The 72089-nt window shown below is 46.3% G+C and overlaps 2 long non-coding RNA genes across 2 annotated transcripts; both read right to left on the minus strand.

Annotated features, from left to right (window-relative positions):
- Positions 1-10189: 10189 nt before the first annotated feature.
- Positions 10190-32815, minus strand: LOC121008660. The gene is made up of 3 exons (XR_005780616.1): positions 32657-32815; positions 11040-11043; positions 10190-10201 (listed from the first exon to the last, which is right to left on the minus strand). It is a non-coding gene; the product is annotated as an uncharacterized LOC121008660 (long non-coding RNA).
- A 12744-nt stretch (positions 32816-45559) lies between these two features.
- LOC121007491 lies at positions 45560-57864 on the minus strand. Its single transcript, XR_005780428.1, has 3 exons — positions 57854-57864; positions 57099-57105; positions 45560-45689 (listed from the first exon to the last, which is right to left on the minus strand). It is a non-coding gene; the product is annotated as an uncharacterized LOC121007491 (long non-coding RNA).
- Between the last annotated feature and the right edge of the window lie 14225 nt (positions 57865-72089).

Below are 72089 nucleotides of genomic sequence, written 5' to 3' on the forward strand. Positions count from 1 at the left end.
TCAGTTGTGCGCTAATCAAGAGAAATGTGTCTTTGGTGTACAGGAGATACTGTTTCTAGGGCATGTCCTGACCCCTCATGCCTTCAAGATGGATCCTGGTAAGGTACTAGCTATTAAGGAATGGGTAAGGCCTTCATCCTTAAAGGCCTTACAACGGTTCTTAGGTTTTGCCAATTACTACCGTAAATTTATGAAGAATTTTTCAGTAATTGCTAAACCGTTGACCGACCTTACTAAGAAAGGGGAGGATTTGGAGAACTGGTCTACTGAGGCCATTACTTCGTTTGAAACACTAAAAAAGGCATTCAGTAGCGCTCCCATTCTGATCCAGCCAGATCAGGAGAGACCTTTTATTGTGGAGGTCGATGCGTCTGAGGACGGCGCAGGAGCAGTCCTTTCACAAGGTCCTGCTCGTCTAACTAACCTGAGACCGTGTGCATTCTTTTCCAGAAAATTTTCTTCCACCGAGAGAAACCTCGACATAGGGAATCCAGAGTTGCTGGCCATTAAGTGGGCATTTGAGGAGTGGAGGCATTTTCTGGAGGGGGCAAGGCATTGTGTAACTGTTGTCACTGACCATAAGAACCTTATGTTTCTCGAATCTGCTAAGAGGTTGAATCCCCATCAGGCTAGATGGGCACTGTTTTTTACTCGTTTTGAATTCTCCATTACTTTCAGGCCTGGAAGTAAAAATGTGAAGGCTGATGCATTATCTCGGAGCTTCCATGCTTTTCAGCCTACAGAGGCACCGCCTGAATCTATCCTACCAGCAAATATCTTCGTAGCAGCCTTAACCTAAGAAATCTCGGCTCTCATTAAGGCTGAACAACATCTGGCACCGGCAACCACCCCAACAGATAAGTTGTTTGTCCCCATACTATTTAGTCTCCAGCTGTTGGGTGAGTGTCATGATTCTGCCTTTTTTGGACATCCTGGTTTTGAGGGCACTAGAGAGCTGGTTTCTAGATCTTATTGGTGGCCCACTCGATTTAGGGATGTCAAGTCCTACGTGTCAGCCTGTGAGGTTTGTGCTAGGTCTAAGACACCTAGGAGTCGCCCTACTGGTAACCTACGACCCCTACCCATTCCCAGTAGACCCTGGTCCCATATCTCGATGGACTTTATTACTGACCTGCCGCTGGCGGAGGGTAAGACTGTGGTTTGGGTAGTGGTCGATAGGTTTAGCAAGATGGTTCATTTCATTCCTCTGTCTAAACTCCCGAATGCGAAGACCCTGGCGTCTATTTTTGTGAAAGAAATTGTACGGTTACATGGTATCCCGGAAAATATTGTATCTGACAGGGGTGTGCAGTTTCTGTCCAAATTTTGGAGGGCTTTCTGTCAAAGATGTCAGATTTCGTTGTCTTTTTCCTCCGCCTACCACCCTGAGAGTAATGGGCAGACTGAACGCCTTAATCAGTCAGATTTTAGAGTAGAAAAATAAGAAAAAATATTTTTCATCAGACCTCATATCAGCCCGCTCAGAGCCTTATAAGACCTCAGATTAGCTCATCAATACCCCAATCAGACCTCAGATTAGCCCATCAGTAGCCCCAGACCTGAGATTAGCCCATCAGTGCCCCCAGACCTGAGATTAGCCCATCAGTACCCCCAGACCTCAGATTAGCCCATTAGTACCCCCAGACCTCAGAATAGCCCATCAGTACCCCCAGACCTCAGAATAGCCCATCAGACCTCAGATCAGACTAAAATAAAACATCATCTTAACTGTCCTGCTCCGCGGCTCCTCTTCAGCTGTCGCGCTCCCATCTTCCCGGCCTGCGCTGCACTGTCACATGACTGCGTGCAGAGTCCTGACGCTGTACAGGGTCAGGACAGTGCAGCGCAGGCCAGAAAGATGGGAGCGCGACAGCTGAAGAGGAGCCATGGCGCAAACCAGGGAGGGTAAATATTACCTGCGCTTGCGGAGCTTCGCTCCCTGCTCCTAATACATACTAGTGAGCGCTTCCATAATGGAAGCGCTCACTAGTATTCGTTTTATAAGACGCACTGACATTTTCCCCCCACTTTTGGGTGGAAAAAAGTGTGTCTTATAAAGCGAAAAATACAGTATATGATTTTGTTACTAATCTGCACAAACTATAGAAGGAGTGTGTTTAACAATATTAATATTGTCTTGTCATCCGATGTCCTGTGAAGGGTTTGCTGATACAGCAGCTCTGAGCGGGGTTGTGAGTTTATGTTGGTTTGTTGGTTGTCTTAGATCTGCTACTAAGAGACTCTGCTTGTATTGTATTAACTCAAAGAGATAAGTGTGAAGACTGGATACGTGCCAGACCCTGATACTCTGTGGTTGCTCATGGAGCAAGCAGACAGATGTGTGTTTATGTAACGTATTAACTCACTATTCAGTAACTGACAGTTATAAGTTGATTATGCTGGTAAAGAAGGTCTGATGTTTAACAGTACATAGGGATTACTTTTGGGGTGTCCTTATATGTCTTTGTGTGCATATATTAATGGTATAGAATTTGTCAAAAGGAAAGAGAAGGGGAAGTTCCTCCTCATTCATAAGTTCCGGTCGTTTCCTATGTGATGTTCACAGATATTTAGCCTAACCTAACTAAAATATCTGTCAACTACTTAAGTGAAGATTTACATAGCAGTATAAACCATTAAGTTCAGGGATCGCTACCCTGATATCAGGTTGCTATGGGAACTAAATTTATCAAGCCAAGAAGAGAAGAAGAGGTTGCTCCCACGATTACTATGACGGCCTTGATAAAGTTAGAACATGGGAAATGGGCAATTTAGGATGCCACTACCATTCTTAAGAAAGCCGGGATGCCACTAGGTGGAGGAAAATTCTGATAGAAGGAAAGGAATGGATTAAACAATATGGATATGAGCCCTAGGTAAAAGCATGGCTGGCTACAGCAGAGAGGCATGATCCCTATTATAATACAAATGAGGATGATGAGGAGTATGGAGGAGGATGGTAATGCAAGCTCCCGCAAGGAGAGTAAGTTTTAGTGTTGAAACTTCTCCAGCAACTGCTCCTCCCCCACTAGTATTAACTCTTCCAGCAGTTGCTCCCCCACCCGTATCGAGCACACAAAGTGAATTATATCCAGATCTGTCAGGATTAAAGTCAGGAGAGACTATGCTCAGTACTAGTAGTACCAGTACAGATTATAGTGATATGACCAGACTGGGACAGAAACATACTAACCCTCCACCAGCATATAATAGCATGCAACAGTGGAGACCTTCTCAGCTATCAACTCCATCAAACCCCTCAACCAGGGAAGAGGAGGATGGTTGGCAGTGTTCATATTGTCACCACTGCAAACCCATGAACGTGGTTTTGTGTGAGCTGTGCAACCCTCCCCAAACTGAGTTTGATAGAACGTGTTGGAAAGGATCTTTACCTATAGACTTGTCTTCGAGTATTCTGTATAGTCCACCACAAAATGCCTCTACTCCTGCCCGGAATATAATCTTGTATCCTCCTCAGCCGACTATGCAACCTATGAATTTACGATCGGACACATGGATATGTAAGTGTGGGGATTCTCACAAGCATAGCGATAGTCCGAGGTGCATCAAGTGTGGGGAAAGTACACCTAAACAGCTCTATGCTGTTGGAACGTATCCAGTAGTAACTAAAGTTACTAGGGAGTATAATGCGCAAGATGTCCCAGAAAGAGCTACTCATCAAGTAGAGTGGTACAAACTCTGGACTCAAGGTGAGCAACTTATGATGATAGATAAGCTCTCTGATCCATATAAAGATGCAAATTATTTTGATAAGGGTTGACAAAGATTCAAAGAAATTATGATGCAGTCTGGGATGATCTGATTGCACTCTGTGGTGCGGCAGCAGGTACCCCCATTGTAGAAAAGATAAAGAAGGTTGCAGGTGAAGGCATAGAAGCAGTCCCCAGGGATGCTGATGCAAGATTAAAGAAATCAGGAGATTTTTTTTTTAAAGAGGCTTCAGGTGGTTACTAAGGAGTTAAGTAATCAGTTAGGAGCGGGATTGCCAGAGGCTTTCCAAGCCCCTGAAGAAACCGCTGACATATTTACTGATCCAGGACTTTGATGTAAGCACACCAGAAAGTAGGGATGGACGGATACTTAGAACCTGTTTCATTAATGGATTAAGAGAAGAATTAAGAACAGAATTAATGAAAATCCATTCAGAATGTATGCATACCTCTCTTGATAAAACATTGGTTGAAATTCGAAGCATAGAAGAACAGTTTAGTAAGAGAAAAAAGAAGCATGCAGTGAAGCAGGCAGCTATCCCTGTAATAATATATACTGAGCCACAGCAGCAGGCTGCGGGAGGAGGAGGGGGCTGCGCAAACAGGGGGGCAAATACAGACAATTAGAAATGAGAAAGGGAACACATGTGGAAATAAAAGAGTCGTGACTGTAAATATCGAAGAGTATAAGAAAAAGGGATTGTGCTTTGGCTGCTGGGGGCGAGGGCATATGAAGAGAGATTGTACCTCAAGATGGCAAAACAATCAGAAAGGTGGTCAAATTAATCTCAAGGGTACGCAAGTCCAGTTGGCCTAGGTGGATCAACAGGACAGTGAATAGGAAATAGGCAGCCCCCAATCAGAAGAGCCCACAGTAGTAAAGGTACCACACCACCCCGGTCCACGCGCATTAGTAAAGTTGACACTAACAGATGGAAAAGATGTTAACTGTATAGTTGACATGGGGGCGAGCCGTACTATTCTAAAAGCTCATGAAATTTCAGAGAATTATTTGAGCCCTGACAAAGTTATAGGGGTGGGGTTGGGAGGAAAACTGTGTGCTCTAAAGGAGACTAAACCATTGCAGGTTCGAATTGATGATGCAAACAACATTTGCTTGCAAATATTAGTATCAGAAAGTTGCCCTGTGATTTTTTTTAGTGCAGATGCATTGAATGCTATCAATGCAATAATAAAACTTGTGCCGGATAAAAAACAGATGAACCTCTTCTGCGGGCGCTGCCAAGGATACCATATAGATAAAGCGTGTAGTTAAAATGGCTTTATTACGTCTACGCGTTTCAGGGGTGAATTACCCCCCTCATCAGGACAATAAAAACAAGTATAAAACAAACAGAACATATATATATGTTTGCTAGGTATTGTTTTTGGCGCCAAAAAACTACTGGGGGGGGAGGGCGGGACCGAGGGGGGAAGTGGGGGGGGGGGGATTTTTAGATGAGGTGTGTACACAGTAGGGGCATTTCTATTGCTTAGCTGCTAATAAACAAGTCCTCGATCTGGATCACAACACGTGCTATATTAGTTTTATTTCTCTCTATATTCATTTTTCATAGATTAGATAGGGTTCCCAAGCGCCCGAAGTATGGGGGGGGAGGGGTCATGGTTCAGTGCCGGCCTTCCCTATAGTATGCTGGAATGCTCGTCAAGTGAGGGGGGCGTGGTCACGATTCCAGCCTCTCTCCTGGGAGAGCGCTATTGGTGAAGAGTCTTGTAGGGCTTGACGTCATTGCCCCCATTAATGTCCGGAGGTTGCGATGTGTCTGCTGTGCTGCCCTGCGCCGCCTTTGTCTGACCTATACTCGCAGCACAGCTGGGCGCTATGTGCAGTGTCGTGGTACAATTATTAACTTATCGCTAGTGCATGAGGGGTTAGAATGATATATGTAATAGAATGTTAGTTGTGTGATCATTATTCCTTCATATGGATAGGTTTGATCATGGCTAATGGGGTTATATAGTAATAGTTGAACTTGAGCTGGATATACACTCACCTAAAGAATTATTAGGAACACCTGTTCTATTTCTCATTAATGCAATTATCTAGTCAACCAATCACATGGCAGTTGCTTCAATGCATTTAGGGTGTGGTCCTGGTCAAGACAATCTACTGAACTCCAAACTGAATGTCAGAATGGGAAAGAAAGGTGATTTAAGCAATTTTGAGCGTGGCATGGTTGTTGGTGCCAGATGGGCCGGTCTGAGTATTTCACAATCTGCTCAGTTACTGGGATTTTCACACACAACCATTTCTAGGGTTTACGAAGAATGGTGTGAAAAGGGAAAAACATCCAGTATGCGGCAGTCCTGTGGGTGAAAATGCCTTGTGGATGCTAGAGGTCAGAGGAGAATGGGCCGACTGATTCAAGCTGATAGAAGAGCAGCGTTGACTGAAATAACCACTCGTTACAACCGAGGTATGCAGCAAAGCATTTGTGAAGCCACAACACGCACAACCTTGAGGCGGATGGGCTACAACAGCAGAAGACCCCACCGGGTACCACTCATCTCCACTACAAATAGGAAAAAGAGGCTACAATTTGCACGAGCTCACCAAAATTGGACTGTTGAAGACTGGAAAAATGTTGCCTGGTCTGATGAGTCTCGATTTCTGTTGAGACATTCAAATGGTAGAGTCCAAATTTGGCGTAAACAAAATGAGAACATGTATCCATCATGCCTTGTTACCACTGTGCAGGCTGGTGGTGGTGGTGGTGTAATGGTGTGGGGGATGTTCTGGGCACACTTTAGGCCCCTTAGTGCCAATTGGGCATCGTTTAAATGCCACGGGCTACCTGAGCATTGTTTTCTGACCATGCCATCCCTTCATGACCACCATGTACCCATCCTCTGATGGCTACTTCCAGCAGGATAATGCACCATGTCACAAAGCTTGAATCATTTCAAATTGGTTTCTTGAACATGACAATGAGTTCACTGTACTAAAATGGCCCCCACAGTCACCAGATCTCAACCCAATAGAGCATCTTTGGGATGTGGTGGAACGGGAGCTTCGTGCTCTGGATGTGCATCCCTCAAATCTCCATCAACTGCAAGATGCTATCCTATCAATATAGGCCAACATTTCTAAAGAATGCTATCAGCACCTTGTGGAATCAATGCCAAGTAGAATTAAGGCAGTTCTGAAAGCAAAAGGGGGTCCAACACCATATTAGTATGGTGTTCCTAATAATTCTTTAGGTGAGTGTATATAGATGATGAATAATAAATAAATAATTAAAAATATAACGGTATTTGATTTTCTTGATATATATTATATAAATAAATCAGGTGATTCCCTGGTTTTTACTTTAAGGACACATTATAGATATTTTTATTTTTACTTTTATTAATATTAGTGTTTTTATGTGTACGTGTATGCCTTCCACTTCTATAATCCTATATAGTACACCTATATTGTGGATTAATATAAATAAAAATTCTTTGATTATAGGTTTTGATTAGTTTGCATATATAGATTAATTTGGTTAGTATTTAGATTTAGTTTTCATATATAGATTAATTTGGTTGGTATTTTAATCAATTTTCATATATGTTAGCTTTATAAAAAAATAAAAAATACCTTGAGTATAAAACCAAACATCACAATACAAACTTAGAGAGAAATGAGAGCATCAACCTCATTTCTCTTGTAACGGATGGCAAACTTACACCCGAGAAAGGATCCACGACACTAGTGGACTTCTCTATACATCTTTCTCCTACACAAAATGGGCCCACAATTCACCAAGGTGTACATCACCACCAGAGAAAGAAGAACATTGCCACCGTCGATAACACTGGATCTGGGTCAGAAGGGCTTGTGCCCTTTAAATCTAATCCCTAAAGGTATGCCTCCCGCCTCCCCCACCACCAGTACATCTTTTTTAGCATTAGACAAAGTAAAAGAACCACCACCGATAAAAGGGTACCCATGCATAACGCAATACTTCAAATCCACGCCATCCACGAAAATTAGAACCTGTGGGACAAGAGGAGGACAACAAAAGAGGCAAGCTAGAAAAAAGCTCCCTGTTAAACACTTAAATAAAGGGTCACAATCTACCAGTGACAATCCTACGGAAACTATAAAAATATTCAATTTATCCAGTCACACATTGACCTCATCGGAAAATAGTCTACTACAGAAAGGACTATCTTTTTGCCCATACAATAAGGTCAACCCCTTTGAGCTGTTCATTGACCTCCAAAAATTTAGACGCAACCTCACTATTAGGAGACACTTCGACCTTGATCCCACTAACAGTCTAAACGTATCACTCACGGACAAGGAGGAGTTTGTCCGTCCCAAGATGTCCGTCCCAAATAAAATTTCTTCCCAGTGCAAAGCCAAGGCCACTACATTCCTACCTTCTTTGACCTCATCACTACAGACTTAAAAAAGGCCCCAAAGGAACCCAATGCATTCCAATATAAAGGAAACCTCACTATACACGAACAAAAAGCACTCAAAAGCCTAAGGAACAATGAAAAACTTGTTATACGTCCAGCAGATAAGGGGGGGGGGGGGCATTGTAATCCAGAGTTACTATGACTATGAATTGGAGGCCCAGAGAATCCTCAGTGATAAATCATACTACACCAAGGTCACACATAACCCATTCCCTGAGATAAATAAAAAACTAAAAGACCTAATTAAGTCCGCCTATGAAATACAATACATAAACAAAAAAGAAAATAACTTTCTATTACCACGTACCCCCTGCAATCCTTATTTTTACCACCTCCCTAAAATACATAAGAGCGTCATCAACCCCCCCTGACAGACCAATTGTGTCCAACACGAAATGTGCCACTAGTAATTTATCCCACTTTGTTGATCTATATCTTCAACCGTACGTAAAAGAACTGCCTAGCTTCCTTCACGATTCCAGCCAATTAATCAGAGAACTGTATACAATTGACTGGCAAGACACGTATGCCTTTCTTACACTGGATGTTACTGCACTATATTCGAACATCCAGCATGAACTAGGGATTAACTGCATTAAGAATGTACTAGAACGAGATTGCACATTAAAACCCCCACAAACACAGTTTCTACTGGACAGCCTACGATTCATCTTAGAAAATAACTATTTCATATATAATAATACCACATATCATCAATGCAAGGGTACCGCAATGGGGACACGAGTAGCGCCGTCTGTCGATAATATATTTATGAGCGAATTCGAAAAAAAACACACATTAAGGATCATCCGATATATAAGAACCAAATAATTTACTTCAAAAGATACATAGATGACATTTTCATCATCTGGAAGGGGGACGAAATATCGGCCAAATCCTTCAGCGAGTCCCTCAACTGCACAGACTGGGGAATTACTTTTACTCCCATTTTTAATAAAACAGAAATTGAGTTTTTGGACATCATTGTCACTAATACCAACAATTCCCTATCCACCAGGACTTATTTCAAAACTGTCGACACAAACAGCTACATTCACTTTACCAGTTTTCATCATAAAAAGTGGCTAAAAAACATCCCGTATAGCCAATATAAGAGAATTCGGCGTAATTCCACCAGAAATGAGGAGTTCCTAACACAGGCCAAAATGCTCAAAAAAAGGTTTACAGAAAAAGGTTACCCAAAGCAATTAATCAAAAATGCTGAAGAAAGATGTATGTCAAAAACACAGATAGAACATCTAAGCACACCCCCAAAAAAACAAGATCGATTGGATAGTATAAATTTCATCACCCAATACAGCACTTCAAACAAATACATCCAGGCCACCCTCAAAAAACACTGGCACATACTACTTCACGATCCATATTTAGCAAAGCACCTACCCAAGACACCTAGGATCACCTATAGGCGGGCACCCACTATTAAGAGTGTTATCGCCCCAAGTAAACGAATACAACATAAAAAGAAACAATACGAGGGCAAGATAAAAAACATGCATACCTTTAAAAGTAGGTACCTATAGATGTGGAATAAACAGATGCCTGTGCTGTAAAATTATTACACACAATCAAAGCACTTTCACATCTAAACATAATGGTACAATATCCCCCATCAAACAACAAATGACCTGTCAAGTGAACTACATTATTTATCTGATAGAATGTGGATGCGGCCTACAATATGTTGGCCACACCACACAACCTTTAAATTGCCGGATGGATCAGCACCGGTACAATATTCGGAGACACTACGCAAAACATGGTCTATCCAGACACTGTACGTCCACCCTAGAGAAAGAAAAACACCCAATCCGAGTTACACCTATCGAACAAATACCAGAAAACCCCTTTAATAGGTTTGATAATCTCTAAAAGAGAGAGGTTTATTTGGATTTGTTTGTTTGGATTTATCAATTGGACACATTAGCCCCGTTTGGGCTAAATGAATTAAATGAAACTATAATATAAAATCCTCCCAGTCTATTTGCATATAGAACCAAGATAAAGGCATGACACTAGAGTCAGACATTATGCACAACTTGCTCCTTTCCTTTTTATTTTTCATCACACCTTTTATTATTTTTTAATATTATAATATAATATTTATATTTTAGTATCATCTTATTGTTTATTATTTTATATATTTTATATACTTTATATATTTTCTTATATGTTTTTATATATTTTATATATTCGATATTTATAATAATATATAATTAATTTATTTTTTATTTTTTATAAAGCTAACATATATGCCAATTGATCAAAATACTAACCAAATTAATCTATATATGCAAACTAATTAAATCTAAATACTAACCAAATTAATCTATATACACTCACCTAAAGAATTATTAGGAACACCTGTTCTATTTCTCATTAATGCAATTATCTAGTCAACCAATCACATGGCAGTTGCTTCAATGCATTTAGGGGTGTGGTCCTGGTCAAGACAATCTCCTGAACTCCAAACTGAATGTCAGAATGGGAAAGAAAAGTGATTTAAGCAATTTTGAGCGTGGCATGGTTGTTGGTGCCAGACGGGCCGGTCTGAGTATTTCACAATCTGCTCAGTTACTGGGATTTTCACGCACAACCATTCTAGGGTTTACAAAGAATGGTGTGAAAAGGGAAAAACATCCAGTATGTGGCAGTCCTGTGGGTGAAAATGCCTTGTGGATGCTAGAGGTCAGAGGAGAATGGGCCGACTGATTCAAGCTGATAGAAGAGCAACCTTGACTGAAATAACCACTCGTTACAACCGAGGTATGCAGCAAAGCATTTGTGAAGCCACAACACGCACAACCTTGAGGCGGATGGGCTACAACAGCAGAAGACCCCACCGGGTACCACTTATCTCCACTACAAATAGGAAAAAGAGGCTACAATTTGCACGAGCTCACCAAAATTGGACTGTTGAAGACTGGAAAAATGTTGCCTGGTCTGATGAGTCTCGATTTCTGTTGAGACATTCAAATGGTAGAGTCCGAATTTGGCGTAAACAGAATGAGAACATGTATCCATCCTCTGATGGCTACTTCCAGCAGGATAATGCACCATGTCACAAAGCTCGAATCATTTCAAATTGGTTTCTTGAACATGACAATGAGTTCACTGTACTAAAATGGCCCCCACAGTCACCAGATCTCAACCCAATAGAGCATCTTTGGGATGTGGTGGAACGGGAGCTTCGTGCCCTGGATGTGCATCCCTCAAATCTCCATCAACTGCAAGATGCTATCCTATCAATATGGGCCAACATTTCTAAAGAATGCTATCAGCACCTTTTTGAATCAATGGCACGTAGAATTAAGGCAGTTCTGAAGGCAAAAGGGGGTCCAACACCGTATTAGTATGGTGTTCCTAATAATTCTTTAGGTGAGTGTATGTATGTATGTTTGTGTATTGTAGTGAGTCGTATTATTCTGTGATCTTTAGACCAAATTAAAAGTTATGTTTTAATATAATCACACTCCCCCCCCCCCCTTTCTGGGGCCCCTCTTCTGCCTATTTACCATTGGAGTGCTAGCAAAGCCTGAACAGATTTAGAGCTTTGATTCATATTTCTGCTATTCTCCTTCTATTGTGGCATGGCAGGGTTCCAGGCAACAGGTTTTGATGCAGACAATTGGTTACATGAAGCTAAAGACATATTTTCTGACAAACAATTTTACCAGAAAAAATACCTGCTCTCTTTCCATACTGCTTTTACTGATTTAACACAGGTATATAAAGAACAAATCACCTCGTGGTGGGAAGTCCAGAGTCTGGATAATTATATAAAAAATAATATAGTCCCTCGAGGCCTCCATATTTCCCTTCTCCCAGCAGCTCGTTCACGTAATCCGGGTTTCATGACCAAATGGGAACAGGAGGCCACAAATAGTTCCCTGAGACTCATGAAGCTGCTGGTGGAAGAAGAAAAGGGCACATTAAACACTCTGAACCAGAAACTGACTGAACAAATTGAGGTGGTACAGACCTTCTCACAGGAGACGGAGTTCTCCAACAGGGAAAAACAGTTACAACTCACCCTTGAGAAGTACCAGTACCACCTCAAGGAAAGAAATCATCGTCAGTTTATAAGAGACCTATCTGATTTCAAGGAGAATCGTATCTATTCTTCCTTGAGTAACGTCAAAAGGGATAATAAACAGAGTAATTCATAGAGATCGTCAACTGAGACGGATTTCTCTGATTCAGAACATGAAACAGGCCCTAAGACAAACAAATATCCCAACAGGGGCACATCAAGAAGAGGTCGGCCTCGGGGCTCCTATAGGGGACGTGATAACCGTTTTTTAGGGCAACCCAGCCAGACTCTGGACTACCCTCTTCGCAGTCGTACACAACAACCATCAACTCAACTTCAGGACCAGAGGTAATTAACTTGTCTTCACGCCCTCTCAATCAGGATGAAGCCCACCCCTAAGTTTGATAGATTTAGTGCAGTTAAAGATTTGAATCTATTCATCCGTAAATTAAGGTGGCACAAGCATTTTAAACACATGGACAGACGCCAATGCCTAGAGTTAGGTATCCCGGTGGAGTTGCTAGGAGATGTACAGTTGTTAAATTCTCTCACTATGTTAGACAACTCAACCTCAGGCCTTGGTCCATTTACAAACCTAAAATGTAAAAGTAACAAAATGCCACCCAGTTCGAGTGAAATCTCCTGTATAGACGTCTTTCTGAATATGGTCACCAATGACCTGGAAGACCTCCGGATCTCTTCACATTATTCCAACTGCCCTGAGTCTGTGACCACTGCTATTTCCTCCTTAGCTAATGACCCCCAAATCACCATCAAACCTGCTGATAAGGGGGGTAACATTGTGTTCATGGACTCAGTGCACTGTAGGAATATGTGTAGGAGCCTCCTGTCTGATAAGGAGACCTATGAGATCCTGGAGAGAGACCCCACAGACGTCTATAAACGAGAATTAAAGTCTATTCTTGATGAGGCCAAAGCCTCTAAAGTCATTTCACCAGATGAGTATACCTTCCTGTTGCCTGAATATCCCCGTAGATCTACATTCTATTGCCTCCCCAAAGTCCACAAGGGGACATCCCCTTTGAAAGGGAGACCTATAGTATCGGGGGTCGATAACTTAAACCAAAACCTGGGGATTTACATTGATCAAGTCCTAGCCCCATTTGTCACCATGTTGCCATCCCATTTAAAGGATACCACGGACCTCTTAAAACAATTGGAGGGTCTGACGCTTGAGAACGATTGTCTCTTGTCAAGTATCGATGTAGAGGCTTTGTATTCCTCTATACCGCATCAACTGGGGTTAGCAGCAGTGGAATTCTTTTTGAAATCTCTGGGTTGTCAATATCAAGCCCACAGCCAATTTATTGTCCGAATCCTTGAATTTACCCTGAACAGGAATTTCTTCTCTTTTGATAACAAAATCTACCACCAGCTCAGGGGTACCGCGATGGGGAGCCCTTGTGCCCCCTCGTATGCTAATTTATTCCTGGGCTGGTGGGAGGAGACCCTGGCATTCGGGGACAGAAATCCGGATGATCTATCTAAAATTGGGCTGTGGGCACGATATATCGATGATATCTTCATCACATGGAATGGCATCCCTACCCAACTTGAATCCTTTGTATCCTATTTGAATCAGAACGAGATAGGTATGAAGTTCACGTGTGAGACACACTCCACCAGTCTACCATTTCTGGATATTAAAATTACCAAGAACGACAGAGGGGAACTGGATACCTCTATCCACAGAAAACCTAATGCCACGAACTCTCTCCTGAGATGGGAGAGTAGTCATCCCCTCCCGCTCAGGAGAGGGATACCCAGAGGTCAGTATCTTTGATTGCATAGAAACTGCTCAAATAAAAAAGATTTTGTGGCGCAAGCAAATGACCTGAGGGCTAGATTCTTACAAATGGGCTATCCTGACTATGCCCTCAGATCCACTTACAAGGCAGCCTTGACTCGACAAAGATCTACCTTACTTACCCCTAAGCAGCCCAGTAATCCTGTCACTAAATTGTTGCGAGTAATCACTACTTTTGACAGAGGATCGAACCAAGTCAAAAAGATTCTACAACACCACTGGGGGATCCTCAAAATGGACCCCGAACTTCAGGATGTACTGGGAGACCATCCACAGATCACGTACAGACGTGGCCCTAACCTACGTGACAAGTTGGTCCACAGCCATTTTTCGTCCATTAAGACACACTCAACATGGCTGTGGTCCAATGTAGTAGGCAGCCACAAATGTCCAGGGAGCGCAGGTACATTTAGTGGGCTCAGCATGCATGTTGGTACTTGCATCCCTGGATCCGATGAAAGCTGTCACGGCACCGGACGGGGTTAAAAGCAGAGTGTGCCTGGTGTGCATGCTGTACCTGCGCTCCCTGGACTTTGTGTGGCTATCATGGCCCATAAACAGGTAGGAACTAGTGTTAGGGACCACTCATAGAGGCGACCTTGACGTGGTGAGTGGCTTATTACGCTTTGGCCAAAATGTACACCAATGCCTCATTCAACATCCAGCATAGAGGCAGGGTAGAGTGCTGGTTGCAGAGTGCTATTGCATTTGTGTTTTTGCGTTTGTATGTGTATTTTGCCATAGCGATGTGCACCTGCATACAGGGTTGTGCTGACTGAATCCCCCACATTTTTTCTAGGTGGAGGACATGCTTGCAAAAGTCCCTCCAGATTTATGGGTCAAAAGTAGTGTTGAGCGAGCATGCTTGGCCGAACTGCTGTTCGGCTCGAGCATCGCTATGCTCGGCACATGCGGTACTCGGCCGAGTACCGCATGTGCTTGAGCGCCATGCTCGAGTCACCTCCCTGCACGTTTGTCCAATACCTTCTGTGTGTCAGGGCCAGAAATTGGAGAAATATAACAGAAAATTAATGGACTGATGAACAGCAAGGCTTTTGAAGATACTTTTATAACCCTTTCCACCTTTATGCAAGTCAACAATTCTTAATCGTAGGTCTTCTGAGAGCTCTTTTGTGCGAGGCATCATTCACATCAGGCAATGCTTCTTGTGAAAAGCAAACCCAGAACTGGTGTGTGTTTTTTATAGGGCAGGGCCGCTGTAACCAACACCTCCAATCTCATCTCATTGATTGGACTCCAGTTGGCTGACACCTCACTCCAATTAGCTTTTGGATATTTCATTAGTCTAGGGGTTCACATACTTTTTCCACCTGCACTGTGAATGTTTACATGGTGTGTTCAATAAAAACATTTAATTCTTTGTGAGTTATTAGTTTAGGCAGACTGTGATTGTCTATTGTTGTGACTTAGATGAAGATCAGATCACATTTTATGAACAATTTGTGCAGAAATCCATATCATTCCAAAGGGTTCATATACTTTTTCTTGCAACTGTAACTGAAAATTAATATATTTTTTCCATCATTTTCAATACTTTTTCTATAGAGGGTGTCAGCAGTGACTAGAGACATCTGTCCAATACCTTCTGTGTGTCAGGGTCAGAAATTGGAGAAATATAACTGAAATGTAATATATTTTTTCCATCATTTTCAATACTTTTTATATAGAGGGTGTCTGCAGTGACTAGCAGCAAAGGCCAGTTTGCAGTGTTCGCCGCCGACGAACACATGCGATCTGCCATCTTCACTCACAAGTACGGCAATGCACAGGTAAGTCCTTACCTGTGCCTGTACCGCGAGCCGGTCTGAAGCACATGTGGTCACCGGGAGCAGGCAGTTACGAGAACAGTCCGATGATGGCTGTTCTCGGAACTGCCTGCTCCCGGTGACTGCATGTGTTTCAGAGCGGCTCCCGGCGCAGGCACAGGTAAGGACTTACCTCTGCATCGCCAGACTTGTGAGTGAAGATAGCAGATCGCATGTGTTCGTCGGCGAACACTGCGAACTGGCCATCACTAGTGACTAGAGACAACTGTATTATACCTTCTGTGTGTCAGGGTCAGAGATTGGAGAAATATAACTAATAATTAATATATGTTTTCCATCATTTTCAATACTTTCTATATAGAGGGTGTCTGCAGTGACTAGAGACATCTGTATTATACCTTCTGTGTGTCAGGGCCAGAGATTGGAAAAACTGAACTGAAATCTATTTTCCTTTTTCCATACTTTATGTACTTTTTCCATATACTGTGCTTGCTGTGAACTGTGACATCCGAGCCACATTTTGTGTGTCAAGCGTGCATATAACATTTAATATGCGCAAGGTGAGCAGTAAGGGACGTGAAATGGCCGTGATGCTGATGGTTCACGCAGAGGTCGTGGCAAAAGAATAGTAGTTTGCAACCTGTGCCACACCAAAATGAGCCGGGGCGTGAACGAACGTCTGGGTCCACAATCTGTGTCTGCGAGTCACACCACTGGCTCCTCTTCCCCTATGGTACATGCTGGCCAATCGCCTGTCAAAGGCGCTGGCGAGGATGCCTCCAGCCCTGCACCTGGACCTTCGCAAGCACCATCAGCGACCACATTCACTTCCCTGTCCCAGCGTAGCGTCCAAATGTTAATACCCCAGGCATTTGAATGCAAGCGCAAATACCCAGCCCCCCACCCACAGGCCATAGCACTAAATGCGCACCTTTCAAAATTACTGGCCCTGTAAATGATGCCATTTAGGCTTGTGAACACTGAGGCCTTCCGCAGCCTGATGTCGGCGGCCGTCCCGCGCTACTCTGTCCCCAGCCGCCACTATTTTTCGAGGTGTGCCGTGCCCGCCTTACACCAACATGTGTCCCGAAACATCACACGTGCCCTGACCAACGCAGTTACTGGGAAGGCCTACCTAACCACGGACACATGGGCAAGTGCATTTGGCCAGGGACGCTACATTTTTCTGACGGCACACTGGGTGAACTTTGTGGAGGCCGGGAGCGAGTAGTACCCTGGGATGGCACAGGTGCTACCGACGCCGAGTATTGCGGGCCGTAATTCCATTAGGGTTTCCGACAGCACCTACCTTAGTGGCTCCAACCCTCACTTCTCCTCCTCCGCCTCCTCCTCCACTTCCACCTCCGAATTATCCGCGTGCAGCACCAGTCAGCCATCAGCCAGTAGCTGGATGCAGTGTAGCACTGCAGTGGGGAAGCGTCAACAGGCCGTGCTGAAGCTGATAAGCTTAGGGGACAAACAGCAGACCGCCACAGAGCTGTTGCAGGGGATAAGAGACCAGACTGAGCTGTGGCTCTCGCCACTCAACCTACATCCAGGCATGGTTGTGTGTGATAATGGCCGTAACTTGGTTGCGACTTTGGAGCTCGGCAAGCACACACACATCCCATGCCTATCCCACGTCTTAAACTTAGTGGTTCAGTGGTTTATCAAAACCTACCCCAATTTGCCTGAGCTACTGGTAAAGGTTGGCCGCGTGTGTGCACATTTCGAAAGCTTCAGCTGGTCTGTCAACGCTGCAGCAGGGCTTTAACTTGCCAGCTCACTGGCTGTTGTGCAATGTGAGCATGCACTGGAACTCAACATTCCACATGTTGGCCAGGCTTTGTGAGCAGCAGAGGGCAGTAGTGGAATACCAGCTGCAACATGGTCGTCGGGCATGGATGTCTGACCTCTGTGACGTTTTAAGAAACTTTGAGGAATTAACACAGATGGTGAGCGGCGATAATGCTATTATCAGCGTAACCATCCTACTTCTGTGTCTACTCAAATGCTCGCTGCTCACAATTGATGATGCTTTGCATGTGGAAGAGGTGGAAATAAGGGAAGACATTACACAGGGTGATAGCCAGACCACCCTCCGTCTGTCTTCTCAGCGCGAATTGGATGATGAAGAGGAGGAGGAGAAGCAGGAGACGGTTGCCTCCGCTACAGAGGGTAGTACCCATGGAAGTTTAATTCCATCTTGTCAGGGTGGGTGGGTAGAAGAGGAGGAAGAGGAGGTAGAGGATGAGGAGATTGAGAGTGATCCTCCTGATGACGACAGTGAAGTCTTGCCTGTTGGTACTCTGGCACACATGGCTGACTTCATGTTAGGCTGCTTTTCCCGCGACCCGCACGTTATATGCATTTTAGACAACACGGATTACTGGGTGTTCACTCTTCTCGATACCCGCTACCAAGAGAACTTCTCATCTCTCATTCCTCAGGTGAAGAGGACGAGGAAAACCGTGCAATACCAGAAGGTCCTTGTTGAAAAATTGCTCCCAAAATTTCCATCTGACAATGCTGGTGGCAGAGTCTGTAATTCCTTGGGCAACCGAGGAGGGGAGACAAAGGGAACACACAGCAGTTCCAACAGAGGCAGGGCAACACTCTCCAAGGCCTGGGACAGTTTCGTGACACCCCGCCAGCACCCTCACCCTGATATGCGGCCTAGTGTCACAAGGAGGAAAAAGATTTGGAAGATGGTGAAGGAGTACGTAGAAGACTGTGTCAGCGTCCTCAGTAACCCCTTAGTGTTTTACAACTACGGGGTGTCCAAGCTGTACACATGGCACGAACTGTGGCACTCTACGCTGTGGAGGTGCTGGCCTGCTCTGCCGCCTGCATTTTATCTGAGCGGGTATTTAGTGCTGCTGCTGGCATTATAACAGATGAGCATATCCACCTGTCAACTGAAAATACTGACAGGTTGACTCTTATAAAAATGAACAAGGCCTGGATTGCCCCAGACTTCTCGACTCCACCAGAGGATAGCGGATGAACAAAGGCACTTTAAATGTGTTGTATAATGTACTCAATACACTGTATTCCCATGCACCCCTTCCACCCCAAAAAAGGGTATATGGTTAAATCTTCCTTTTCTCCTCCTCCTCCTCTTCCATCATATCAACATGCTTATTCGTCGTATATAATGCCCTCGCATATAATTTTTTACAGAGTCAGCTCAACTGCAGGCCCTCACATATAATGTTAATACAGGGTCAGCTGAACTGCAGGCCCTCACATATAATGTTTTACAGGGTCAGCTCAACTGCAAACCCTTGCATATAATGTTTTACAGGGTCAGCTCAACTGCAGGCCCTCGCATATAATGTTTTACAGGTCAGCTCAACTGCAGGCCCTCACATATAATGTTTTACAAGGTCGGCTCAACTGCAGGCCCTCGTATATAATGTTTTACAAGGTCAGCTCAACTGCAGGCCCTCGTATATAATGTTTTACAGGGTCAGCTCAACTGCAGGCACTCGCATATAATGTTTTCCAGGGTCAGCTCACCTGCAGACCTTCACCTACAATCTTTTACAGGGTCCGCTCACCTTCTGATGACGACAGCGAAGTCTTGCCTGTTGGTACTTTGGCACACATAGCTGACTTCATGTTAGGCTGCCTTTCCCACGACCCGCACGTTATACGCATTTTAGACAACACAGATGTTGGTTGTCCACCCTTCTCGACCCCCGCTACAAAGAGAACTTCTCATCTCTCATTCCTCGTGGAGAGGACAAGCAAAACGGTGCTATACCAGAAGGTCCTTGTTGAAAAATTGCTCCAAATGGATTGTCGTCGTCACGGGGACGTGCGATCGCCTAGAAGTTATCTAGAGTCAACAAAGCGGCAGCAGGCCCTCACCTACAAGTCCAGTCTCAGTAGCCAAGAGTCTGGTCAACACAATCCTCACCATGATGGCACACTGGGTGAACGTTGTGGAGCCTGGGAGCAAGTTGGCTTCTGGCATCAGACTTGCCCTCCAATAGATCCTTGTTAACGGAAATTGTACTCATTCCAATAACAGGGCCGCTTAGGAGTGGGTAATTGCTGCACGCCTGCTGCCTTCCTTGCATACTTGTGCTTTAATAACCTGTCTGGGTGGTTCACAATTAGGAAAAATAAGGGGCAAGGCAACAACAGACAATCAGATTTCAGCCATTGACCTCCCTTGGATGTGGTAGTCCTTTCTCAGGCTCCCTCTCCGGCATCGAACCCCGATTCCCCATTACCCATGATCACCATTGTTAAAGATGCCCATAATCAGGGCCAATCACGTTTGCTCTACTGCTCAAAATTTGTAGTAAGCCAACGGTTTTACGTGCATGGAAGAAAATAACTATGACACACACCATGGAGTCAAAGCAAATTCTTATTTATTACAGGAAGTACAGCAGTTTATATAGAAATCAGAGAGGCATTCCCCCTGAGGCATGTGGCATTGTTACATTGGCTAAAATATGAAAATAAGAAAAGAGATAAGACTTGGCATCTGCGCAGTGTGCATTGTTTTACTAACTCTGGTATGTAAATATCTAGCTATAGCCGCCATCTTGTGATGGAGTCTGTACTAACAACAGAAAAGCATATATGACGCAGCAAGGAGGCGTGTTCTCTTTGGTAGGATGGAACCTTTGTGCTCTAGAAGATAAGGTGTTGTCTGAGAGCTAAAGTATGTGGGAGCTTTCTTAGCAGAATTCAAAGAATGTAGTCCACAGCTCTATCAGTCCCTCCTTGGACCTCATTCTTTCCCTAACAAAAGCCTAGCACATCTGTTCCCATGCTTCGAATCCTCTTCGCCAGCTTCCATGACAACCTAGCCTAGTGTATAGCCTCCCATGACACTGGACTTAGCATGGGAAAGTCAGATGTCAGTCCCTATGGTCGATGATCTCCAGGTGGCGTTGTAAGCAGGAAGGGGGACCAACAGAGCTGTGGACTTTGTCTCCCATCCTCACGTAGGTCTCCCATGAGCATCTCCGGGGTAGCCTCAGCTACGATTTTGAACAAAAACCTTCTAATGCAGGGGATGACACATCAAACAAATAACGCAAATAGCAGAATTAAAGATTAAATTCAGGAATAGGAAGTAAGTCCTTTTAGGGCATTCATGACCTGGTCATTGATTATTGTGAACATAAGAACTATCAATACTGGGAGTCTTTGAGCTATACTATTAATGGGTCACTGGGCTAGAAGTATCGGACTGTAACAACTTTGTTCTTCCTTTTGCACACCTCTTCCCCAGCCCAGAAATCTATTTCTACTATCTCAATAAGAAACCATATTCTTTTAGTCAGGATCAGCAGTCACATAAGGGGGAACAAGAAACATCCTTTCAAGTCTCCCGACTCAATACTTTCTTGAAATGACTCGAATTAGGCTTTCCTTCAAGCCTCACTGATGTGCTTGTGGACAACAACACTTGGAATGGAACATCAAACCAGGATTTGATGACAGGACTTTTGTAACGTGTCTTTTTACCACCACCCAATCTCCAGACACAAGTGGGTAGGTTCCTGGTGCTTTATCAACATCTGGAAGTGAAGCAAAAATTTGAGAATGTATTTTAGTCAAATGCTTGATCACACAATCTGTCAGACAACCATGTTGCATCTGGAGCCACTGTGGGAAATACAATCCTGTCCTTCGGCCTGACCCACAAAGGACCTTATAGGGACTAAGGACTGTCTCACGGTTAAGGGTATACCTTACTGAAAGTATGCTACCAGCAGGCACTCTGTTCGTGGCTTACCAGTCTCTGCCATGGCTTTTTTAATCTTTACTTTTTTTTTTTCTTTTCTACCGCTGCTTTGTGGATGGTACGAAGCGTATAAGGCCTGTTCTATACCCCAAACCGTCATTATATTTTGCATCACTTCACCTGTGTCACTTTCAATGGTCTCAGGTACCCCATACCTGCATACAACTTCGGCCATAATCTTCTTTGCTGTGTTCTTAGCTACTGGGTATGCTTCTGGCCATCCTGAAAACAAGTCATTACACACCAATACATACTCATACATGCCCACCATGGGTAGTTGAGGGTAGTCTGCAAGTGTTGAAACAGATACAAAGGGCAAGACGTGTGTTTCTGGGGTACCTTAACCACCTTGTCTCACGTTGTTCTGGGCAAAAATCATACATCCTTGAGTATATCTAACTGCTACAGTGCTAAACCCTGGGGCGTACCATGCGCTATGTACTAAATCACACACAGCAGCTTCTGACTGGTGCGTCACCCCATGGGTTGCCTGTGCCATCGTGGATTAGAGGGACCTGGGAAGGCATAGTTTCGCTAGGAACTGTGTTAGGCCTTCCTCATTCGCAGTTCCCGCTTTTTTACATCCACTGGTCCCTTTCCTCCTTACCCACCTGGTTCTTTAAGGTCTTAAGAACTTCCAGCGAGATAGGAGGAGTTATTTCAGGGACCTCAGCTGTGGCCACTTAAAGGGAACCTGTCACCTGGATTTTGTGTATAGAGTTGAGGACATGGGTTGCTAGATGGCCTCTAGCACATCCGCAACGATTTGATACATATGCATATGCAAATTAACCTGAGATGAGTCCTGTATGTAAGATGAGTCAGGGACAGGACTCATCTCAGGTTAATTTGCATATGTATCAAATCATTTATTTTACACAATAAAAGCACACAGAGCTATGGGGACTGGGTATTGCGGATGTGCTAGCAGCCACCTAGCAACCCATGTCCTCAGCTCTATACACAAAATCCTGGTGACAGGTTCCCTTTAACCCCTTAAGGACGCAGGGCATATCGGTACGCCCTATTTCCCGAGTCCTTAAGGACTCAGGGCGTACCGGTACGTCCTAACTTGAAATCGGCATTCCGGCGCCCCAGGGGTTAATCGGAACGGGATTTCGGCTGAAATCATTCAGCCGGCATCCCGTAACAATGCAGGGGGGGGTCATTTGACCCCCCCGCATCGACGATCGCAGAAAACCGCAGGTCAATTCAGACCTGCGGTTTTCTGCGTTTCCGGTCCATTCGGGTGTCCTGTGACCCGATGAACCGGAAAAAGACTGCGATCGGTGGCGTAATTTTACACCACCTATCGCAGTCCGAGGATTTGGAGAGGCGGTGCTGGCCCTGGTGCTGAACGCCGCTGTCCAGGGTGCTGATTGGAGCAGGGGAGAGAGGCGCGAGATTCAAACTTCCTGCGCTCCTCTCTCCCCTCCTCTTCCTGTCCAGCACCCTGACCGTGCAGCACCGTCCAGAACGAGCTCCTGTGTCCCCACAATCGGCATCCATCACCCTCCTGCACCCATCGCCACCCAGGTAGGTTAGGGTCAGTGAGGGAGAGGCACCGTTAGGCAGGGAAAGAAGGGAAAAGTTAGTTAGAAAAAAAAACAAAAAAAACTTTTATTTCCAAACTTTCTTTGATCCATCCATCAGACCCCAGATCCCCCCTGCCACTTGCCCCCCCCACCAGACCCCCACCCCACCCCCCTTCCCCACCACCAGCCCCCCCCCCCTCCCCTGACCACCACTTTTTTTTTTTCTGCGTGCGCTGACTGGCCGGCACTTTATAGCGTCCGTCCAGTGTTAGCGCATCGCCCGCCCCACCACCCCACCGACCGCTGATCAGCGTTGTACCGCTGATCAGCAAGTTTGAACTTTTTTTTTCCTAACACTTGCCCTTTCTTTTTTTGCCTTTTTTAGTACGCGAACACCCGTTGCCCCCACACACACGCACATATAATAAAGGTTTCCACACACGCACACATACACGCACACACACCCATGGCCCGCCGGATGTTCTCGGCCGAGGAGGCATACGCCCAGATTGCCTCCGACTCTGAGAGCCCCAGTGAGGATGAGGATGACCCCACGTTCCTTTTATCATCCGCATCCTCCTAATCATCATCTGATGACGATGAGCCACCAAGGCGGCGGAGACGCCGCCAGGCGGAGCCAGGGGCCCCACATGCTAGGGATCCTGTGGCCCACCCTAGTACGAGCCGCCCTGGGGTTCGTACTGGTTTCCCGGCCCACCAAATAAGTCCACCGGAGCCCCCTGCCGATGAACTTAGCTGGTGTCCCCCAGTGGACTTTGAGCCTGAGATTCCGGATTTTGCTGGCAATCCTGGAATCCAGATTCCCACAGTGGGGTTTACTGAAATAGACTATTTTAGTTTTTTTTTCAGTAACCCACTGGTGAATCTGATGGTGGAGCAGACGAATCTGTACGCCCAACAGTTCGTCGCTCAAAACCCAGGCTCATTTTTGGCTAGACCCGGTGGCTGGACGCCGGTCAGTGCAGCCGAGATGAGGACATTTTGGGGCCTCGTGCTGCATATGGGTCTAGTCCAAAAACCCAGTGTCAGGCAATACTGGAGTGGGGACGTCCTATACCAGACCCCACTGTACAGTATGGTCATGACACGTCCCCGGTTTGAGGCCATCCGGAAATGTCTGCATTATTCCGATAATGCAGCATGTCCCCCCCGAAGTGATCCTGCCTATGACCGGCTGTACAAGATACGGCCGGTCATCGATCACTTTGGGGCCACATTTCAGCAGGCCTACGTACCTGGAAGGGAGGTCGCGGTTGATGAGTCTCTCGTTGCGTTCAAAGGGAGACTCAGTTTCCGCCAATATATTCCCACAAAGCGGGCGAGGTATGGCGTGAAGCTATACAAAATTTGTGAGAGTACCTCAGGGTACACTTACAAATTTCGTGTGTACGAGGGGCGAGATTCCCGGATTCAACCCCCAGAATGTCCCCCCACTCTGGGTGTTACCGGGAAACTCGTGTGGGACCTTATGTACCCACTGCTGGATAAGGGTTACCACTTGTACGTGGACAACTTTTATACCAGCATTCCCTTGTTCAGGTCCCTTGCCGCCAGATCCACGTTCGCTTGTGGAACCGTGCGGAAAAATCAACGCGGCCTCCCTGCCTACCCCCTCCAGGTACCTATCCCCAGGGGTGAGACCCGTGCACTTACCAGTGGAAACCTGTTGCTGGTCAGGTATAAGGACAAGAGGGATGTCCTTATGCTGTCCACAATCCACGGTAACGGCATCACCCCAGTCCCTGTGCGAGGTACCGCGGCAACGGTCCTCAAGCCTGATTGTATCGTCGACTACAATCGGTATATGGGAGGAGTTGATCTCTCGGATCAAGTCCTCAAGCCATATAACGCCATGCGCAAAACCCGGGCATGGTACAAAAAAGTTGCGGTCTACTTGGTGCAGGTTGCCATGTACAACTCTTTTGTACTATCCCGAAGCGCTGGCAGCACAGGGACATTCCTCCAATTCTATGAGGCAGTCCTCAAGGACCTGATCTTTTCGGACCGGGAAAGAGCAGGCCGGAGTACCTCGGGAATTGGAGGCGCCCGGATCGTCCCTGGCCAACACTTTCCAGGTGTGGTCCCCCATACTGGAAAGAAGGGACGAACCCAAAAAAAGTGCAGAGTGTGTCGCAGGAGGGGGATACGGAAGGACACCACCACTCAGTGCGACACTTGCCCCGATCATCCGGGCCTCTGCGTTATCGATTGCTTCAGGGAGTATCACACTTCCATGGAGTACTAAATTTTTATAATCCCCAACAGTCCACTAGAGAACATAAAAAACTATGGCTCTCAGACTTTGGAGACACGGAAACATTTTTTTTTTCCCAAAAAAATATTAGTTTTAGTGCAGGCATCCTCAAACTGCGGCCCTCCAGATGTTGTAAAACTATAACTCCCAGCATGCCCAGACAACCTACAGCCATCAGCAGGGCATGGTGGGAATTGTAGTTTTACAACATCTGGAGGGCCGCAGTTTTTAGGATGCCTGCTTAGTGTCTCCAAAGTCTGAGAACCATACATATTGGGCATCGTCGCGTGCGTAAAAGTCGTCGCTATAAAAATAACTTTTGCCCAAATGCCTCGGATGAACGGTGTTAAAAATATAAAATAAAAACGGTGCCAAAACACTCATTTTTGGGCAAAATTTCCATTTGAATCCTTTTTGCCGGTAATAAAGCAAGGGTTAACCGCCAAACAAAACTCAATATTTATGGCCCTGATTCTGTAGTTTGCAGAAACACCCCATATGTGGTCGTAAATGGCTATATAGCCGCACGGCAGGGCATAGAACGAAGGGAACTCCATATGGTTTCTAGAAGGCAGATTTTGATGGACAGTTTTTTTTTTGACACCATGTCCCATTAGAAGCCCCCCCTGATGTAGCCTAGACTAGAAACTCCAAAAAAGTGACCCCATCTAAGAAACTACACCCCTCAAGGTATTCAAAAGTTACTTTACAAACTATGTTAACCCTTTAGGTGTTCCACAAAACTAAATAGCGAATGTAGAAACAATTTTAGAATTTTTTTTTTGTTACATTGCCTCAAAAAAGAGTAATATAGAGCAACCAAAAATCATATTTACCCCTAAAATAGTCCCAAAACAACAACCACCTTATCCCGTAGTTTCCTAGATGGGGTCACTTTTGTGGAGTTTCTACTCTAGGGGTGCATCAGGGGGCTTGAAAGGGTACATGGTGTAAATAAACCAGTCCAGCAAAATCTGCCTTCCAAAAACCATATGACGTTCCCCTTCTTCTATGTCCTGCCGTTTAGCCAAATAGTAGTTTACGACCACATATGGGGTGTTTCTGCAAACTACAGAATCGGGGCAACCCATTTTGAGTTTTGTTTGGCAGTTAACCCTTGTTTTACTCCTGGAAAAAATTGATTATATTGGAAAATTTTCCAAAAAATAGAAATTTCTAAATTGTTTCTCCATCTGCCATCAACTCTTGTGGACTACCTAAAGGGTTAACAAAGTTTGTAAACCCAGTTTTGAATACCTTGAGGGGTGTACTTTCTTAGATGGAGTCACTTTTTTGAAATTTCTATTCTAGGGGTGCAACAGGGGGCTTCAAATGGGACATGGTATAAACAAAACCAGTCCTGCAAAATCTGCCTTCCAAAACCCATATGGTGTTCCCCTCCTTCTATGTGCTCCCGTTCGGCCAAACAGTAGTTTACGACCACATATGGGGTGTTTCTGCAAACTACAGAATCGGGGCAACCCATTTTGAGTTTTGTTAGGCAGTTAACCCTTGTTTTACTACTGGAAAAAATTGATTATATTGGAAAATTTTCCAAAAAATATAAATTTCAAAATTGTTTCTCCATCTGCCATTAACTCTTGTGGAAGACCTAAAGGGTTAATAACGTTTGAAAAAACAGTTTTGAATACCTTGAGGGGTGTAGTTTCTAGAATGGGGTCATTTTTGGGAGGTTTCTATTATCTAAGCCTCACAATATGACTTCAAACCTGAACTGGTCCATAAAAAGTGGGATTTTGAAGATTTCTGAAAATTTCAAAATTTGCTTCTAAACTTCTAAGCCTTGTAACATCCCCAAAAAATAAAATATCATTCCCAAAATGCTACAAACATGAAGTAGACATATGGGGAATGTAAAATCATCACAATTTTTGGGGGTATTACTATGTATTACAGAAGTAGAGAAACTGAAAGTTTGAAATTTGCTAATTTTTCAAAATTTTTGGTAAAAATTGTATTTTTTTATGCAAAAAAATTAACTTTTTTGACCCAATTTTAGCAGTGTCATGAAGTACAATATGTGACGAAAAAACAATCTCAGAACGGCCTGGGTAAGTCAAAGCGTTTTAAAGTTATCAGCACTTAAAGTGACAGTGGTCAGATTTGCAAAAAATGGCCAAGTCCTTAAGGTGAAATAGGGCCGAGTCCTTAAGGGGTTAAGGCATGGGTCTGCCTAGGCAATTTGGCAGCCATTTTTGCCGCCTGATCTGCCTTGGCTTTTCCCCTTGCCTCCTCTGTTTTACAGTAACCTTTGTTTTTATCACCGCCACTCAAGTTGGCGACATGAGGGCTTCTGTAAGAGACCTCACTGCTTCCCCATTTTGATGGGTTTACCTGAAGCGATCAGGAAGTCTCTGGCTTTCCAAATGGGCCCATAGTCATCGAAATCAGCGTAAATGTTGGCTGCTTTGCCATCTGCATATCTACAAGCCATCTCCAGAGCCCTTAGCTCTGCTTCTTAGGCAGACATGTATGGTGGTAAGGACTCTGCTTTTTAGTGTCATGTTTAATCACCACTGCCCAACCTATGTAGTAACTGCCATCCTGGCAATACCTCAATCCATCCACAGAGAGCACATGATCTGGATTATCTAATAGCTGATTTACCAAATCCCGCTGTCCCTTGTGACATTTATCTGCAAACAGTCATGAGCCTCTTCCTCTGGATCTGGAAGAAAAGTTTAAGTGCCCTAACTCTTCCCTCCCCCCTTGCTCCAGAGGCAACAGGGTGGCTGGATCCAAAATATTACAACTTTGGACATTTCAGATGTTGTGCCAACGAAAACACATTACATTAGTCAAATAAAGTGGATGATCATACATCAACACATTAATTTCCCTGATAAGCACAATATTTTGATGAATAGATTGATGGAAAAAGTTACAATAGCTGGAATTCTGTGATAGAGAAACAATTATATAAAAATAATATTATCTAGAATGGTCCCATATATTAGTAATTAGGACAAATAATCAACACGATAAATCCATGATAGTACATAAAACACTTGATCTATAAGCTTCAGGAAATAAGTTTGTGATACGTCATGATCGTCTGTAATAGTGTCAATTGTGAGAAGCCAAGAAAGGTAATACAATCTAGAATGAAAGACATGATCCTATGTGTTAGTAGTAGGTTAAGAAATCAACACAATAAACATATGGTCGGGATCAGTTATTAACTGTTAATTTAGTAACTTTTTGGTGTCCTAAAACACATATATACAGTTGAGAAACACACATTTGTGTACTAGTCATTTTCTCTCTCTTGCCTTTTTGAGAAATTTGGACTGAATTCGTAAGCTGAGCTGGATGGGCAGATGTCTTTTCTAAGCCCTATAAAACTATATGAGAACCAATTCGCTTATCCTTAGTCAGGATGAATATGAACATTCAAATCAGCAAGCAGAGATATACTGAGGTTCAGTCCGAACCAGACTGTGGCCTTCTTCCGGCACATAAGGATTTAGCAGAGTTAAACCACACACTTTGTAAGTTATCATATCTAACTCTGCGGGCAACAAAAAGGTTCTTGGGTTGTACTTTCATGAGGATAGATGTAATATGACTATATGACCATATGTTACTTTGTGGTTCAGGACTATCTCAGAACCTTTATCAAGCATGGCTTGTACAACTGCTACAGCTCTGATGCAGAAAGGGGCACCTCTGGCCACGGGGTCAAGTCTGGCTGAATAATATGCCACATGGCATTGTTGCTGCTGGCCATGCAGTTGGGTGAGGACAACTGAGGCATGGCCATTCACTTCTGTATAATATAATCTAAATGTGGTAATCTGATAGGCCCAGTGTGGGGGAGAACAAACTGGTTATCTTTAGGCATGAAAGGCATCTACCACCTCATCTGAAAGGTGGAAAGGACTAAAAGACAAATAATTATAACGAAAACTGCATCAAACATGCGTATCCACGGTCACAGTGGCGTACTGCCAATATAGGCAGACCACGCCGTTGCTATGGGGCCCGGAGCGCATGGAAGGCCCCGCCCCCTAAGTCTATTCTTCACAAGACAGTTTTTATTCATAGTTAATTGAGGCGCTCAGGCTGCCGTGGCCTGCCCACTTGTGTTATTCCCACCCCCCACCCCCCTTGGTTCACGCGCCCGCTCCCTATCTGACCTGGCTACAGGCTCCAGCTGCGGGCTCTCGGCACCTGCTGCATTTCACACTGGCCAATCAGCATTTAGCAGCGTAAAGATCCTGCTGCTGATTGGCCAGTGTATCGCAGCAGGAGCAGGTTCAACAATCACAAAGAGAGTGCGCCCGTAGTCGTCCTCCGCTCTGTGCTTACGCGCTGCCCACCATCTGCCCATCAGCCAGTGAGTGCAGCCTCCCCGACACAGACTGAAGGACCACTCCATAGTGTGCCTGCCACAGTAAGAAGACAGCAGTCAGATTTAATAAAAAATTAAAGTTCATGTATGGTTGGATGGGTATTCTTGATGGGGGGAGGGCAGCAGCAAGCATTTTTTTTTTTTTTGGGGGGCCTATAGGATCATAGAGGATTTAGAAGGACAGTGTGTTTTCCTCCTAATCCTCCCCCTTCCCCTGGGGGCAGCACACTGTCCTCCTGAGTCCTCTATGACCCTACAGGGCCCCCCTCCCCAGCACATCAGTCACCTTGCAGGGGGGGGAATATGATTAGTGGCTATGTGCACACTGTGCTATCTAACCCCTATAATGCCCCTCAAAATGTCAGGGCACCGTACTTACCTCATTTCCCAGCACCCACATTGTTCTGATGCCCGCACAGCCGCCACTGCCTCCCTCCCGTCATGCAGATGAAAACATCCATCGACATGGGGCGGGGCAGCCAATAACAGGCCACGATGGGAACGAGCCTAGCGGGTGACGCTAGGGAGGCTCATTTCCGACATGGCATGTGTGGGGGATTAGCTCTTTTCCGGTGGTTGCAATCACACACTTCTTCACAGACACCAGGATTTAGGGGCCAAACTGTGCTTTATTGTGGCACACGGCATAAAGAAAAACACACAAAGCCAAAATAAAATACCTTGCCCGTCTGGGCCCTATCTAAACACATAGGTTTCCCTGACTCACCTAAAGCGTACCACAGTTCACACCCGTGATGAGATGCGGCTTTCCCAGCCCAACCTCCAGCAGCTTCCAGGCTGCTCCCACACCAGTGTCTCTTGTGGGATAGTGATCTCTCAGACCACACGGAGCCACTCCAGCCATCTGTGTGCAAGTCCCCCAAAGTCCAGGCTATTGCCTAGCCTCGTGTCCCCTCAGCCTAGCCCAGCTGAGACCACACAGACAGAGCCTCCAGGCCTCTGTCCACAGGTAACACACTACCCCTTTTCTGACACTCTGGGAGGTGCCTTATGCCAGGCTGATTACCTCCAGCTTCTCTCACCTGTGGTGGAACAGGGGTGTGGACCGCACTATCCACCCCTTCCTTGCCTCTAACCTGAGTGAGACCTGTCACTGTCTCACATATCCCCCCCTTTTGTTTAAGCCCATGAGGGTGAACACCTGCATAACCACGGGAGGCTGGTGAGAGGGCATCCACCTGGCCTGGACGTGGGGAACAGCCACCCACCCTGCTCTTTGGCTGCTCCCAATAAGAACCGGCCCAGATTGGCTTTACAGCCACACTAAGTAACACAGTGTCAGCGAGCACTAGCTGCCACTGACACAGAAAATTACCGGTTCTTATTTCACCAAGGCCAGGAACCTTGGTGACACGTACCTTCCCCTTGTTCTTCCAGACCCACGCCAGCAGAGCTTGGTTTAATCACCAAAACCAACATCTTGCCTAACAGAAACTGCCTAACGGACTCATGTGCCCATCTCATGGCCAGATACTCTTTTTCTACGCTTTCCCGAGTGATAATGATGCGCTGTCGTATATTTTGATCTCTATCTCTTTTTAGATCCTTTGGCTCCTGTACATGCGCCTCACGTCCTTTCTTGGACTGCTGCAACTCTTGACTGAACTGTTCCCAGTCATGGTCATGACCCAACACTTCCTCCCTTGCTTTGAAGGGCTCCTTCAGCAGAGCATGCTTGCCCCAGCTCGCTTCTTTTACGTGCATCTGGGTCACTTCTTCCTTCTTTCCAGCAGTAGTTACACCAGCTACTATGGCAGTTTCAGAGACCTCTGCTTCTTTAGTGGCTTTTTCCACTTCAGCCGCGGCTCCCTTTGGCTTAACTTTGGTCTCTGTAGCACCTGGGAACTTCACTTCAACCAACACATCGGCCTTAACTTTTCCAGCCTTTGTCTTCTCGAAGTCTCCAGTCTCTTTGACCGCCTTCTCATCCTTCTCGGACATGGCACCATATACTTGCCCTGTTAACTCCTCCCCCTCTTTCTCCACCTTTTTGTATGTCACACCCTGTTTCTCCAGGCGCTGAACCACCAACTCTATGTTTTTCAGCAGTTTCTTTTCAGCTTTTTGCACAAGCTTGTGGGAAGTGCCACGCTTTTTGGCCTCCGGTTCCAGCTGCTCCTTGCTCGGCTCTGCTGCAGCAGATGTAGGAGTATCACCATTCTCTTTCTGGCTCTCCTTCTTTGCCCTTTCTGAAGCCTTCTTCAGTTGCTCTGTGAAGACAGCTAGTCCCGTCTCTAACATTTCTAGGGAGCGTGAGGAGAGAGAGAGATCATCCTCCTGTTTGCAGCTGTACTGTCGTGTCAGGTCACCTACAACTGTCTGGATATGGGCTTCAGACCCTAGGCTGACGTCACCCGACTTAATTCCCATCTCGTCAGATAGAACTGTCTGGTCGCTACTAGTAACCACCTTTGCTTCACAGGACCTTGACATGGTAGCTTCACTCTCTGGGTTGCTATCGGTCACAGCACATACGTCACCTATACCGCTCGTGTCATTATTAATTCTGACCTCTAGGGGCACCGATGAGCTAATCCCCACCTGGGACACTTCCTTAGTAACCAACCAACATTGTGGAGACTGCATTTCCACCTCTGGTACGTGCGGTACACCCTCTAACCCGATCATATTTTCCTGCACCTTCAAACACTGAGCTGGAGCTGGGCTTTGCTCCACACTAGTTATATGCATGTCTTCAAACCTTTTGATTACGTCATATCGCGCTTCATGAAACATAGCAGATGCAGAAAATAAAGTTTTATCATCATTTACATTTTTACCACCAGGGGGCGCTTCTCCCCTGACCACAACCTGCAACGGAAAAGTTATATCACTGTCACCACATATTTCATATGACATCACATTTTCCTTATGCATTTTCTCACTTTTGTCACCATCACTTTGCACTTGACCAGCACCACTGTTTCCAATGGTCAACATTCTTTCCCCATGGAGGTCAATGTGCAGCTCCCTTAGATCTTCACTTAAAGGGACAGGTACAGGTTCTGCATGAGTTTCCTCACTATCTGCAGAAGTGTCTACCTTACCCCACAGCAACAAAACGATTTCACGGCCCAATAACACATTATGTATATGTGAAACTGCATCACTAAGTTCACAAGTCCCAGATTGCACTGGAGTCTCACACTCAGGGAGAGCCACCGGACAGTCCATGCTAACACCATGAAAGTCCTGCACATAGTTCTCAGCCACCCGGCTGGCAGGTACCAGGGTCACCTGGCTCTCTGCGTCCAGCAACGCCTGGACTGGACTGCCCTTCTCCACAAGGTCACACATTAGTGAAGCAGTCTCTAGTCCGGGTGTTTTTACACCGACTGGCTCGGCAGATAGCAACTGCTGCCGGCTCATACCACAGCACAGGGCTTCTGAGGCATTAGGGCACTGGTCAGCAACATGCCCAACCTCCAGAGCCCTGCTCCCTGTCACTTTAACTGCTGTATAAGAAACAACTGGAACGCTCTTACCCACAGCCGTCACGGGTTCGGCACTTACGGGAGATGAGGGGAGTCCAGGAATATCTCCAGCACGGTCATCACCCTTCTCCTTAATACAGTAGTTGCCACGGGAAACGCCTTTGCCTTGACTCCAGCCTTTTTCCAGACAGTCACTCCATCCGCACCCTTTAGGACTTTGCACACACGTGCAGGAAACATAGGATCTCCTGAGAGCTGCACCACTCTCCACCTCCTTTTCTTCCCGACGGTTGCCCTTGGCAACGGCATATCTTTGCTTTTTCTCCGGCGTTTCCAACACACTGCCGACCTCTGGGAACTTTGTGCAGGGTCCATACAGCGTTGAGGACCCTCTATTCAGGGCTAGCTGCAGCTGCGCCTCCAGAGCCACTCGCTCAGCATCAAATTTCACCAACTCACGTGGGGTACAACCCATCTGTTTTACCAGTTTTTCCTGCCGTTTAATCTCCCACGTCCGTCGGACGTATTCTTCCCCGAGACCCATGGCAACAAACAGTCTTGTAGCAGGAAAAACTTTTAGCAGCGAGTCCCCTTTTTCTGGGCTACTGGCCCTTTAATTCACTGCACAGTAACTCCTTTGCAACCCAGCAAAAAGTGTCCAGAACAGCATGAGCAGCACCTGCTCCTTTCAGTGATGTCGTTGTCCCTAGCAACCACGTCGTTTTTTTACTTTTCAGCACGGACATGTGCCCGCATCCGACACCAATTGTGGGGGATTAGCTCTTTTCCGGTGGTTGCAATCACACACTTCTTCACAGACACCAGGATTTAGGGGCCAAACTGTGCTTTATTGTGGCACACGGCATAAAGAAAAACACACAAAGCCAAAATAAAATACCTTGCCCGTCTGGGCCCTATCTAAACACATAGGTTTCCCTGACTCACCTAAAGCGTACCACAGTTCACACCCGTGATGAGATGCGGCTTTCCCAGCCCAACCTCCAGCAGCTTCCAGGCTGCTCCCACACCAGGGTCTCTTGTGGGATAGTGATCTCTCAGACCACACGGAGCCACTCCAGCCATCTGTGTGCAAGTCCCCCAAAGTCCAGGCTATTGCCTAGCCTCGTGTCCCCTCAGCCTAGCCCAGCTGAGACCACACAGACAGAGCCTCCAGGCCTCTGTCCACAGGTAACACACTACCCCCTTTCTGACACTCTGGGAGGTGCCTTATGCCAGGCTGATTACCTCCAGCTTCTCTCACCTGTGGTGGAACAGGGGTGTGGACCGCACTATCCACCCCTTCCTTGCCTCTAACCTGAGTGAGACCTGTCACTGTCTCACACATGCTATTGGATGCACCCCCCACTGGGCATAAGTATTATCTGTATGCGGTGCCTGGGCATTTTGGGGGGCATAATAGGGGTTAGATAGCCCCTTTAACCTTTAGGATACTGGAGTTGTTTTTTTTTTGTTTTTGCATTTTCTTTTTTCTTCCCTATCTTCCTTCAGTAGAGTTCAGCGGACACCTGGATGTTCGGGTTCGACGCGTTCGGCCGAACTTCGGAAAAAAGTTCGAGTTCGGGACCCGAACTTGACCCGAACTTTACCCCGAACCCGAACTTTTGAGCACTAAAATGGCTGTAAAAATGTCATGGAAAGGGCTAGAGGGCTGCAAATGGCGTCAAAATATGGTTAAGAGCATGGCAAGTGCTTTGCAAACAAATGTGGATAGGGAAATGACTTAAAATAACATAAAATACGTAAAAATAAAAAATAATAATCTTGATCTAGGAGGACCATGTCCATATGGAGAAGGAGGTTGAGGAGGCGGTGGATGTAGCGGTGTAGGTGGAAGTGGCGGTGGAGGAGGAGGAGGTAGCCTACACTGCTTTTTGGTTTTAAATTTATTTATATTTTTTTAAATTAGGGTACACCCCAAAACATTGGTAAATATAACCCTCCAGTCGTGCTAAACACACGTTCAGGCAATACACCGGCTGCAGGGCAGGCCAGCACCTCCAAGGCGTAAAGGGCAAGCTCAGGCCATGTGCCCAATTTGGAGACCCAGAAGTTGCAGGGGCTGACCCCTGTCAGTTAGTTCGTGTAAGTGTGTGCATACTTACTGCCCCACCAACCATGTCGCATGTCCCTGTGATGTTCATGATCCAATTTGATATCTGCTCTATCAACTTTCGATGTTCCTTTATGCGCCTACCATGGTGATTACAGGTGGCGGGGAATCAGGGTTCCAGGCCGGAGAGGGAGCGTGAGAAAAAGAGACCAAATTTAAGGGAGATAAATTTATTTTTAAAATTTAGGATCAAGAAGAAATGTGGGAAGTTATTGAGGCGCAAATGTGAGACAAATTACAGAAGCCCAAATGTGAGCCAAAAGAGTCAAGCGGAATTGTGGGAAAAGCTATTGAGGTGCAAATGTTGGCCAAAAGAGTATAGCGGAAATGTGGGACAAAGTATTGAAGCTTAAAGGGTTTCTACCACTTAGTTTTCACATAATTAGCTTTCAGACACTAGCGATCCGCTAGTGTCTGCTCTACCAAACAATCCTAATATAATAGCTTTTGGGGCAGCCGTTTTGCTAAAAAAAGAACTTATATTGATATGCTAATGAGCCTCTAGGTGCTATGGGGGCGTCATTAGCACCTAGAGGCTCGGTCTACCTTCACAAAATGCCGCCGCCCAGCGCGTCCTTCCAGCCTGCCCATCTCCTCCGGAATGCGATCCTCCCTGTGAGTGTATGTATTCGGCGCATGCGCAGTGAATGTCTGACCGCTTCCCTGCTCAGACATCTCCACTGCGCCTGCGCCGATAATGTCATAGTGCTCCGAGGAACAGGCGCAGTGGAGATGTCTGTGCAGAAAGCGGTCAGACATTCACTGCGCATGCGCTGAATATATACGCTCACAGGGAGGATCGCATTCCGGAGGAGATGGGCAGGCTGGAGGGACGCGCTGGGCGGCGGCATTTTGTGAAGGTAGACCGAGCCTCTAGGTGCTAATGACGCCCCCATAGCACCTAGAGGCTCATTAGCATATCAATATAAGTTCTTTTATTAGCGAAACGGCTGCCCCAAAAGCTATTATATTAGGATTGTTTGGTAGAGCAGACACTAGCGGATCGCTAGTGTCTGAAAGCTAATTATGTGAAAACGAAGTGGTAGAAACCCTTTATATGTGGTACAACTTGCTTAACTTGCATTGAATCAAATGAGGTGGCGCACATCAATTAAATAAACTTTTCAGAAATTTTATTCCCTGTCACCTATGCAGAGCAGGGGTTTATTCACGTCTAAAATTGTATAATGTCAACCCAAGAATGTAACAGAAAAATTACAGAAATTAATTAACCTGTCTACTTGGTAGAGCATGGGTCTATGACAGAAAACAATTGTTTATTGTCACCCGAAAAAGTTAAATAAAAATTATTGAAATTTATTAAGCTGTCAACAAAAATGTAACTGACAAATGTTTTTTTTTTTACCGGTCTAATAGGTATAGCAGTGGTACATCACACCAAAAAATTGCTGAATTTCACTATAAAATGTAGCTGCCAATATTTTCTTTTTTTTACCGGTCTACTAGGTATAGCAGTGGTATTTCACACCAAAAAAATGCTGAATTTCAGCAGAAAATGTAACTGACAATTTTTATTTTTTTTGTTAACCGGCCTACTAGGTATAGCAAAGGTACATCACACCCAAAAATTAGAGAATTTCACCATAAAATGTAAGAGACAAATATTTTTATTGTTTAACCCGTCTACTAGGTATAGCAGTGGTACTTCACACCCCAAAATTGTTGAATTTCAACTGAAAATGTAACTGTATATCAACAAAGAGAACTGGTACCAAAAAATACCCAAAGTATGAAAAATTTATTGAACATAAAAACATATACATAAATACAAATAAGTTGAGACAGTACAAAGTGCCCACATCGGCAGCTCACAAAGATCCCATAACAATACAGCTAAAGGAAATCACGTGTAATATACGCAGCGGGATTACCAGAAATCAGCATCACATATATCCAACAAGGAACATATCTACCTTGATAGCTAGCCTCAATATGCGATGCGAACCTAGTGGGTACAGATGGTGTTAGTAGAATATAGCCGGCTCAGTAAATCATGTATGCACGTATATGCACCAGAGAGGTGAAAATCATATGTGTACCGAGCAGGTCAGATCTCTTACCCGATATCCCGCTGTGTGTGAGTGAACTGTCGCTGCTGTGGGCAACTTGGCGGTCGTTGCGGAGACACTGCAGCATGTAATCGCTCATGTGTGCCAGGCTGCCCAGAGGCAACGAAAAGCTGCCCTCTGTGGGAGGTGTATCGTCTGTGTCCTCTGTATTCCCCCAGCCACTCACCAGTGATGGCCATGAGCTGGTCTGGGTGCCACCCTGCTGTGAACATAATTCCTCCTCCTCATCTTCCACCTCGTCATCCTCCAGAACTGTGCCCTGGCTGGACAATTGTGTACCTTGGGTTTGTGGGTGCAGGAACCCACCCTCGGAGCCACTTGTGAATGACTGGCCAGAAACCCTATGAAATGATCCCTCTTCCTCCTCCTCCTCCTGTGCCACATCCTCTTCCATCATCGCCAGGAGCGTTTTTTCAAGGAGGCATAGAAGTGGGATAGTAACGCTGAGAACGTCATTATCGGCACTGGCCTTGTTGGTGGAGTACTCGAAACAGCGCAACAAGGAACTCAAGTCTCGCATGGAGGCCCAGTCATTGGTGGTGAAGTGGTGCTGTTCCGCTGAGCGACTCACCCGTGCGTTCTGCAGCTGAAACTCCACTATTGCCTGCTGCTGCTCGCACAGTCTGGCCAGCATGTGCAAGGTGGAGTTCCACCTTGTGGGCACGTCGCATATGAGGCGGTGAGCGGGAAAGCCGAAGTTACGCTGCCGTGCTGCCAGGCAAGCAGCAGCAGGGTGAGAACGTCAAAAGCTCGCACAGACGGCCCGCACTTTATGCAGCAGCTCTGACATGTCGGGGTAATTTTTAAGGAATCTCTGCACCACCAAATTCAGCACATGCGCTAGGCAAGGGATGTGCGTCAAACCGACCAGTCCCAGAGCTGCTACAAGATTTAGCCCATTATCGCACACCACCAGCCGGGCTTGAGGCTCACTGGCACAAACCACTCATCTGTCTTATGTTCAAGGCACGTCCACAGCTCCTGCGCGGTGTGTGGTTTGTCCCCCAAACAGATAAGTTTTAAAACTGCCTGCTGTCGTTTACCCCTGGCTGTGCTGAAGTTGGTGGTGAAGGTGTTACGCTGACCGGATGAGGAGCTGGTAGAGGACGAGGAAGCAGAGTGTAGTGTCCTACTAGATAGGCGTGGGCACTACACAAGGGTCAATTGGTTAGCGTGTTACTTCTACTCACAAGGGACAGTGATCTTATATTTAACCAGGCATGTAATGTATTTTCTATGTGCTTTTATATGCAATGTTTCACCTGTGTTATGTGTAAGCAGGCCTATTTGGGTGTAGTTAGACATCCCAGACACTAGAGGGAGATAGGGAGCCCCTAGTATAAATGTCCAGGCCCAGACAGGGAGGAGGGAGTTCAGAGTCAGGAGTCTGTGGAGACGGTTGAGACTAGAATGGAGTTGTTACAATGAGGTCCTCCCCCTGGAGTCAGTAATCTAGCTTGTTCAGTGTAGAGCAGGCTAGAATGGAGTTGTTACAATGACATCCTCCCCCTGGAGTCAGTAATCTAGCTTGTTCAGTGTAGAGCAGGCTAGAATGGAGTTGTTAGGAGGAGGTCCTCCCCCTGGAGTCAGTAATCTAGTCTGTTCACTAGAAAGCAGGCTAGAATGGAGTTGTTAGGAGGAGGTCCTCCTGTTCTTCATGTTACTTAATAAATTCTTTGCATTCTTAATTCTGGAAACTGTTTTACTAGATTTATGAATTTCCTATATCATTTTTTCATATATATTTTTATCGATGCAATAGAAAAAATTCCATTCTGCTTGTTTTCACAAATACATAAAAATAGAACTAAGGGGTCATTTATTTTCAAATATATACGACCTTTTGGTGTATTTTTGGTGCAGATTTTTTCGCAAAGGTGATTTGCGGCAAAATCTAAGACTTCTTCCCCTTCCAAGTCACTTACACCAGTTCTAAATAAGGAGGAATGGCGGGAAAGGGGTGGCCCGACTGGTTTATAATTTCCTACACCAATGATGTAATTCTAAGCCGACATGATCAAATTCAGAGTTTTACAGTTGTGTTCACACAGCGCGGCCATTTTCTGTTAACACTCTCATTAATGGCTGTGTGGTTTTGCCAATAAAACACACAAGTGTCAATCAAAATGCCACTTCTAAAACCACGCCGACCACATGAGCACGCCCTTCATGTATTTTAATTTCACAGTTTTATCTGCCACAGCCGACTAGATTAAGGACTTCTCAGAGAGGACCAATATTAACTCAATAAGCCACAGCAAATACAGGAGGACCTCCTTCTGCCCACTCCATTCTAGCCTGCTCTGTATAGAAAAGACTAGGTTACTGACTCCAGGAGGAGGACCTTCTTCTAATATCTCTACAGCTTATATTACTGATAGTAGAGGAGGACCTCCTTCTAATATCTCTACAGCTTATATTACTGATAGTAGAGGAGGACCTCCTTCTAACACCTCTGCAGCTTCTAGCAATGATAATAGAGGAGGACCTCCTTCTAACAACTCCATTCTAGCTGATTCTATAGTGAACAGGCTAGATTACTGACTCCAGGAGGAGGACCTCCTTCTAACACCTCTACAGCTTATATTACTGATAATAGAGGAGGACCTCCTAACAACTCTGCAGCTTATATTACTGATAATAGAGGAGGACCTCCTTCTAACATCTCTACAGCTTATATTACTGATAGTAGAGGAGGACCTCCTTCTAACACCTCTGCAGCTTCTAGCAATGATAATAGAGGAGCACCTCCTTCTAACAACTCCATTCTAGCTGATTCTATAGTGAACAGGCTAGATTACTGAGTCCAGGAGGAGGACCTCCTTCTAACACCTCTAAAGCATATCCTACTGGCTCCAGGAGGCCCTCCTCCTAACATTCCTATTCTACCATATTACTGGCTCCAGAAGGAGAACCTTATTTCTCCCACTATTCTAATAAGGGTCCATGCACATAAACATATGCCATCTGAGATATACAGTCCGTGAGCAGGGCATATGTCCCAGAGCGCATAGCTTCATAGTTTACTATAATGCAGTGCACATCGAGCGACCCGCGGGACTACCGTCCCAGACTCGTATTATCATGGGACATGATTGATGCCGCTCTGGGACATATGGCCTGCTCATGAACGCTATGTCTCGGAAGGCACACGTCTGTGTGCATTGGCCCTAACATGCAGTTGTTAGGAGGAGGTCCACACTTTGTAGTCAGTAATATATTAGAATGGAGTTGTTAGCAGGAGGTCCTTCTCTATTATCAGTAATATAAGCTGTAGAGTTGTTAGTAGGAGGTCCTCCTCCTGGAGTCAGTAATCTAGCCTGTTCACTATAGAATCAGCTAGAATTAAGTTGTTAGAAGGAGGTCCTCCTCTATTATCATTGCTAGAAGCTGCAGAGGTGTTAGATGGAGGTCCTCCTCTATTATCATTGCTAGAAGCTGCAGAGTTGTTAGGAGGTCCTCCTCTACTATCATTAATATAAGCTGGAGAGATGTTAAAAGGAGGTCCTCCTCCTGGAGTCAGTAATCTAGCCCGTTCACTATAGAATCAGCTAGAATGGAGTTGTTAGAAGGAGGTCCTCCTCTATTATCAGTAATATAAGCTGTAGAGGTGTTAGAAGGAGGTCCTCCTCTATTATCAGTAATATAAGCTGTAGAGGTGTTAGAAGGAGGTCCTCCTCTATTATCAGTAATATAAGCTGTAGAGGTGTTAGAAGGAGGTCCTCCTCCTGGAGTCAGTAATCTAGCCTGTTCACTATAGAATCAGCTAGAATGGAGTTGTTAGAAGGAGGTCCTCCTCTATTATCAGTAATATAAGCTGTAGAGGTGTTAGAACAGGCATCCTCCAACTGCGGCCCTCCAGCTGTTGTAAAACTACACCTCCCATAATGCCCTGCTGTAGGCTGACACCTGTAGGCTGTTCGGGCATGCTGGGAGTTGTAGTTTTGCAACAGCTGGAGGGCCGTAGTTGGAGGATGCCTGTGTTAGGAGGTCCTCCTCTATTATCAGTAATATAAGCTGTAGAGGTCAGAAGCCAGTAGTATAAGCTGTAGCGTTTTTAGAAGGAGTTCCTCCTCTTGGAATCATTGTTCTAAAAAAGTTTCCTTGAGAATGTAAAGAATTTAATATCAAGAACAGGAGAACCGCCTCCTAACAGCTCCATTCTAGCCTGCTTCATAGTTAGTGAGCAGACTAGATTTCTGACTTCGGGGGGGTTTACGGGACCTCCTAACAACTCCATCCTAGTCTCAGTATTCTAGCCTGTTCAGCGTGGAGCATGCTAGAATGGAGTTGTTAGCAGGAGGTGCTCCTCTATTATCATTGCTAGAAGCTGCAGAGGTGTTAGAAGGAGGTCCTCCTCTACTATCAGTGATATAAGCTGTAGAGGTGTTAGAAGGAGGTCCTCCTCTATTATCAGTAATATAAGCTGTAGAGGTGTTAGAAGGAGGTCCTCCTCTATTATCAGTAATATAAGCTGCAGAGTTGTTAGGAGGTCCTCCTCTATTATCAGTAATATAAGCTGTAGAGGTGTTAGAAGGAGGTCCTCCTCTATTATCAGTAATATAAGCTGTAGAGGTGTTAGAAGGAGGTCCTCCTCCTGGAGTCAGTAATCTAGCCTGTTCACTATAGAATCAGCTAGAATGGAGTTGTTAGAAGGAGGTCCTCCTCTATTATCAGTAATATAAGCTGTAGAGGTGTTAGAACAGGCATCCTCCAACTGCGGCCCTCCAGCTGTTGTAAAACTACACCTCCCATAATGCCCTGCTGTAGGCTGACACCTGTAGGCTGTTCGGGCATGCTGGGAGTTGTAGTTTTGCAACAGCTGGAGGGCCGTAGTTGGAGGATGCCTGTGTTAGGAGGTCCTCCTCTATTATCAGTAATATAAGCTGTAGAGGTCAGAAGCCAGTAGTATAAGCTGTAGCGTTTTTAGAAGGAGTTCCTCCTCTTGGAATCATTGTTCTAAAAAAGTTTCCTTGAGAATGTAAAGAATTTAATATCAAGAACAGGAGAACCGCCTCCTAACAGCTCCATTCTAGCCTGCTTCATAGTTAGTGAGCAGACTAGATTTCTGACTTCGGGGGGGTTTACGGGACCTCCTAACAACTCCATCCTAGTCTCAGTATTCTAGCCTGTTCAGCGTGGAGCATGCTAGAATGGAGTTGTTAGCAGGAGGTGCTCCTCTATTATCATTGCTAGAAGCTGCAGAGGTGTTAGAAGGAGGTCCTCCTCTACTATCAGTGATATAAGCTGTAGAGGTGTTAGAAGGAGGTCCTCCTCTATTATCAGTAATATAAGCTGTAGAGGTGTTAGAAGGAGGTCCTCCTCTATTATCAGTAATATAAGCTGCAGAGTTGTTAGGAGGTCCTCCTCTATTATCAGTAATATAAGCTGTAGAGGTGTTAGAAGGAGGTCCTCCTCTATTATCAGTAATATAAGCTGTAGAGGTGTTAGAAGGAGGTCCTCCTCTATTATCAGTAATATAAGCTGCAGAGTTGTTAGGAGGTCCTCCTCTATTATCAGTAATATAAGCTGTAGAGGTGTTAGAAGGAGGTCCTCCTCTATTATCAGTAATATAAGCTGTAGAGGTGTTAGAAGGAGGTCCTCCTCTATTATCAGTAATATAAGCTGTAGAGATGTTAGAAGGAGGTCCTCCTCTATTATCAGTAATATAAGCTGTAGAGGTGTTAGAAGGAGGTCCTCCTCTATTATCAGTAATATAAGCTGTAGAGGTGTTAGAAGGAGGTCCTCCTCTATTATCAGTAATATAAGCTGTAGAGATGTTAGAAGGAGGTCCTCCTCCTGGAGTCAGTAATCTAGCCCGTTCACTATAGAATCAGCTAGAATGGAGTTGTTAGAAGAAGGTCCTCCTCTATTATCAGTAATATAAGCTGTAGAGGTGTTAGAACAGGCATCCTCCAACTGCGGCCCTCCAGCTGTTGTAAAACTACACCTCCCATAATGCCCTGCTATAGGCTGATACCTGTAGGCTGTTCAGGCATGCTGGGAGTTGTAGTTTTGCAACAGCTGGAGGGCCGTAGTTGGAGGATGCCTGTGTTAGGAGGTCCTCCTCTATTATCAGTAATATAAGCTGTAGAGGTCAGAAGCCAGTAGTATAAGCTGTAGCGTTTTTAGAAGGAGTTCCTCCTCTTGGAATCATTGTTCTAAAAAAGTTTCCTTGAGAATGTAAAGAATTTAATATCAAGAACAGGAGAACCGCCTCCTAACAACTCCATCCTAGCCTGCTTCATAGTTAGTGAGCAGACTAGATTTCTGACTTCGGGGGGGTTTACGGGACCTCCTAACAACTCCATCCTAGTCTCAGTATTCTAGCCTGTTCAGCGTGGAGCATGCTAGAATGGAGTTGTTAGCAGGAGGTCCCGTAACCCTTCCCCCCCCCCAAGGTCATAAATCTAGCCTGCTCAATAACTATAAATCAGGCTAGAAAGGAGGAGGAGTTGTTAGGAAGAGGTTCTCCTGTTCTTGATTTTATTAAATACCTTACATTCTCAATTAAGTAAATAGTTTTACTATTAAGAATTTACCTTTATTATTTTCTTGTATATTTTTTCTATGCAATCTGATGCCACTGAGTGTTTGATATCCAAAGCTTGTCTTCATGCTGCAGATATCAAAAACTGATTAAAAACCTTTCCATAGAAAAGAGCCTCATCCCCCACCATTTTCTTTGATTTCACATAAAATGTTATACGAATGTAGTGTGAGGCGGGTGTGCAGTTGGCCTCCTCTACCACCTCACCCTCCATTCCTGCCAATTTTCAGAGCTCTGGTTACCATGTAGTGGGCAGAAGAATATGTGGGTGTTCTGTATGGGCCCTATTGCAATTTGATATATATATATTTTGGTGATGTGAACTTGGGGGTGTATCTCACCCGGTGGTTCAGTCTCACTGGGTGAGGTAGCTGAAATGCAGAAAAGTACTGCATCAGTAAGGCATAGCTTGCTGGAGATTGGTTAAAGTTGTATGGGCTGGATTTCTTTGGACTGGGAGTCAGGTTGGTATCGTGAAACAACTGAAAATATGTCATATTCTAGGTTCTTCAATGTAGCCACCTTTTGCTTTGATTACTGCTTTGCACACTCTTGATGAGCTTCAAGAGGTAGTCACTTGAAATGGTCTTCCAACAGTCTTGAAGGAGTTCCCAGAGATACTTAGCACTTGTTGGCCCTTTTGCCTTCACTCTGCGGTCCAGCTCACCCCAAACCATCTCTATTCGGTTCAGGTCCGGTGACTGTGGAGGCCAGGTCATCTGGCGCAGCACCCCATCACTCTCCTTCATGGTCAAATAGCCCTTACACAGCCTGGAGGTGTGTTTGGGGTCATTGTCCTGTTGAAAAATAAATGATGGTCCAACTAAACGCAAACCGGGTGGAATAGCATGCCGCTGCAAGATGCTGTGGTAGCCATGCTGGTTCAGTATGCCTTCAATTTTGAATAAATCCCCAACAGTGTCACCAGCAAAGCACCACCACCACCACCACCTCCTCCTCCTCCTCCATGCTTCACGGTGGGAACCAGGCATGTAGAGTCCATCCGTTCACCTTTTCTGTGTCACACAAAGACACGGTGGTTGGAACCAAAGATCTCAAATTTGGACTCATCAGACCAAAAGCACAGACTTCCACTGGTCTAATGTCCATTCCTATATATACACACATACATATACACACATACACAAATTAAAGTCACATAATTGATTTATTAAATATATGCTTTATTTAAAAACTTTCCAATAAATACCATGTGTCCTGTGTGCATAGATATAACTGCAGGGCGTCTGTACATCTGAGAACACTGCACCTTAATGTAAATTGTTGACATGTTCTGAGAGACCAATAATACAATTTAGTTGTCTATTTTCAGCCACCGAACACCAAAGAGAAAAAAGTGAGAACCCGTTATTAAAGTGTTTGTTACCTACATTTCAGAACCATTTACAGTTTTATACATTAAATACAGACTTGCATATGAAAAAAGTTCTGCCACTTTCACCAATTTGATCAGTTTGTTTACCTACAAGAAATAAAAAATAAAGTTAATGATACTTTAAGTATATAAAATGGGCTCCTTGCCTCTTGTTCCTGGTAACCCTGCCTCCATACGCAAGACAGCTGAAGTGACTGAAATATGAGGGATGTCGTTTTTAAACCAAGTGCATGTCGGCCAAGTTCAGTCGCTGTATTCACAGTGCGCTTTATCTGGTCTGTAATAAACTTTCAGGCTGTTTGCTACTTCAGCGGGTAAAGTAGGGCGGCCAGAGGTCCAGTTTTAGGCTCCCTGTCCTCCGTCTGACGGGCCTGAATGGACTCCGCTCCCTCTCATACAGCAGCCCTGTGCAGGGAGCGTCACCATCTCTCCACAGCAGGTGGCATGAAGTTTATTTTGTATTGGCTGCAGAATCGGAGGGAGTATTGCCTAACATGGTCAGGTGTGGCCTAGTGGGGGTCAGGTGTGGCCTAGTGGGGGTCAGGTGTGGCCTAGTGGGGGTCAGGTGTGGCCTAGTGGGGGTCAGGTGTGGCCTAGTGGGGGTCAGGCGCCCTAAGCCTAGAGTATGGGCCCCCTAAGGTAGAGAAGCAAGGCTGGATTAGGACAGCACATTTAGGACACTGCTTCCACACTAGGGCTAGCCTGTGTCTGCTGTAAGGCCGGAGTCTAGACGCTGTGGTGTATGGGCACATGAGCACCGCCATTATGCCATCGGAATCCAGGGGAATTACACAAGTAAAGTGCCAGAGGCACACTGGAACGCACCCGCACCGCCATAGAAACACTGCTATGCCGTTAAGCTGACATCACCAATTTGAATCCCAGCTAAGGAGCTTACACAGGACTAGGGCTGCAGCTAACCATTATTTGAATAATCGATTAGTTGTCGATAATTTAATCGATCGGGGGAAAAAAAAACACCAAAATTACAAAACAGAGAGGTTTATATGATTTTACTTGAAAAATTATGTTCAAAGGCCATATTAAAACAAATTGTGGACGACACTGTTATGGAGAGAGGGTCCTGTGGGCGGCGCCGTTATGGAGAGGGGGTCCTGTGGGCAGTGCCGTTATGGAGAGGGGGTCCTGTGGGCGGCGCTGTTATGGAGACGGGGTCCTGTGGGCGGCACTGTTATGGAGACGGGGTCCTGTGGGCGGCACTGTTATGGAGAGGGGGTCCTGTGGGCGGATCCTCCTCCCATAACAGTGCCATAGACCGATCCCCCCTCCCCATAGCAGTACCATAGACCGATCCCCCTCCTCCCCATAACAGCCCCGGCCCCGCTGCTCACAGCATCTTTATTTTACCTTACATTGACGCTCCAGTAACAGGCAGAGCTGATGGCGGCGTAACGTCACTCACGAGACGCACCTGCTCCGCCCACTTTATGAATGAAGGAGGCGCAGCAGGCGCGTCACATGAGTAAGTGACGTTACACCGCCGTCCGCTCTGCCCGTTACTGGAGCGTCATTGTAAGGTAAAATAAAGATGCAGTGACTTAAAGTAAACCGCCCGCAGAGCAACGAATCGGACGATTATTCGATAACTGGATTCGTCGTTATAATCGATTACATGGATTAATCGTTGCAGCCCTACACGGGACGTCAGCTCTTCTGACACAATCCTGCGGTGTCTTTAGGACAGATTCTGTTTACTGACTGCCACCTAGACATGACGAGCAGCGACACAACAAGCCCTTACATATAGTGTGTAGTGCTGCATACAGCATCCTCCTGCCATCAGACTGTACAGCGGGGGGCACTGGGGGGCTCGTCTCCTCCGGCTCTGCTGGATGGCAACCCCTCTGCTCTCAAGAACAAAATCTATTGGGTGAATACACATCAATGTTACCACACAGCAGCTACAAGATACACCCAGCCCCATACACAGAGGCTTACACCCCCCCCTTATTGATCTGCCCCCTCTCCAATACACCCCATAAAGCCCCCCCTCCCACAGATCTGCATCCTCATGTTCCCAGAATACACCACACCCACCCTCACAGATTGACCTCCCCATAACCCCCCCCCCCCCGTAAATCTTCACCCTAATGACTCCAGAATACACCACATGCCCCCCCATAAATCTTCACCCTAATGACCCCAGAATACACCACATCCCCCCCCCCCACAGATTTGCACCCTCATGGTACCAGAATACACTACATGACCCCCCCTTGGAGATTGACCCCCCCCCCACACAGATATGCACCCTCATGGCCCCAGAATACACCACATGCCCCCCCCCCCACAGATCTGCACCCTCATGGTACCAGAATACACTACATGACCCCCCCCCTTGGAGATTGACCCCCCCACACAGATATGCACCCTCATGGCCCCAGAATACACCACATGCCCCCCCCCCACAGATCTGCACCCTCATGGTACCAGAATACACTACATGACCCCCCCCCTTGGAGATTGACCCCCCCACACAGATATGCACCCTCATGGCCCCAGAATACACCACATGCCCCCCCCCCGTAGATCTGCACCCTCATGGCTCCAGAATACACCCACATGCCCCCCCCCCCATAGATCTGCACCCTCATGTCGCCAGAATACACCCACATGCCCCCCCATAGATCTGCACCCTCATGCCCCCAGAATACACCCACATGCCCCCCCCCCCATAGATCTGTACCCTCATGGCGCCAGAATACACCCACATCCCCCCCCCCCACAATAGATCTGCACCCTCATGGCGCCAGAATACACCACATGCCCCCCCCCACAGATCTGCACCCTCATGGTACCAGAATACACTACATGACCCCCCCCCCCCTTGGAGATTGACCCCCCCACACAGATATGCACCCTCATGGCCCCAGAATACACCACATGCCCCCCCCATAGATCTGTACCCTCATGGCCCCAGAATACACCCACATGCCCCCCCCCATAGATCTGCACCCTCATGTCGCCAGAATACACCACATGCCCCCCCATAGATCTGCACCCTCATGTCGCCAGAATACACCCACATGCCCCCCCCACAATAGATCTGCACCCTCATGTCCCCAGAATACACCACATGCCCCCCCTCACAGATTGACCCCCCCCACAGATCTGCACCCTCATGGTACCAGAATACACTACATGACCCCCCCTTTGAGATTGACCCCCCCCACACAGATATGCACCCTCATGGTAACAGACTACACCACATGCCCCCCTACCAGACTGACCCACCCCATAACCCCCTCACAGACCTACACCCTCATGGCCCCAGAATACACCCACATGCCCCCCCCATAGATCTGCACGCTCATGGCCCCAGAATACACCCACATGCCCCCCCCATAGATCTGCACGCTCATGGGCTCCAGAATACACCACAGCCCCCCTCACAGATTAACCCCCCATGTCCCCATAATACACCACATGCCCCCCTCACAGATTAACCCCCCCATGTCCCCATGATACACCACATGCCCCCCTCACAGATTAACCCCCCATGTCCCCAGAATACACCCCCCTCACAGATTAACCCCCCCATAATACACCACATGCCCCCCTCACAGATTAACCCCCCCATGTCCCCAGAATACACCACATGCCCCCCTCACATGTCCCTAGAATACACCACATGCCCCCCTCACATGTCCCTAGAATACACCACATGCCCCCCTCACATGTCCCTAGAATACACCACATGCCCCCCTCACATGTCCCTAGAATACACCACATGCCCCCCTCACATGTCCCCAGAATGCACCACATGCCCCCCTCACAGATTAACCCCCCCATGTCCCCATAATACACCACATGCCCCCCTCACAGATTAACCCCCCCATGTCCCCATAATACACCACATGCCCCCCTCACAGATTAACCCCCCATGTCCCCAGAATACACCCCCCTCACAGATTAACCCCCCCATAATACACCACATGCCCCCCTCACAGATTAACCCCCCCATGTCCCCAGAATACACCACATGCCCCCTCACAGATTAACCCCCCATGTCCCCAGAATACACCCCCCTCACAGATTAACCCCCCCATAATACACCACATGCCCCCCTCACAGATTAACCCCCCCCATGTCCCCAGAATACACCACATGCCCCCCTCACATGTCCCTAGAATACACCACATGCCCCCCTCACATGTCCCTAGAATACACCACATGCCCCCCTCACATGTCCCCAGAATACACCACATGCCCCCCCTCACAGATTAACCCCCCCCATGTCCCCAGAATACACCACATGCCCCCCTCACAGATTAACCCCCCCCATGTCCCCAGAATACACCACATGCCCCCCTCACAGATTAACCCCCCCATGTCCCCAGAATACACCACATGCCCCCCTCACAGATTAACCCCCCCATGTCCCCAGAATACACCACATGCCCCCCCCACAGATTAACCCCCCCATAATACACCACATGCCCCCCTCACAGATTAACCCCCCCCATGTCCCCAGAATACACCACATGCCCCCTCACAGATTAACCCCCCATGTCCCCAGAATACACCCCCCTCACAGATTAACCCCCCCATAATACACCACATGCCCCCCTCACAGATTAACCCCCCCCATGTCCCCAGAATACACCACATGCCCCCCTCACATGTCCCTAGAATACACCACATGCCCCCCTCACATGTCCCCAGAATACACCACATGCCCCCCTCACAGATTAACCCCCCCATGTCCCCAGAATACACCACATGCCCCCCCCACAGATTAACCCCCCCATAATACACCACATGCCCCCCTCACAGATTAACCCCCCCCATGTCCCCAGAATACACCACATGCCCCCCTCACAGATTAACCCCCCCCATGTCCCCAGAATACACCACATGCCCCCCTCACAGATTAACCCCCCCCATGTCCCCAGAATACACCACATGCCCCCCTCACAGATTAACCCCCCCCATGTCCCCAGAATACACCACATGCCCCCCTCACAGATTAACCCCCCCATGTCCCCAGAATACACCACATGCCCCCCCACAGATTAACCCCCCCATAATACACCACATGCCCCCCTCACAGATTAACCCCCCCATGTCCCCAGAATACACCACATGCCCCCCTCACAGATTAACCCCCCCATGTCCCCAGAATACACCACATGCCCCCCTCACAGATTAACCCCCCCATGTCCCCAGAATACACCACATGCCCCCCTCACAGATTAACCCCCCCATGTCCCCAGAATACACCACATGCCCCCCTCACAGATTAACCCCCCCATGTCCCCAGAATACACCACATGCCCCCCTCACAGATTAACCCCCCCATGTCCCCAGAATACACCACATGCCCCCCTCACAGATTAACCCCCCCATGTCCCCAGAATACACCACATGCCCCCCCACAGATTAACCCCCCCATAATACACCACATGCCCCCCTCACAGATTAACCCCCCCATGTCCCCAGAATACACCACATGCCCCCCTCACAGATTAACCCCCCCATGTCCCCAGAATACACCACATGCCCCCCTCACAGATTAACCCCCCCCATGTCCCCAGAATACACCACATGCCCCCCTCACAGATTAACCCCCCCATGTCCCCAGAATACACCACATGCCCCCCTCACAGATTAACCCCCCCCCCCCATGTCCCCAGAATACACCACATGCCCCCCTCACAGATTAACCCCCCCAGAATACACCACATGCCCCCCTCACAGATTAACCCCCCCCATGTCCCCAGAATACACCACATGCCCCCTCCCTTCACAGATCTGTACCTGCCTCCTCATGTATGCGCTCCTATGGACTCTAGCTCTGCAGCACATCCAGGCACACACAGCTCCTCCTCCTTCACAAGCTCCTGCAGTCTGGGTTTATAAGCACTTCCCACACTTGACCATGTGACCATGAAGGAGCATGTGACCAGTGACGTCACAGACCTCGTTCTAACAACTCCACTCTAGCATCTACCCTGTGGAGACAGAAGTGAGAAGGCACCAGCCAGAGATATGCTGAGGGCCTCCTCCTGACATGCAGCTTGATAGCCCTGGCTGCTAGCTATGACCAGGAGGCTAGTGAAGAACCCTAGCCTGCCTGTAGTCCAAGTGAGCCTCAGTTAGCTCAGAAGTCACCCCAGTTGTAGGACAGAACCTCCTGGGAGAAAACCTGCAGTTACCCTCAAGTCAAGCAGAGACAGTGTCATCAGCTCAGATAAGTAAGCTAATGGGCAGAGGAACTATAGAGTGAGAGCAAGAATCCATACGGGAGGAAGATATATTTTACCAAGGATTTAAGCCAGCATTTAGGCATCCGGGCCTTGGGATAGAAACCAGACAGGAGTTCTAGATGAACAGCGTACACTATTTCTGAGGAAAGGTACAACCTGATTCTGAGTGTGTTATGGATTTACCCTCTGAGTATCTTGCACGATTAATACCTGCCATCTTGTGAAATAAGCCTGCTTGTGAAGCTTGTGATATAAAGGACTGCATTACCATCTTGATGTACAAAGTTGGACTGTTTAAGTAAAGCAACGTTTGGTTTACTATACCACCTGTGTACCTCACTTATTACTACTATAAACCGGTGTGCCACCGTTACAGGCACTGGCGTCATGAAATCTTAAAGGGACCTTGCCCCAGGCACTCAAAATACCTGTAACATCCAGGGCACCTCATCCACCATCAGGCCTGGTCCCTACATACCGAGTGTGCCCCAGAGGAACTTGTGTCTACCTCTCCTTCACTGCCGCATGCCTGCCCAGGGTTCTCCTTCAAATAGTGAGTAACCCTCGATTGCCCATAACCGTGACCTCACTTCGCTATACCCTGCAGGTCTGGCGTGCTGCAAGAGTAGGAGGAGGAAGCAACAGGAGGCAAACTGAAGCGCCCTTCAAACCTCGGTGGTGGAAGGACATGAGCCAAACTGCTATCCGCCTCAGGCCCAGCCGCCACTGCATTTACCCAGCTGTTATGGAGATATAACCGCCCTGACCGTGCTTACTGGTCCACGTATCCGTCATCAGGTGCATCTTGCCACAGATGGCGTTGCGCAGTGCACACCTGATTTTGTCCCCTACTTGGTTGTGCAGGGAAGGGATGGCTCGCCTTGAAAAGTAGTGGCGGCAGGGCACGATGTACTGTGGGATAGCCACTGCCATAAGGCCTTTAAAACTATCCGTCTCCACCAGACGGAATGACAGCATTTCAAAGGCCAGTAATTTAGAAATGCTGGCATTCAGGGCTAGGGATTGCGGGTGGGTAGGGGGGTACTTCCTCTTCCTCTCCAGCGTTTGGGATATGGAGAGCTAAACGCATGTGTGGGACATGGTGGAGATGCTTGGTGACCCAGGTGTTGGTGTTGCTGGCAGATCCTCTGCTTGCGGGGTGCCAGGTGGCACTGTCACTCCAGAGGTGGATGAAGAGGCCGCGACTGCAGCAGAAGAGGAAGCAGGAGGAGACAGAGACCTTTCTTGGTTTTTGAGGTGTCTATTCCACTGCAGCTCGTGGTTTGCACTTAAATGCCTGGTCATGCAGGTTGTGCTCAGGTTGAGAACGTTTATGCCTCGCTTCAGGCTCTGATTGCACAGCGTGCAAACCACTCGTGTCTTGTCGTCAGCAAATTGTCTGAAGAACTGCCACACCAGGGAACTCCTTGGAGCTGGCTTTGGTGTGCTCGGTCCCTTGCTGCGGTGGGCAGTAGGAGGTGTACTGTCTAGAGCATGGCCGCTCCACTTTTGCACCCTGCTCCCTCTTCTGCTGTGCTGGTGGTTCTGTGCGACCACCGCCTCTTCCTCCGAACTACATAGGTCACTCGCATGACCTTGATGACATGTGGGGTCGAGGACCTCATCATCCTCCACATCATCTTCCACCCAGTCTTCACCCCTGCCTTCCTTGTCGGTCTGCACACTTTCGAAAGCCCCAGCAGTTGGCACCTGTGTTTCGTCATCATCCGAGACGTGCTGCGATGGTCCTCCCATGTACTCATCTTGAAAGATAAGTGGTTGGGCATCGGTGCAGTAAAACTCTTCAACTTCTGCGGCAGGGCTAGGTGGATGTCCCTGGGAAACCCTGCTAACAGAGTCATCAAAAAGCAGAAGAGATTGCTGCATGACTTGGGGCTCAGACTGCTTGGCTGATTTGCAAGGGGTTGAGGTGAAAGACTGATGGACATGGGCTGCAGGTGCCAACTGTGGTCTTTCAGCAGGAGACTGGGTGGGGGACAATGTGAAGGAACTGGATCCACTGTCAGCAACCCAATCTACTATCGCCTGTACTTGTTCAGGCCTCACTATTCATAGAGCAGCATTAGGCCCGACCAAATACCGCTGTAGGTTTTGTCGCCTACTCGCACCTGAGGAAGGGGTTTCACTTGTGCGTGTAGCTGGCACAGATCGACCACGTCCTCTCCCTGCAACAGGAGCTCCACCAGCAGCACCACAACCTGCGCCACGTCACTTATTTGACGCTCTCCTCATATTTTTTACATTTAGGATCTTGCCCTAAATGGGTGTTTAATTAATAGTAGAATAGAACGACAGTATGTAAAGGGTGTATATTTCAAATGGCTGTATTTCAAATGCCTAATTCAAACCCCTGTATGTAGAGGTGGTATCTCAGAGGGCCTGAACCTCTGTAGACCTGAAGTAAATATATCTTTGCACAAAATGGCTATATTTCAAATGGCTGTATTTCAAATGCCTAATTCAAACCCCTGTATGTAGAGGTATTATCTCACAGGGCCAGAACCAGTGTAGGCCTGCAGTAAATATATCTTTGCACAAAATGGCTGTATTTCAAATGGCTGTATTTCAAATGCCTAATTCAAAAACCTGTATGTAGAGGTAGTTTCTCAGAGGCCCTGAACCTCTGTAGGCCTGAATTCAATATAGGTGCACCAAATGGCGGTATTTAAAATCTCTGAATGTAACCCAAATGTATTAAGGGTGTATCTCACAATGACATCTGCATCAAAGGCTGCCAACAAATTTTTTTGTGCCCAAATGAGTGTTTGTTTGTTTCACATGTGCTGATGCTGCAAGGCCTGAAAATAGTGTTTTTTGTTAAAAGAGTGTGTTTTTCAAACCCCAGAAAATGATGGGTGTATTTCTACCTTAAATTGCAGACTGACTAATACAGATGTTGTAGATTGCCAAAAAAGTCTTTTTTTGCTAAAAGAATATGAAAGCTGTATATATTAAACTTGAATTTAACACTTGCAGATCTGGAAAATACTGTTTTTAAAAAAAAAAATTGTGTTTTTCAAACCCCAGAAAATGATGGGTGTATTTCTAGCTTAAATTGCACACTGACTAATACAGATGTTGTAGATTGCTAAAAAAAAGTCTTTTTTTGCTAACAATATGAAAGCTGTATATATTAACCACCTCCCGACCGCCTAACGCACGGATGTGTCCGGAAGGTGGTTGATTCATTCCTCCTGGACGCATCCGTGCGTCATCTCCCGAGACGCGAGATTTCGGGCATTGCCGGCCCGCGCATGTGCATCGCGGGCCGGCAAAAGTTAAAGAACAATTTCGTCACCAGCCTGCCAGCAACGATCATTGGCTGGCAGGCTGGCGATTTTCAAAAAATCCAATCACAAGCCATATAACAGATCATATTAGTAAATATGATCTGTTATATGGCTTGTCTGCTCCTCTGCTGGTCCTTTTCGTCGGTTGGATCCAGCAGAGGAGCAGACTGAACTGTGAGTACACCAAACACTACACCTTAGCCCCAGATCACCCCCCTGCACCCCAATTAACCCTTTGATCACCCCTTTGATCGCCCCTGTCAATCACTAGTGAAAGGAAAAAAAGTGATCAGTGTAAACTGTCACTTTTTTTTTTTCACTGGTATTGACTGTTAGGTTTTAGGGATAGTTTAGGCCCCTTGGTTAGGTAGTTAGCGTCAGTTAGCGCCCAGCCCACCGCACCGCAGTCACTTTTATTCGCTGATTAGCGTATCGCTAATCAGCATTTGTACTTTTATAGTATCTGTAAGTGATCAAAACTGATCACGGTCAGATCTATAATTGTATTAGTGTCACCTTAGCTCGCCCTCCACCCAAAACGCAGTGTTTGCCCGATCAGGCCTGATCGGTCGCCCACACGTGCGTTCACCCACGCCCGCCCCACCGCAGTGACAAAAAATTATTATTTTTTGATCACTGCACATTCACTTTACACGCACTGCGGCGATAAAAAAATCAGTTTTGATATTTTTTATCAACCGCAGCGGCCTCCGGTACTTCGCTAGCCTCCCCTTTGTAAGACAGGCTTGCTTTTTTTCTTGGGTAGTCTCAGGGAATACCCCTAAATTTAGTAGTCCAAAATGTCAAACAGGGGGTATTCTTCTGAAGAGGCCTACAGGATTCTGACCCAGTCGGATGAGGAGTGGGAACCCTCATCTGACGAATCTAGCGGGTCAGAATATGAACCTGTGGAAAGCAGTGGCTCTCTGACCCAAAGTTCGGACGAGGAGGCTGAGGTCCCTGATAGCACCAGGCGTAGCCGGCCCCGTGTCGCTAGACCACAGGTTACGCAGGGTCCGCTTCAAGAGCAGCAGAGTGGGGCTGTCGCTGCCGGATCACGTGGTGAGGCATACACCAGCAGCGCAGCCCTTTCTGGACCTAGTACCAGCACTGCCGTACAACATGGTGAAGTAGCGAGCACCAGAAGGGCAGTTGAAGCTGGTACGGTGGCACGTGCAGTAGTTACCCCGTCGCAGCCACCGCACAGACAGGCCCGTAGAGCCCCTAGAGTCCCTGAGGTGCTGGCAAACCCTGATTGGCAGTCACCAACTTCAGCCGCACCTGTAGTTCCCCCTTTCACCGCCCAGTCTGGAGTTCGGGTTGAGACGGCTCAAATCGGTTCGGCCCTGGGATTTTTTGAGCTGTTCTTGACTGCGGAGCTCTTGGACTTAGTCGTGGCAGAGACAAACCGGTATGCCACACAATTTATAACCGCAAACCCGGGAAGCTTTTATGCCCAGCCTTTCCGGTGGAAACCAGTCCAAGTTTCCGAAATTAAAAATTTTCTGGGCCTTCTCCTCAACATAGGTCTAACTAAAAAGCATGAATTGCGGTCATATTGGTCCACGAACCCAATTCATCACATGCCCATGTTCTCTGCTGCTATGTCCAGGACACGATTTGAGACCATCCTGCGTTTTCTGCATTTTAGCGACAACACCACCTCCCGTCCCAGAGGCCACCCAGCTTTTGACCGGCTCCACAAAATTCGGCCCCTCATAGACCATTTCAACCAGAAATTTGCAGATTTGTATACCCCCGAGCAAAACATCTGCATAGACGAGTCCCTAATACATTTTACCGGGCGCCTTGGCTTCAAACAATACATCCCAAGCAAGCGTGCCCGGTATGGGGTCAAATTGTATAAGCTCTGTGAAAGGGCCACAGGCTATACCCACAAATTTTGTGTCTATGAGGGAAAAGATCAGACCCTGGAGCCGGTCGGTTGCCCTGACTACCTGGGGAGCAGTGGGAAGACAGTCTGGGACTTGGTGTCACCCTTATTCGGCAAGGGGTACCATCTTTATGTGGACAATTTCTACACAAGTGTGGCCCTCTTTAGGCATTTGTTTCTAGAACGGATTTGCGCCTGTGGCACCGTGCGACCTAGTCGCCGGGGCTTCCCCCAACGGCTCGTTACCACCCGTCTTGCAAGGGGGGAGAGGGCTGCCTTGTGTAATGAAGAACTGCTCGCGGTGAAATGGAGAGACAAGCGTGACGTTTACATGCTCTCCTCCATTCACGCAGACACGACAATCCAAATTGAGCGAGCAACCCGTGTCATTGAAAAGCCCCTCTCAGTCCACCACTATAATTTGCTCATGGGAGGGGTGGACTTCAATGACCAGATGTTGTCTCCGTATTTAGTTTCCCGCAGAACCAGACGCTGGTATAAGAAGGTGTCTGTATATTTGATTCAATTGGCGCTGTATAATAGTTTTGTTCTCTACAGTAAGGCTGGGAGAACACGATCCTTCCTCAAATTCCAGGAAGAGATCATCGAGAACCTCCTGTATCCAGAAGGTTCCGTGGCCCCATCCACCAGTGTAGTTAGCCGTCTACACGAGCGACATTTCCCCAATGTCGTTGCTGGTACCTCAATCCAACCGTCACCCCGAAAAAGATGTCGTGTCTGTAGCAGGAGTGGAATAAGGCGTGACACCCGCTATTTCTGTCCTGACTGCCCTGACCACCCTGCCCTATGCTTAGGAGAGTGTTTCCGGAAGTACCACACACAGGTACACCTAGCATAGGGATCACATCTCACCAGGACAGGCACACAGGGCTATTAGGGCCCATTCACTCACAGCAGCTGCAAACGTCTCCTTTCACATGGGACAAAGTGCATAATGTACTTCGCCACATCTTTGGGCGATTTGCGCTTTGCACATTGACCCATGGGGAAGGAGAGGTTTGTTCTATAAAGGTAAAAAAAAAAAAAAAAAAAAAGTTAAAGTTTATATGTTCTCTTCCAAAGTTAATAAAATTATTTTGTTGCGGCCTGGTTTTTTTCTTTTTTTTTTTTTTTTTTACCTTCCAGGTGGACCAACCGATCGACTAGCTGCAGCACTGATGTGCATTCGGACAGAAGCATTGCGCTGCAGTCAGATTACACGCAAGTCGGTGTATGCGGCGCTGCAAGACGAGATTTCTCCTCTGCAGTAAAAGATACGTTTGCCGAGGCATATGAGCTGAGGAGGTGGCGGTGTTCATATACTTTGGCAAACACTTTGTATATATAAAAAAAAAAATCCCGGCAATGATTTATTCATCCACATCGATTGATGTGAATGGAGAAATCTGGTTTGCCAGGGCATACGAGCTAAGTGGGTATGGATGTTGGGCGGAGCTCCTATGTCCTGGCAGACGCCTTTCCCCTCCTTTTCCTTTTTTTGGCAGAGATTTTTTCATCCACATTGATCGATGCGAATGAAGAAATCTGTGCCGTTCATTTTTTCTTTCAGCCCAGAGGCTGAACGGAAAAAAAAATCTCATTACCCGTATGCTCAATATAAGGAGAATAGCAGAAACTCCTAATGCTGGGCATACATGTAATGATTGCGGAGACCCTCAAATGCCAGGGCAGTACAAACACCCCACAAATAACACCATTTTGGAAAGAAGACACCCCAAGGTATTCGCTGAGGGGCATATTGAGTCCATGAAAGATTGAAATTTTTGTCCCAAGTTAGCGGAAAGGGAGACTTTGTGAGAAAAAAATCAAAAAAATCAATTTCCGCTAACTTGTGCCAAAATTTTTTTTTTTCTATGAACTCGCCATGCCCTTCATTGAATACCTTGGGGTGTCTTCTTTCCAAAATAGGGTCACATGTGGGGTATTTATACTGCCCTGGCATTTTAGGGGCCCCAAAGCGTGAGAAGAAGTCTGGTATCCAAATGTCTAAAAATGCCTTCCTAAAAGGAATTTGGGCACCTTTGCCCACCTAGGCTGCAAAAAAGTGTCACACATGTGGTATCTCCGTATTCAGGAGAAGTTGGGGAATGTGTTTTGGGGTGTCATTTTACATATACCCATGCTGGGTGAGATAAATATCTTGGTCAAATGCCAACTTTGTATAAAAAAATGGGAAAAGTTGTCTTTTGCCAAGATATTTCTCTCACCCAGCATGGGTATATGTAAAATGACACCACAAAACACATTCCCCAACGTCTCCTGAATACGGAGATACCACATGTGTGACACTTTTTTGCAGCCTAGGTGGGCAAAGGGGCCCACATTCCAAAGAGCACCTTTCGGATTTCACAGGTCATTTACCTACTTACCACACATTAGGGCCCCTGGAAAATGCCAGGGCAGTATAACTACCCCACAAGTGACCCCATTTTGGAAAGAAGACACCCCAAGGTATTCCGTGAGGGGCATGGCGAGTTCCTAGAATTTTTTATTTTTTGTCAAAAGTTAGTGGAAAATGATGATTTTTTTTTTTTTTTTCATACAAAGTCTCATATTCCACTAACTTGTGACAAAAAATAAAAACTTCCATGAACTCGCCATGCCCATCAGCGAATACCTTGGGGTCTCTTCTTTCCAAAATGGGGTCACTTGTGGGGTAGTTATACTGCCCTGGCATTCTAGGGGCCCAAATGTGTGGTAAGGAGTTTGAAATCAAATTCTGTAAAAAATGACCAGTGAAATCCGAAAGGTGCTCTTTGGAATATGGGCCCCTTTGCCCACCTAGGCTGCAAAAAAGTGTCACACATCTGGTATCTCCGTATTCAGTAGAAGTTGGGGAATGTGTTTTGGGGTGTCATTTTACATATACCCATGCTGGGTGAGAGAAATATCTTGTCAAAAGACAACTTTTCCCATTTTTTTATACAAAGTTGGCATTTGACCAAGATATTTATCTCACCCAGCATGGGTATATGTAAAAAGACACCCCAAAACACATTCCCCAACTTCTACTGAATACGGAGATACCAGATGTGTGACACTTTTTTGCAGCCTAGGTGGGCAAAGGGGCCCATATTCCAAAGAGCACCTTTCGGATTTCACTGGTCATTTTTTACAGAATTTGATTTCAAACTCCTTACCACACATTTGGGCCCCTAGAATGCCAGGGCAGTATAACTACCTCACAAGTGACCCCATTTTGGAAAGAAGAGACCCCAAGGTATTTCGTGATGGGCATAGTGAGTTCATAGAACTTTTTATTTTTTGTCACAAGTTAGTGGAATATGAGACTTTGTAAGAAAAAAAAAAAAATCATAATTTTCCGCTAACTTGTGACAAAAAAAAAAAAGTTCTATGAACTCACTATGCCCATCAGCGAATACCTTAGGGTGTGTACTTTCCGAAATGGGGTCATTTGTGGGGTGTTTGTACTGTCTGGGCATTGTAGAACCTCAGGAAACATGACAGGTGCTCAGAAAGTCAGAGCTGCTTCATAAAGCGGAAATTCACATTTTTGTACCATAGTTTGTAAACGCTATAACTTTTACCCAAACCATTTTTTTTTTACCCAAACATTTTTTTTTTATCAAAGACATGTAGAACAATAAATTTAGAGCAAAATTTATATATGGATCTCGTTTTTTTTGCAAAATTTTACAACTGAAAGTGAAAAATGTCATTTTTTTGCAAAAAAATCGTTAAATTTCGATTAATAACAAAAAAAGTAAAAATGTCAGCAGCAATGAAATACCACCAAATGAAAGCTCTATTAGTGAGAAGAAAAGGAGGTAAAATTCATTTGGGTGGTAAGTTGCATGACCGAGCAATAAACGGTGAAAGTAGTGTAGGTCAGAAGTGTAAAAAGTGGCCTGGTCTTTCAGGGTGTTTAAGCACTGGGGGCTGAGGTGGTTAAACTTGAATTTAACACTTGCAGATCTGGAAAATACAGTTTTTAGAAAAAAATGGTCTGTTTTTAAAACCCCAGAAAATGATGGGTGTATTTCTACCATAAATTGCACACTGACTAATCCATATGTTGTAGTTTGCCCCCAAAAAAATGGTGATTTGCAATGTCCCAAATGTTCAGATGCAGTGCTGGTGCACTGAGCATGCTTAAAATGGCCGCCGCCGCCACCCACCTAACTTACAGAATTCTAAAAGTTAGTATTTTTTGGTCAATGAGCTCAGGGCAGGGTAAAACGATAGTGCCCTGCACCCACACAACTATTTGTCTGTAGATCGCTGAGTTAGATTCTCTCCTATTCTCTCCCTGAAATCACAAGTCCAGCAGCATCCTCTCCCTACAGCGCTATGTGACTCAAGCTTATATAGAGCCTGGGTAACATGCTGCTCTGTCCAATCACAGCCATGACCTTATTAGGCATGGCTGTGATGGCCTCTTGGGGCAAGTAGTATGACGCTTGTTGATTGGCTGCTGTGCAGCCTTTCAAAAAGCGCCAAGAAAGCACCGAACCCGAACTTTTACGGAAATGTTCGGGTTCGGGGTCCTAAAGTTCGGTACGAACCCAAACTTCACAGTTCTGGTTGACTCAACCCTATCCTTTAGCCATAACTTTTTTATTTTTCCATTCACATAGATATATAAGGGCTTAATTTTTGCGGGAGAAGTTGTACTTTAATATGGCATACAATGTAGTGGGAAGCGGGCAAAAAAAATTCAAAATGGGGTGGAAAAAAAACTATTTCTCCACCTTTTAATGGATTTTGTTCCTACGGTGTTCTCTTTGAGGCAAAACTGACCTGTGCCCTTCATTCTCTGAGTCAGTTCGATTACAATGATACCACATACAGTCCTGATCAAAAGTTTATGACCACTTGAAAATGGCAAAAAATCATATTTTACATTGTTGGGTCTTAACAAGGTTTGAAGTAGAGCTTCAACATGCAACAAGAAGAAATGAGCGTGAGACAAAACAATTTTTGAGCATTCAATTAATTGAAAATAACGATTAAACTGAAACAAGCTGTTTTTCAGCTGATCCAAATTTTAGGACCACATGCCTTTAAAAGGCCAAATCTGTGCAAAGATGTGGATTCATTGTCATTTTCTGTCAGGTAGTCACACGTTGTGATGGCAAAGGCAAAAAAACTCTCCCTTTTTGAACGTGGTCGGGTTGTTGAACTGCATAAGCAGGGTCTCTCACAGCGTGCCATCGCTGCTGAGGTGGGACGCAGTAAGACAGTCATTTGGAATTTCTTAAATGATAGTGAGGGTTATGGAACAAAAAAGTCAATTGGGAAGACTTTCATCAGCACTGAGTCGGAGGATCCAATTGGCTGTCCGTCAAGACACTGAACGATCCTCGACCCAAATTAAGGCCCTTACTGGTGCTGACTGCAGCCCCATAACCATCAGACGGCATCTGAGACTGAAGGGCTTCAAAAACAAAAAACGTCTTCAAAGACCTCGTCTCCTTGAACGCCACAGAACTGCTCGTTTGGACTTTGCAAGAGAGCACCAAACATAAGCCATTCAAGAAAGTGGAAGAAAGTTTTATTCTCTGAGGAGAAAAAAATATACCTTGATGGTCCTGATGATTTCCAACGTTACTGGCATGACAAGCAGATCCCCCCACCTGAGATGTTTTCTACGCGCCACAGTGGAGGGGGCGCCATAATGGTCTGGGGTGCTTTTTCCTTCAGTGGAACAATGGAGCATCAGGAAGTGCAGGGGCGTCAAACGGCCGCTGGCTATGTCCAGATGTTGCAGAGAGCATTCCTCATGACTGAGGGCCCTCGTTTGTGTGGTAACGACTGGGTTTTTCAACAGGACAACGCTACAGTACACAATGCCCGCAGGACAAGGGACTTCTTCCAGGAGAATAACATCACTCTTTTGGTCCATTCTGCGTGTTCCCCTCATCTAAATCCAATTGCGAACCTTTGGGGATGGATGGCAAGGGAAGTTTACAAAAATGGACAACAGTTCCAGACAGTAGATGGCCTTCGTGCGGCCGTCTTCACCACTTGGAGAAATGTTCCCACTCACCTCATGGAAACGCTTGCATCAAGCATGCCGAAACGAATTTTTGAAGTGATAAACAATAACGGCGGAGCTACTCATTACTGAGTTCATGTTGGATTTCTGTTTTGGGGGGGTTTAGTTTTTTTTTTGAGGTGTGGTCCTAAACTTTTGATCAGCTGGAAAAACTGCCTGTTTCAGTTTATTCGTTGTTTTTCATTAAATTGAATGCTCAAATTTTTTTTTGTCTCACTCCCATTTCTTCTTGTTGCATGTTAAAGCTCTACTTGGAACCTTGCTAAGATCCAGCCATGCTAAATATGATTTTTTGCCTTTTGATCAGGACTGTATTTACTTGTATATAAAGTGCAAGTGCTGCTAAAAATTACAAGGGAGAGGCACTCCAATACAATCTGTATATCACATAAAGGAGGGCCTCATTCACATTGAGTTGCGGGCCTGCAGGTGAACTGACCCTGTAAAAGATTTTAGGTTTGGGCCTGCAGGTGAGCTGACCCTGTAAAAGATTTCAGTTGCGGGCCTGCAGGTGAGCGGACCAAGTAAAAGATTTTAGGTGCGGGCCTGCTGGTGAGCTGACCCTGTAAAAAATTATATGCGAGGGCATGCTGTGAGCTGACGCTCTAAAACATTATATGCGACGGCCTGCTGGTGAGCTGATGCTCTAAAACATTATATGCGAGGGTCTGCTGCTCAGCTGACCCTCTAAAACATTAGGGGCGAGGGCCTGCTGCTGAACTGACCCTCTAAAACATTATGGGCGAGGGCCTGCTGCTGAGGTGACGCTCTAAAACATTATATGCCAGTGCCTGCTGGTGAGCTGATGCTCTAAAACATTATATGCGAGTGCCTGCTGGTAAGCTGATGCTCTAAAACATTATATGCGAGTAACTGCTGGTGAGCTGATGCTCTAAAACATTATATGCGAGTAACTGCTGGTGAGCTGACACTCTAAAACATTATATGCGAGGGCTTGCTACTGAGCTGAGCCTCTAAAACATTAGGGGTGAGGGCCTGCTGCTGAGCTGACCCTCTAAAACATTAGGGGCAAGGGCCTGCAGTTGAGCTGACCCTATTAAAAAAAATTAGAGTGGAGGGAATATATACAATCTGGATGAGGAGGAGAAAACAAGATTCAACCATATACAATTTTTTTGTGGTGGAAAAGGTGCTACACTACAGTAGATTGAGTACATTATAAATGATAGATTGAAATTGCCTTTATGTTCATCATCAGCTCAGCTGTCCTCTGGTGGAGTTGAGAAGTCAGTGGGAATCCAGGCCTTGTTCATTTTTATCTAAGTCAACCTGTCAGCATTGCAGTGGACAAGCGGATACGCTTATCTGTTATAATGCCACCAACAGCACTAAATACACGCTCAGACAAAACGCTGGCGGCAGGGCAGGCCAGCACCTCCAAGGCATAGAGTGCAAGTTCGTGCCACGTGTCCAGCTTGGACACCCAGTAGTTGTAAGGCACTCAGGGATCATTTAGGACGCTGACACGGTCTGCTATGTATTCCTTCACCATCTTCCAAAACTTTTCCCTTGTTGGCCGTGGTTCAGGGTGAGGTTGCTGGCGGGGTGTCATTAAAGTGTCCCATGCCTTGGAGAGTGTTGCCCAGCCTTTGTTGTAACTGCTGTCTGTTCCCCTTGTCTACCTTCGTCGGATGCCTAAGGAAGTATGGACTCTGCCACCAGTGTTGTAAGATGGAAAATGTTGGAGCAATCTCTCAACAAGTACCTTCTGGTATTGCACCATTTTACTCGTCCTCTCCACCACAGGAATGACAGATGAGAAGTTCTCTTTGTAGAGGAGGTCGAGAAGGGTGAACACCCAGAAATCCGTCTTATCGACAAAAAATTTGTATAACGCGAGGGTCGCTGGAAAGGCAGCCTAACATGAAGTCAGTCATGTGTGCCAGAGTACCAACAGGCAAGATGACTCTCCATCTCCTCCTCCTCCTCATCTTCTGCCCATCCACGCTGAACAGATGGAATTAAAGTTCCATGGGTACTACCCTCTATAGCAGAGGCAACTGTCTCCAGCTCCTCCTCCTTCTCTTCATGGTCCAATTCGCGCTGAGAAGACGAACTGAGGGTGGGCTGGCTATCACCCTGTGTAATGTCCTCCCCCATTTCCTCGTCTGCACATTTAGAGCGTCGTCCTCAATTGTGAGCAGCGATCGTTTGAGTAGACACAGCAGTGGGATGGTTATGCAGATAATAGTGTTATCGCCACTAATCATCTGTGTGGATTCATCAAAGTTTTTTAAAACCTCACAGAGGTCTGACATCAATGCCCACTCCTCGCTTGTGAATAGTGGCAGTTGAATCGAAAGGTGACGACCGTGTTGCAGCTGGTATTCCACAACTGCCCTCTACTGCTCACAAAGTCTGGGCAACATGTGGAACGTACAGTTCCAGCGCATGCTCACGTCGCACAACAGTCGGTGAGCTGGAAGCCGCAAGCACTGCTGCAGCCTTGACAGACCATCTGAAGCTGTGGACGACTTGCGGCAATGGGCACACACGCGGCCTGCCTTTAGTAGTAGCTCTGGCAAATTAGGGTAGGTTTTGATAAACCGCTGAACCACTAAGTTTAAGATGTGGGCTAAGTATGGGATGTGTGTCAGGTTGCCAAGCTCCAAAGCTGCCACCAAGTTACGGCCATTGTCAGAAACAACCATGCCTGGTTGTAGGTTGAGTGGCGAGAGCCACAGCTTGGTTTGGTCCTTTATACCCTGCCACAGCTCTGCGGCAGTGTGCTGTTTGTCCCCTAAACAGATCAACTTCAGCACGGTCTGTTGACGCTTACCCACAGTAGTGCTACACTGCTTCAATCTAGCGACTGATGGTTGACTGCTGCTGGAAGTGGAGGAGGAGGCAGTGGAGGAGGAGAAGTGGGGGTTGGAGCCAGTAATATAGCCGCTGGCGGAGACCCTGATGGACGTAGGGCCCGCAATCCTGGGCGTGGGTAGCACCTTTGCCATCCCAGGGTACGACTCACTCCCGGCCTACACAACATTCACCTAGTGTGCGGTCAGGGAAATGTAGCGTCCCTGGCCACCAGCACTTGTCCATGTGTCCATGGTTAAGTGGACCTTCCCAGTAAGTACGTTGGTCAGGACACGGGTGATGTTCTGGGACACTGCTGGTGTAAGGCGGGCACGGCACACCGTGAAAAATAGTGGCGGCTGGGGACTGCTTCCCGAGGGACGGCAGCCGACATCAGGCTGCGGAAGGCCTCAGTGTCCATAAGCCGAAATGGAAACATTTCAAGGGCCAGAAATTTTGTAAGTTGCCCATTTAGTGCTATGGCCTGTGGGTGGGTGGGTATTTGCGCCTGCGTTCAAATGACTGTGTTATGGACATTTGGACAATGCGCTGGGACAGGGAAGTGGATGTTGTTGCTGATGGTTCATGCGAAGGTCCAGGTGCAAGGCAAGGTGCATCCGGGCCTGCGCCTTTGACAGGGGATTGTCCAGAAGTGCGTAACACAGGGGAAGAGGAGGCAGTGGTGTGACCTGCAGACCCAGATTGTGGACCCAAGCGTTCGTCCCACTTGTTAGGGTGCTTGGATGCCATGTGGCGGATAATGCTGATGGTGGTGAGGTTGCTAGTGTTCACACCCCGGCTCATTTTGGTACAGCACAGGTTGCAAACTACCACTCTTTTGTCGTCTACTACACTTTCCTCAAAAAAGCGCCATACTGCAGAACACCTTCCCCTTGGCAAGGTAGATTTACGCATGGGGGTGCTCGGTGTAACGTTGCGGGCCTGTTTGGTGTGGGACGACTTCTCCCTTTTGCAACCCCACTGCCTCTTTCAGCCTGTTGCGGTGCTTCAGATCCCTCCCCCTCTGTACTGCTGTCCTTGCTCAGCTTTTCACCTTCCCATGTTGGGTCAGTGACCTCATCGTCAACTACTTTCTCTTCCACTTCCTTATTCTGCTCATCCTCCTGACTTGACATAACCACAACCTCAGTGATTGGTAACTGTGTCTCATCATCATCCACCTCGTGAACGAATGATTGCCGTTCACCACCGTCATCTTCTTGAGACTGTGAAGGCTGAAGAGGTTGGGAATCAGGGCACAATATCTCAGGTCCCTCTTCAAGCGTGCTGTGCGCGAGGGCCAAATGTAATAGTGGCGCTTGAAAGAGCTCCTCGGAATATCCGAGTGTGGGATGACTCATTTGGCAAGCCTCTCCATGGTGGGAGGAAGGTTGATCAGAGAGAAGATTCGGTTGACCAGATTCTTGGCTACAGAGACTGGACTTGGTGGAAGAGAGGGTGGTGCTTAACCGACTGGAAGCAATATCTTCAGCAATCCAACCGACTAACTTTTCGCACTGGTCCGATTTGGACAGTGTTGTCCTGCGCCGCCCAGCTAAATTAGACATGAAACTGGGTACGGTAGATTATTTTTTTCTGGTGCACTGGCAGCAGGCATAGTTTCATTGTGCCCAGTGCCAGGGCCTCTGTGTGCACCATCAGCATCACGCCCATTTCCCCGTCCCTTAGTGCTCGCCTTCTTCATATTAATGGTTTTGTCACTAGATGTGGCGCAGATTTTTTTACAGTCCGCTAAAGACACCGTTTTCTGATGCAGGACAGTATATGTCAAGGAAACACACAGAATATGGACACTATATTAGGCCCAGATTTTTGGAATTTGCCCTTAATAAACAGTTTTCGGATGGCATACTGTATATGTCACAGAACACCACAGAATATGGACACTATTTTAGGCCCAGATTATTGGAATCTGCGGTACAGACAATGTTTTCTGACGTAGTATATATTTATATTAATATTTTTCCCTATAACTAGCCCTGACAACCACACAAGGTATTGAAGCGCAGATCACAAAATTCACAGATTACACCATTGACAGCAAAAATGTGGATAGATTATGGGAGAAAAATAGTTTTCTGTATTTTAAATTTTTTCCCTATACTTAGGCCTGACAACGACACAATGTATTGAAGCGCAGATCACACAATTCACGGATTACACCGTTGACAGCAAAAATGTGGACAGATTATGGGAGAAAAATTGTTTTCTGTATTTAACATTTTTCCCCTATATCTAGGCTTGACAACCACACAATGCATTGAAGCGCAGATCACACAATTCATGGACTACACTGTTGACAGCAAAAATGTGGATAGATTATGGGGGAGAATTTTTTTTTCCGTATTTTAATTTCCCCCCCTATATCTAGGCCTGACAAGCACACAATGTATTGGCGCGCAGATCACACAATTCACGGATAACACCGTTGACAGCAAAAATGTGGATAGATTATGGGAGAATTTTTTTTTCTGTACTTTCATTTTTTTTCCCTATATCTAGGCCTGACAACCACACAATGTATTGAAGCGCAGATCACACAATTCACGGATTACACAATTGACAGCAAAAATGTGGATAGATTATGGGAGAAAAATGGTTTTCTGTATTTATATTTTTTCCCCTACATTTCGGAGGGACGTCTAGTTCTTGGTAATGTCACTGTTGTGCCATATTTCCTCCACTTGATGATGACTGTCTTCACTGTGTTCCATGGTATATCTAATGCCTTAGAAATTCTTTTGTACCCTTCTCCTGACTGATACCTTTTAACAAAGAGATCCCTCTGATGCTTTGGAAGCTCTTTGTGGACCATGGCTTTTGCTGTGGGATGCGACTAAGAAAATTTCAGGAAAGACCAACTAGAGCAGCTGAAATTTATTTGGGGTTAATCAGGGGCACTTAAAATGATGGCAGATGTATGCTGACTCCTATTTAAGATGATTTTGAATGTGATTGCTTAATTAGGAACACAGCTACATCCCCAGTAATAAGAGGGTGTGCACACTTATGCAACCACATTATTTTAGTTTTTTTTTGTTTTCTTCCCTCCAACTAAAAGATTTCAGTTTGTTTTTCAATTCAGTGGTATAGTTTATAGGTCACATTAAAGGTGAAATTATTTATCTTTGTCTCATTTTTTTACAGCACAGAAACCTGACATTTTAACAGGGGTGTGTAGACTTTTTATATCCACTATATATTGGGCACATTTACCCCTTACTACATAGATCCCTGAGGAAGCTAGCTGTGACTGGTGATATGGGTGGGGCACTTTTACCTACACACCATGTCTGTCCATCCTATTTGATAAGTATTATGCAATTTTTGATGTTTTATTTACCACCTTTGCACTACTTTGGCAGCATTTATTGTTCTTATTTTGAACTTGGTAGTTGTGGGTATGTGTAGGACATGATATGTAGTCCACACATAAGGATGTAGTTGTATGCAATGATTTTAATGTTTTTGGCTGTGTGTCCTTAAATAAATAAATAATATATTTTTATATGATGTGCTTCCTTTGCATGTGGTATTTCTTTCTCTTGTTATACAGGTCGGCCATGTTTGAGGCATTTTTCTGGTCCAAAACTACGTGGGAAAGAAACCTTATGAAACTTTTGTGGAGCATTTTCCTCCTTTTCTGCTGTGAATGTAAATAAGACCATTAAAAATTCATGTATCTTTTGTGTACAGCGATCATTTATATTCTCACTTATAAATCATAAATGAAACTGGATATTACATTTCTTTGAGTCTACGCACATTGCAAAGCGAAACGTATGGGTTCACGGTTCATTAAGAAAGCCCTAAGACCCTCTTTGAACTGTCAGAATGACTGAGTGTCCACAATTATGTGTCTTCGCTTGTCCGAGGTTCTGTTAGGACTTGTTTGGAAACCTATGGCCCACGTTATGAGTTACATGGGTCAGCAGTTCACAAGTCAGGAAAATAGATTTTATTTAAAATTTATTCCGCATCTAGCTGTGGCTTTGTCTTTGGTAAGTTTAGCAATCAGCTAGGTTATTGTTCAAAATGTTCACAAAACACTTCATGATTGCAAAAGGCTGACAAAAAGAATATTACTAGACTGTGATTTTAGATCTATGAAACCACTGCAGAGAGCATTCCAATTAGAGATGAGGGAATTTCTCAAAAATTTGATTCGGTCGGTTCGCCGAATTTTCAAAAAAGATTTGATTAGAATTTATTTGTGGCAAATCTCATTAAACAGCTATTTCTTGGCTGCAGAAAGCCTGTATGGTGGTGTAGAACACTGTGCCTTGCAGAAACACACATAGGGAATCTGCTGTGGTAGTGAAACAATACTGTAAGTCACTATGGACACTCAGATGACAGGCGTCGCCATTAGAATCACTGCACATTTCATGGGGCCAAAACTGACCAAATAACTTTGTGTAAACTCAGCCTTACAGGTCAATGTTAGCACCGGGTATAAAGAACCATGCAGAGGCCCAAGATCCTACTATAGCGTGAAAGAGTGCACTCCATTGACACGGTCGTCAGCTGATTCCACATTAGGGCTGCAGCTAATGATTATTTTAGCAATCGAGTATTCTACCAATTATTTTTACGATTAATCGAGTACTCTAATAAGAAAAAAATTATTATTTGACTGTTTTCCTTTATAAAAACTCATCAGACCCCCTGCCATCAGTCCTCAACACATTCCGCCCAGTGCCATCAGCTCCGTTACCTACAGTGCCATAAGCTCCACTATCCCACTGTGCCATCAGCTCCCCCCCGTGCCATCAGCTCCGTTCCCCCAGTGCCTTCAGCTCTCCCCCACCCCAGTGCCTTCAGCAATCCCCCACCCCAGTGCCTTCAGCTCCACTCCCCCAGTGACATCAGTTCCCTCCCACCCCAGTGCCATCAACTCTCCCCCACCCCAGTACCATCAGCTTTCACCCACCCCAGTGCCTTCAGCTCCACTCCCCCAGTGCCTTCAGCTCCACTCCCCCAGTGCCTTCAGCTCTCCCCACCCAGTGCCATCAGCTCTCCCCCACCCAGTGCCATCAGCTCCATTCCCCCAGTGCCTTCAGCTCTCCCCACCTAGAGCCATCAGCTCTCCCCGACTCCAGTGCCATCATCTCCACTCCCCCAGTGCCTACAAAAAACAAAATGGCTGCACACCGCTATATATACAAACAACAGAGCTAAGAAATGGGGGTCATTCTAGATAAAAGTGGTACAGTACCGACTATAAATGAGTAATGGAAGCTCTTAGCGCACATACGTGTCAGGCCCATCTACCAGGCATCAAGGTGGCTTCCGCAGATGGGTCCCTATCACTAAATATACTGCCTCACTTTGGACTTACTTAAGCCTACAATATTCAGGGCAGTGTAGGAACTAGCTACATACGTACTCTGCTCTGAAGTCCCAGGTAGATGGGTGTGTTCAGTCTAAAAGAGGTGCTACCCTCAATATATTGCAAGAACATTTTGACTAGAACCTTCAGAATCACAGGTGCATATCCATGAAGCAAACATAATTACAAAAAACAAAATGGCTGCACACCGTTATATATACAAACAACAGAGCTAAGAAATGGGGGTCATTCTAGATAAAAGTGGTACAATACCGACTATAAATGAGTAATGGAAGTTCTTAGCGCACATATGTGTCAGGCCCATCTACAAGGCGTCAAGGTGGCTTCCGCAGATGGGTCCCTATCACTAAATATACTGCCTCACTCTCCCAGTGCCTTCACCACTCCCCACTCAGTGCCATCAGCTCTCCCCCACCCCAGTCCCATCAGCTCTCCCAGACCCCAGAGCCATCAGCTCTTCCCCACCCCAGTGCCTTCAGCTCTCCCCCCTTGTGCCATTATCTATCTCCCCCTTGTGTCATAGTCTCTGCTCCCCTTGTGCCATCTTTCCCCTAAGGCCGGGCCACACTTCAGTTAAACCACGGGCGCACGGTCTGTGAAAGCCCAGCCTGCCCTTTTCCTGACACCCGGGGTGCACAGCGACATTGGTTGCTATGACGCTGTGCACTACGGGCATCTGGCCTTATTAGCGCCTCCACCCCCTCGGTGGCACCAACTTACGTTTCCAGGAGGGGTGCCGCTGACACTCTATCGTTCTGCGCTGCTCTGGGCCTGACGTCACACAGCGCGTGAGGTCACAGCCTGCATACATCAGGAGTTCAGTGCAGCGCGGGACCATGAAAGTGCTGTGTAGTGTCCAGAGGCCCCCTGCTGGAAACATGAGTATTCCGAGCTCATTGCGGGCCAGCGGGAGGCCACTGAGCGGGAGTAATAGCAAGCGTTTCACTCCTGCTCAGTGGTCACTTGAGACAAACGAATCCGTGATGCAAAAAATTTGCATCGA

This window comes from Bufo bufo, chromosome 7 (genome assembly GCF_905171765.1).
Source record: "Bufo bufo chromosome 7, aBufBuf1.1, whole genome shotgun sequence".
NCBI lineage: Eukaryota > Metazoa > Chordata > Amphibia > Anura > Bufonidae > Bufo > Bufo bufo.